We start from the raw sequence: 66,694 nt of genomic DNA, 5'->3' as shown, positions 1-66,694 counted from the left end.
ATGTGTTGGAGATCTACTTTTCATGAAAGTGAGACTGGAAAAGAAATTGGCAGCCAGCAACAGGGAATAAGCTCCTTCTTCAGCTACCAGTTGTCAGCAGACAAGTAGCACCATTTGATTCTGTTCAAGATGTTATATTTTAAAATGGAAAAGGGATGCAATGGCTTAATCTTTTCTTGTATTCCATTGCTTTTTCACTTGAAAGTCAAGTTTTGCTCTTGCACAGGAACAGTGATTTTTTGTAAGACAAATGCAATAGCAGTGTATGTGAAACTGTTCTGGATACATGGACAAATGATGCATTCATTACTCTTCACTTTCCATTTCTTTATCAGGCTCCATCTTCCTTGTGTTCAATGGAACAATAATTATTACTTCCACTTCACTTCAGTCATATTTGCTATGGATTTCATCCTTATTTTAAGGAGTGTTGTGTTTCCTCAAAGGATAGCCCTTGAACGAAAATAGAGATTTTATAATTATCTAGTAATTTGGTTCATTGACCTTGCAAATTCAGCTGGTCTAGTTTAAGGTTGGGTAGGACACTTAACCCAAGTGGGTGCCAGGGTGACAGGCAACAGGGAACTCTTAGGGATATTAGCTAGTGAATACTTTTTTCATGTTTAAGCATCATCTGAGTGTTGTAAGTATCAAGGAAATGTAACTATTTTGAGTAATAACCTGCTTTTCAGTTTAGCTTTAAACAGCTCTTTGAGTGTTCCTTCACAAGCAAACAAACTGTCCCTTCAGCTGTTAGAAATTCAAAGTGGGCTGACAAGGGGAGAGTCAATGAAGAATATTGTGTACAGAAGAGATGAGATCAAGTTAAAACTCCCCCCCACCAAACAAATTTAAGCAAGTCAAAGCAAGTTTATGAAAACATGCATCTTCAGAAGGCAATAGCTTATGGAGGAGATAAGAGCAGTAACAGAGGTCACAGTGAAAGAGGGAGGATTATATGTTAATTTATGTATTGATAAGAGTTGCAGGTGGGAATTATTTAATGTAATTTAGTTCAGGGTATTTAACATCTTAAGAAGGATAAAGACCTCTGTTCTAGCATGGTGGGTTTTTTTCCGTAGTCTTAAAAGATCTGAATCTCTCTTTGTGCTTGTCCAAAGACCATGCTTTTATTAGGTACTGACTTCACCAGCTTAAACATATGGCTGTGTACACTCCTGGGAGTCCATAGGGTACTCCTCTGGTGACTGCCAGGAATGCAGTCAGAAAAACAGGTTCTACAGAGCCATCTCCCCATGTTAAATATCTGAATAGGCCCACTCTTCAAATAGGAAAAACTTAGGGATTCAGACCTGAAGAACGTTGAGAATCATGGCTTTTAAGTTCAGCACCTGTGAGTGTCAGTGTTGGGGAAGGTGGGAGAGTGCGTGCATACAGTGAAAACCAACAGTGCCACCTGGTGTGAGTGGGACAGGAGAGTTGGTCCATGAGGGGGGCAAATGTCCCCAGGTGTGCTCCCAGCTCCTCCACTTCAAGGTTGGGGCACGCCCATGGCAAGAGGGCAAAAGGCTTCTAAGTCCTTAGGATGAATGGATTCTCTTTCGAGATGCAGGAGAGAGGTGTTCACTGCCTTGTTCTGAAGGGGGGTGGTGGTGAGTATGTTAGGGGCACTCAGCCTGTCGTTAGGACCACATGTGTTATGAAAGGAAGGACCAAAATGCAAATGGGTTGCTCTTTTTTTTTTTTGTAACGTCAGCAGCTAGAGTAATGATGTGGAGGAAGAGAGGGTAATGTGATCTATAAAACAAAGGACCTGTAAAAGTGCTCCCAAAATGCTGGTGTTGTGCAGCCTTTTAGGGGTTTTAGGCTTTTAAGCTTTGGTCAAGGGTTGCAGAATACTGAAAAAAAGGAAAAAAAAAAAAAGATGAGATTTAGGGAGATTTAAGCCTTCAGTGGGGGAAAAGGTCCCTACAGGTCAAGTGGAGCAGGTCTCCTCTGTGACAGATCCCATGCTGTGTGGGTATAGGATGCTGCACAGTTTTTCTGGTTCTACACATACACCACACAGAAAAAAAGCCTCAACACAGTTTCATTGCTGTAGCAGGTGTCTGCACAATCTTTTATCTGGGGCGGGCTGAGCCAGTTCGAGCTGTTGAAGACTTACTCGGTATAGGGGTGAGAGAGCAGGACAGACAGAGCAGGAAACTGGAAAGGTGTCAAAACCACTTGGGAGCGATGGAAGAAGCAATTGGAGCCGCAGTGGCAGGTGTGAAGGCTCCGGTGTGAGATGGCTGAGTTCTGCTGCAGTGAGACTGGGAGATGCCTGGTGCCAGGAAGGCTGCTGCACTTGGTAGCCTGCCCTTTTGAAGTGTAAAATGGTTTGTTTTCCAAAGTCAAAAAAACAAAAAATTTCTCAGACTGGAAATAAAATGTTTAATTGCGAAGAGAGTGTTTGGGGAAGATAGTGTTTGCTTTACTACAGGTCCAGTATAGCTGTGTAAAAGAGGGAGCCAGTTGCAGAGTAGGGTTAATTTTCTTGTAGCACAAAGTAAAGCAGTGTAGGTTGGGAGCAGCCTTAGGCAGTGCAGACTGGTTTGGAAATACCTGTGGCTGTGCAAAAAGCAATCTTTAAATGAGCTGCAAAAGTCAAATGATTTACAAAGCAAATCTGTTAAAGCAACCCTTCTCCAGCTGCACTTTCCAGAGAAGGGACAGGGTCTAGGAAATGCTAAGCACATTTAGGTACCATTGCAAACTAAACAAGAAGAAATACATGCAACACATTCACTATGCAGGCACTGCATAGGTGAGAACAATGTCTGACTGAAAACGGTCATTTACCAAAAAAAGTCAATGGATTTAAAACATGAGGCTCAGAAATGCCATCCTCTCAAGTTCCGTGCAAACTGACTTTCAAGAAGATAGAACTTCTTCACAAGTCCCACCTGATGTAAGTGTTGATGAACTACTTTTGATCATGAGTTCACTGGAAACAAAATTAAACCCAGTATTACGATGAACCAAAAACCGATAAAAGGATGATGATGCATATTTAGGCATTAGCAAGCTGACGGCAATGACTTGTCAGTGAAGACTGAGACTTCTAATTTTCTGTATGGAAAAGAATGTTGATACTTAGAACACATGTAATTATTTTAGCTCAGTAACTACTACTTGTACAAGAGACTTCAAGAGTAGTTCCTTTACAGTTGCTTATATTTACATATATATGCCAGAACACTAATAATATTCCATTATTCTCAACTCCGTGTGTAAATTAGTGCTGCCAACTCTCTGCTTGCCAAGAATATACAGCCATAATGTCATATACTCTACCCATAATTGAGAAACACTATTTACATTAAAGGACAATGAAAGGAATTTATTAGGACAGTAGATCAAGAATGCTTTTAACAGTTCTGTACTAAATGAAGGATCCCCTTTTAAGAGGGACGTTCCTCAGACACCACATCTGTCTCCTGTAAGGACATGAGCAGAGGTGGAAGAGATGTTGGAAGCCAACATTATTATGTATTATTATTATATTTATATATTTATTATATATATTTTATATATAATATATATTTTTATTATTATTAGTTTATTATATTATATTATATTATAATTTATTTATATTATAATTATAATATTTATTATATTATTAGTATTATTATTATAATTAACAAAATTATCAAGAGATAATTTTCAAATATTCTCACGAGGGATTGGTGATGTGTAACACGGAGACTTCCTCAGCACAAACACAAGCATAGACAGATATGTTTTTTCCTTTTTCCACTTACTATGCCATGGAGATTTTTATTATTATTATTTCAGTCGTTTTGTACACAGGAATCCTCCTCGGGAAAAGCTTAAACTTCTTTCAACACAGTTCTGAAGACCAAAGAAATCCCACTTTTTAATCCCAATTCACTCAAAACAGCTCTTTGTGGTATTGTTCTCCCATTTTTTTATTGTTCTTTGAAGACAGATACACTGAGTGATTATGTGTGCGACTTCTGGGAAAGGATCAAGACTCCCATAAAAATCCTGACACAGGCAACTGAGGGGGAAAAAAAATGCTGTAAATAGGAGTTGTGGTGCAAGGGGGGCAGGACAGAGCTAATAGCACTCCTGCAGGCTTTATCCTAAACTATGTCCCTATGCAACTCTAATACAAAGCACCTCTACATTTATAGATTTGTCACTGTATGGCTTGTACAGTTACCAGTATTTATTACAAAGCATATTGAGTGACAACTAATTTTACTGATACAAACCTGCGTGTATGCTGTGCTGTGGTGGGTTGACCTTGGCTGGACCGGTTGCCCACCAAGCCACTTTATTGCTCCCCTCCTCAGCAGGATGGGAGGGGTAGAAAATAAGATGGAAAAAACTTGTGGGTCAAGATAAATACAGTTTAATAAAGCAAAAGCAAATTTTGCAAGTGGAAGCGAAGAAAAACAAGAGATTCGTTCTCAACTTCCCATCAGCAGGTGATGTCTGACCACTTCCTGGGAAGCAGGGCTTTAGTTTGTGTAGTGGTTGCTCTGAAAGACAAACTGTAGTAACAAACATATTTCCTCCCTTAGCTTTTATTGCTGAGCAGACATCATATGGTATGGAATATTGCTTTGGTCAGTTGGGGTCAGCTGTCCTGGCTATGTCCCCTCCCAAGATCTTGTCCACCCCCAACCTACTGGTGAGTGGGATATTGGAGAGACAACCTTGATGCTGTGGAGCACTGCTCAGAAGTAGCCAAATGCTGCTGTCTTATCAACATCTTTCTAGATACCACTACAAACACAGCACTATGAAGGCTGCTAGGGGGAAAATTAACTCTGTCTCAGTATCCCAATACGTGCATCAAAAAGACATACGAACTTGAGAAGGCAGCGGCTGAAATAGCCAGTAGATTATTTGAAACAAGTAGGCAAAACTGTGTGTAAGAAAGTCAATAATTCTTCCTGTTACTAGCATCCATGGGCCCATGGGCATAGGAATTCAGCATCAGCTGCTTGGTGACATTATACTGGGTTAGGGAGTATAGGATTCAACACTTGAGATGCCCTGTGCGAAGCAGAATCAAACAGAGGTCTGGTAATGGGGTTTACTAACCTGAACATGCAAATTACTTCCTTTCATCCTGGAGAAGTGAGAGCTGTAAAATGTAATGGCCGCAACCTCAAGTAAACATTAACCATTTCAGTGATTATGATTATCACAAATACAAAGTTGTTTGTCTAATTATGGTTAATGTGTGAACAGAATTACACCTCTTATCAGACCTCTAGAGATGCCTTTCTACCTTCATCTGGGATGTAAGTTACTAGGTTTTTAGGGCGTTGCACAGTGTCTTTGAGCTTTCTCCAAAATCTCAGGTGTTACCAATAGCTGGTGTGGCAGTCATGAGGACAAAGAGTCCCAGCAGTTCATAAGGAGTTAACTTCCAAACCCCATATTTGTCCAGTTCAGTGACTCTTAACTGTCTCTTGCAGAAAGACAGAGGTGTGGAGCCTCTGTTTCTCTGTTAATAAAAACTGTTCAGCTTTTACTAACAGTCAATTATGGTTTTCTTAAAATTAGTGTGTGGATTCTTGCAGATCAGCAACGAGAATCCACTGATCTAAAGTCACTGCAGGGGACTGAATGGTTTTCCTTATATCACAGATGTTAATACACCATTTGGTGACCCCTTTAGAAATACTTTGGTACCTGTGGTTAGTGAAGTGATTAAACTTTGTCCAAAAGACATATTTTTTTTTTTTCTTTTAAAAATGCTAGTTAAAACTTTTCCCCCCGACTAGTGACAGAGAGAAATTAGGATCGAAGAAGCCAAGGGAGGCTGAGAGGACTAAGTCACAGGTTCTACATCACAAATAAATGAACATCTTCCAGGATGAGTGAGAGAGAAGGCAAAATGTTGAGTGTCTGTGGCATGGACCTATGTGATTTTGAAATTTTACAGCAGAATTGCTATTCATATTTAAAGCTATTCATGTTTCATTGTTAATTATATTTAAAAATAAAACAAATGTCCACCTAGAAGCTCCCAGTGCTCTAACTATAATTGAACTTGCAGCTTAACCTGCCCTGTGGTTTTGTATGTTTCTAAATAATCAGACATCTGCAGTGGAAGTATTTTAGCCAATACCAGGAAAGTGTACCAGCATCCCAAGCAGGCTAGGTATAAGGTTGTTCTTGTATTGGTCTGTGAGCTGTCTCAACACAGGTTAAAGGGTGATTTGGGTCCACCAGGAGCTTCAGGATTCGGGAGCCTTCGTGTCCTCATGAACATGGGGATCTTCTTGATTATACTGAAATGCTTGGAAAAAGACCATACAACATCTTATAGGCAGAAAGAGTACTTCACTTGTTATTACACTGTTTTTGAAGGAAGAGGGCTATAAATGCAGGAAAAATACAAGGCAAATTTTAAGATATCGTTACTTCAATTCATTGAGTATTCTTAGCATAAAGTTTGAATAGTAAATTACAGTCCATTTTCTGAAGTAGAGTGGAAGCAGTGACCATTCCAAAGTGCTTCCTTTGGAATGCAGGTCGTCCCCAGGCAACAGATGCCATGCTCCTCAACTAAATTAAGGGCTAAGCAGCCATTTGCTGGGGCTGATGGTGGTGGTAGAATCTAAAGGTGCGGCAGGTTATTTAGTGTTATCACCTTACGACTTTGCAATATTTGTAAGCTTTATGAAACTGGTTTCTCTGAGGTATCTGTGCTCCCCAACCAGCCGCTTGCTTTGGGCCCCATTGGCGTGCAGTTGCTGCGGCCGGGTGTCTCTGGGCACCGCGAGAAGAGGCCGGTTTCAAGTTAGGGGGTTTTCACGTGGCAGGTAACGCCATCTAGGGGGATTGCCTGTCTGGGGTGGGAATTATTGAAACACTGGGAGCAGAGCTGCCCAGCGCCGGGCAGCACCACCTCAGCCCGACTCGGGTGGGGACCCCGCTGTGGGGCGGCCATTACGGCTGCAGGCCTGGCAGCCCACCAGCGTCTCCGTGGCAACCCGTAAAGCCGCCTGGCGCGTCCCCTCCCTCCTCCGCAAGTCCCGTTCTCGCGAGACTTAGCCCGGCGCGGCGAGGCCGAGGCGCTCCGGGCCTTTTTCAAACACAGCGGTAGCGGGTTTTCGGCCCGGTCTCGAAATGGCGGAGAACGACAAGCTCGAAGCTGCGTCCGGTGCGCCGCAGCGCGGAGCCGAGGAGGCCGCTAGCGCCGTTCGTCCGCTGCAGCAACAGCCACCGCAGCAGCAGCAACAGCCGCCACCGCAACAACAGCCGCCGCGGGATGAGGAGGCGGCTGCGGCAGCCGCAGCAGCAGCCACAGCGGCAGTTACCGAGACCGGCGGAGGCAGCGCTAATGGTGTCAAAATGTGTGTTCTGGGCCGGGCCGGGCGGCGGGGGCAGCGCGGAGGTGCGGCGGGCCCGCCTAGGCCGCGGCGGGGGCAGGGCGGCCGGTCCCCTCCTCCCCATGTACCTCTGGGCTCCTCCTCCGCCGGAGATGGAGGCGCTTTCTGCTGCGCGGCCCGAGCGTGGAGGGCTGGTCCGCGGCGGGCGGCTGAAGGCGGGGGGGTGGCGGGGCGGCGGGCCAGGCGCCTCCCGCGCCTCCCGCCCCGGTGAGCTGGGCACGGGGGAGGTGAAGTTTCGCCTCGGGCAGGGGCTGAGCGGCAGCCGCTGCGCTGGGGTGAACCCTCGGGCTATGGTAGCGCGCTCTGGTCAGGCCAGTTTTCACGGGGTGCGTTCCTAGAAATGCTCTGGCTCGTTTCTGGTTTTGTTTAGGTTTCTATTTCTTACCGTAGCGGCGCGTTTTGTAAAGCCTTCGAACTAGTCATTCGTTTATGTGAGAATGGTGAGACAGGCCTATGGCGGTTTACTTTTCAAAAACAAGCAAACAAAAAGCCCCACATATATGTACAGACTTTTCTTGTACATTGTAATGTTGTGATATATGGAATGTGTAAACTGCCTTACACAGCAGGTCTAAAAGGACTTTTACTGGAGTGTAGGTGAGCTGGAAGTACCAGCTGTCTAGAACAGTGCTGTGGATAACTTTATGTATTTATTTGTTCTTGATGTCTGACTTTGAGGGTTGTCACTCTTCATGTGAACCAGCTTTTGGCCTTATATAATTGTAATTTCAGGCCCTTCTAATCTCATTCAGATCTTAGAGCGAAGACTAGATACCTCCAGAGGTCCCTTCCAACCCGAACAATTCTGTGATGTATGTATGGTAGACTTGGTGTTGCAGTGCATCGAAGCAGTTGAGAGCTGTGAAGTTTTGACGTGTTTTAAGCAGCCCAGTCTGATACTGTTGGTTTTGAAAAATGCACATGGGATCAAGTTCAATATAAAGCTGGAGGAATAAAGGCATACTTCATGCCTTTACTTGACTCTCTGTGAAATGCAAATAGTTTACAAGTTATAAATTTTACATTACCATAAAATTGTGGTTATGGTGTTTTGGTTTTTTTTCCCTAAGCCAGGTCCTCAGCTTCCATGCTACACAAATTACAATAATTTTTCGCAGGAACTTTGTGAGCCTTTTGCACCTTTGAAGCTTTTAACATTTTATTGACTTGTGGAGTTGTTACTGTTAAAATAATGGTTCAGTTTCTCTGTATCCCTCCTCCTGTCAGCAGTTTTCTTCTTTTCCCTCCAAACCAAATTGCAAGCAAATGAAAAATCCCAGTCATTCTCTGTGATAGAAATCACAATTGTAGTTTGAAAGTAATATAGAGTTACAGATCTTGTTCTTTCACTGCGATTTCCAGTCTTCCTCAAAACCTGTGTACAAATGATTAAGCTCTTGGTGCGCAGGTGAAATATACTACTTTAAAAAGTATTTCAGTAGCTAGGTTTGCTTAGCACTCAGATTACATTGAAGAGGAATCCTGGTCTTGAGTGCTTCCTGACTTTCATTGTATTGAGGAGTGGAATTGCTCAGCATAAGAAAGCTGAACTGATCCGTGTGCTTTGGAATCACATGTGGACTTCTTGCGTTTCTGTCTCTGCTGATCTCATTATTTGTATGGTCAGTAGTGAGCAGAGAGGAGAAGTTTGCTTAATAAAAATACCAGCTTTTAGGGCTTTCGTGTTAAATTATCTCGTGCTTATTATTTTTTAGGCTTTTAGTTTTGTTTATGGAAACCTTGTCTTTTGTTTCTGAAACTTCATGGAAGTTCAGAGACGTTTTTCAAAAGGTAAAGATTGCTTTTTCTAATCTGTGAGGATAGGCTTTGTTATGTCTTTAAAAAAAAAGAAAATAATGTAGACATCTCTTTTCATCCCTAGAAATTTTCTAGTGATTTCACAGGCACATGTTAATGAAATGTATCAAATTATTGGCTCATACTAAAGGTAAAGAGTAGAATTTACTCTTGTTATTCCCCCAAGAGTATGTCAGTTCATAGTTTTTTGAGACTCTTTTCTGTGCTCTGCAGGTCACTAATATGACATTGCTTTGAATGTACTTGATTGAAATTATGTTTAATACTCAAGGAGGAGGAGAAGAGCTGCATCCACAAAAGGACCTCTGGCTCCAGCTTGTTCACTGGCCTGCGTTGGTTTTGGCAGATGATTTCTGCAGGAAGGATTGTTTTTTTTTAAATAATCCTCTGTTTTCAGGAAACTGACTGTGGTCCCAAGGCTAAGTGAAGCGTTTTCTTCCTTCTCAGAGTTTATGCCAGAGTTGTATCCTCTGTGCTTTACTGGTTTGTACAGCCAGGTCTTACAGAGCCTGTGGATTCTGTATATGGAGACCTGGCTCTTACTGTGCGCTATATTGAGCGCCCAGAGGCTGTTCATAATCCTTTAAGCAGGAAGGAGCTTAAAAGGCTAAAGAGAATCCGTTGCTCTAATCCTAAAACTTAAGGAAGAACTCAGATTTTGCTAGGAGTCTAATTGGGCAGGAGTTTTGCTTTTGCAAATATGGCTGGATTGGAAGGGACTGATCTGACTGGAAAACCTGATACTCTGCTCTTTCCTTCTCTCCCTCTGGTTCCCTCCAGTTCCATGTATTGCTCCCTTCATTACACAGCCACGCAATTATATTGCCACAACAGACAGCTTGCTGGTGTGAAGGAGGAATGACGCTGGGGGAAGCTGAAGGGTGCTTGAACCAGATAATGTGTTGTTGACTTTGAATGTTTTAAATTCTACAAATACTTGGCCCATTAGAGTGCCTGTGTGTTTCTCAATTGCGAATCCTCTCTTGATCCACTTGTAAACACAAGGACTGTGAAGTTTGTATCATTTGAATACTTCAGAATTTGGGGAAAAGTCATGTGAGAAATATGTATGTATTTGAATTATTATTCCTCCCTGACAAACGTGCAGGCTGGAGTAGATAATATATTTAGCTTCATGAAAGGCTACTTGCATGTGCTTTTTGGTTTAAGACTGCCACTTACTCACTGTTTTGTTAATAAATGTGCAGAGAGCTGAAAATACTCATTGCAGTTAATCAGAATCAGTGATCTTGCCATATGTTGTGGTTGTAAAACTGAAATGCCTGTTTCAGCTAATTTTACACCAAAAACCTTCCAAAGCGTCAAAGTAAGATTAAAACCTAAGTCTTCTGAAATGTGGGGGAAAACTGTAAAGGTAGTGATGCAATCTAAGAGGGAGAGTTCACAGTCAATCACTTCTGACAGTCCTTTAGGACATTTCCTTCCATAAGGTAGACAGTTTCAACTCTCACTCCTGTGGTCATGAATATCGTGCAACTGAGCCTGATGTGAAAATTACTGAAGCACCAAATCGTGGGTGCTGTAGCTCATTTTGCAGCTGAGTCATTCCGTTTTGCCTGTTTATAGTAGTTTCAGGGTACTGTCTTGCTCTGACTTGACAGACATGATGGAAATGGAATGTAACTGAAGCAGCAAGTTGTACTTTCTTCACTCACAATATTGAATAAAGCTATGATAACATTATTTTTTTGTCCTAGCTAAAGCATCGTATTTTGGAATTAGATTGGTAATGTGAATTTATTTTTCCTAATTTGAAAAACAGCATTTGCCATCCTGGGAGTTCCAGTAGTATAGGAGGTATACAGATGTATATATAGGAGGTATAACAGTCTGATGATCCAATGCAAAACTAATACTTTTTTGTTTGGATTTGTCTTTTCAATGTAGGGGTAATGATGAGACAGCAAAAGAAGAAAAAGCACCTGCTAAAGAAAAGTATGTTGCAAAACCGAAGGCAATCCCTTCTCTTGGAAACAAGAATAGATTCCACCCCTATTCAAAGGACAAGAATGCAGGCACTGGAGAGAAGAAGGCTATTAATCGTAATAGAGTTTTTATTAGCAACATCCCGTATGACATGAAATGGCAAGCTATTAAAGATCTTATGAGAGAGAAAGGTAACTTATTCGTTATAATACACTTTACACAGGAAGGGGTAGAACTTAAATGCGACGTGTATGTCCTTTGAGCCACACAGATTTGACTTGGCTTTTTTTGGTTTTGGCCTTTACTTGGTACATCTATCTCCCTTCCCCCTCTTTCATCTGAGACAATTGCATTGCAGGGTAGGATGGGTAAATGAAGTGCTTGCAGTTTTCTGCCATTCTAGTGTGACAGTAGAGAGTACATGCATGACCTCATGACTTCTTAAAGAGATTGTGTTTTGTCTAGTTGTAGTCTTTGTAGATTTTTTTTTTTTAAGGGTTATTGTATTTAAGCAACACATTTAGTGTGTTAACATGAATAATAAAGGGCGTCTTTCAAAAGTTGTTTTGTATTTCTTTGGTGGAATCTGGCTGTGGAATTAACTTTGTCTGCATTGTCACTACTGCCATGACTGTCTGGAGACTTGTATTAAAAGCTTGTTACTATTGTTGCAGTTCTGATAGAGTAATCTCACTACCCCAAATGTTTTACTTTATTTAAGTTTGGGGTAAAATAATGCTAATTTATGATTTTTGTAAAAAGTTAGTTCTGTGTTTTCCTTGAAAAATTGATTCTTCAAAGGTAATGCAAAGCACACTTGGCTTTTAGGCTGTGAAAAATGCCAGACCCCCCCATAACTGCTGGTTTATCTGTTGTAAGGTGACGCGACTATTTGATTGGTTTATTTACTGAAACTTCCTCCTTTAGAAAGTGAGTGGCTTGCTGTGAAATATTTGATGTGTAAATTTGGTTATTATTGAAGGCAAACTTATGATTGAAGACATTCAGGTAGAAAGTCACCTTAAAACAGGTGTTGTGAGTAGGATGATAAATGTAACACTTCCCAGTGAACGTTGGCGTTTCATTTGTTAGGGTAAGGGTGTATATCTGAATTTGTTCACCAACTATATCATACTGGCCAAAATATGATCTGTAGTATGAATTAGGTTAAATATAGTTGTTTGCTTTTAGCTTTTGAGAATGTGGCTGCTGCATATTTTTGAAAATTAGCTAAATTATATAGCCATTGACAGGAGGTACGTTGGTCTGGTTTTGATTGTTGGTGAATAATAGGTGTTTTTCTGTAGAGTTGTGCACAGGGGCACAGTAAAGAAAGATACTGGTGTTTAAATGCATTGTCTCTTGGTATTTTCCCTTTGTATGTCTTATGTAGTTGGTGAGGTTACATACGTGGAGCTGTTTAAGGATGCTGAAGGAAAATCAAGGGTAAGTGCCGTGGGCAACAATCTGCTAGAGGTTTAAAAGTTCCTCAGCAGTTTTATTTTTGTATCATACCTGTACCAGTTATTGGAAAGTAAGTTTCATTTTTACACCAATTTTCATTAAGATGGTCTTGAGGATTCTGTATTAGAAGTAGTCTGACACTTCCAAGCAACTCAGACTAGCTGGCTGTAAAGGACAAAATACTTTTGTTAATGTTAACAAATGGCATTTAGTTAATTCTTTTTAGCCAATGTCTTTGTTTTGGTACAAATCTGTTTCATACAAAGGTTGTTCAATAACCCAGTGATTTTATTTAAATTTTGTTAGTGTAGTATTCTCAGGGCCAATGAGTATAAAATTTTAGCTAAGAATATACAGTTTGAAGTGCCTGATTTGACAGCTTTGCTTGGTTGGTACTCTAAACACTGGATTAATGTATTTGCCTTCTTAAAACTAACTGGATGGAAATGGTTAGTAGCCAACAGAGTGCCAGCAATGAGACACTAAGAGTGAAGATTGTTAAAGCTCCTTTGTCTTCTTAAAAATAGTAAAAAGTTGGGCCAGTAGTAGCTCTGAACCTGCAGTGGGGCCATGAGAAATGCAGGTTTGTGTCTTAACTTAGGTTGTATCAATTTTGTTGTAAATTACTTCCTTTAACCCTTGTTAAAACTAAAACATGCTGTCAGCTTTGCTTTACTTAAAGCTATCCTCAACTCTTTACTTTATTAGAAGGATACTGGTGCAGTCAATAAGGTTTTCTTACAAAGTAATTTCTCAATTATGCTAATAATACGGAATAGGTATTCTGACTCCTTGTTCATCGTACTGGTATACTTGATGATATAGGGAGATTTGAACTTCGCAGTCAGTGGGCAGCTTTTAATGACACAGTGAGTGTCTTGATTGGCATTTGGTTATGGTTTTCTTTCTGCCCTCCTTCCACCCCCCCTCCCCCCCCAGTTGTCCTTACATGGATCTGTGTGGCATTTTTCCAATTCTGGTTTGGCTCAAAGAGAATAAAAGATAATGTATTTTCTTGCACTTGAAAGGTATGTATGTTGAGAAAGTAAGATAAATTCAGATTGGCTACCAGTAAAGAGCATGTATTATGGATTTTGAAACTAAAAATAACTTGAATAGTTATTTAACAGTGAGCTGGGATCTTTAACTGGAATCTTAAATGATCTGATACGTGCTGACTTGTCTTTTTCTTTTTTTTTTCTCCTCTCTTTATGATGACAAATCATCATGGATGTAGGGTTGTGGGTAAGTTTCTTTTTATATGTTTATATGTTTATATGCTATCCAACCATGCTGTTAATTTTATCAATTTAAACTTTAATACTTTGTACTTTGTTCTCTTGAAGTGTGGTTGAATTCAAAGATGAAGAATTTGTTAAGAAAGCGTTAGACACTATGAACAAATACGATCTTAGTGGAAGACCCCTGAATATTAAAGAGGTATGGTTATTGCTTCTGGCTTTAAATTGAAATAGTGAAGATACTGTAACTACTGAGATGAGGATACAGCATTTTGAGCATATTAGCTTTGTAATTTCCAGTTTAATTTTTCAATGACCTTTTCTTGATGGGCTAAAGCGCCTGTTCACTTGCAGAAGTTCTTGATACTGTACCACATGAACTGCCAACAAGTCTGTCCTAAAATCAAAATAATCTAACATTGTTTTTCTTTGAAACAACTTTTTCTTTAACTTCACATTCTTACCTTAGTGTCATCAGGTCTTTTTCAACCTAAATGATTCTATGTTTACACTGTTTACCTGCTTCAGAATACAACACAGAGCCAATTATCAAACTCTACATATGTGCAAAAATGGGGCTGAAAGTAGAGAAATTGTGCTGACTAGAGAGTGAAATTAATGTCAACATTTTTATTGTAGCATTGCCATATATGATTGTGTCTGATGCAGTTCTTTTTGTCCTGTTACAACTTTAATAATAATATTAATAAATTCTTAAAAAAGCTTAATTGAATTAATTCGGCTCTTGGAAGAAGGTGCCAGACTGACAGGCCTTTAGATTGAAATCTTTTCTACTTGTCTGTAGGCTAGGTACAGCATGTGAAGTGGCAGTGCACGCTTCCTCAACAAGTGCTTTGCCAATATGCCTCAACCCTCATCTGAAAGAACCCACCTCTAGAGGTGAGGGAGTTAGGTCTCCAAGCTAATTCAGTTCTTGATCCCTCTGACACAGACAAGGATGTTAGTTGATAATTTTGATGGGTTTATGTGGAATTTCTAATAGTAGCTACTTGCTGTTGTCAGTCCTCTTGATGATTAACTTGGCTTTATTTTTTGCCCATGTTTCAGGATCCTGAAGGTGAACATGCTCGTAGGGCATTACAGCGTGGAGGAGGACAGTTTCCAGGAGGACACGGACCTGATGTGGCACCTGGAATAATGAATTTACCACCTTCTATTCTCAATAATCCAAACATTCCTCCTGAGGTTATCAGTAACTTGCAGGCAGGCAGGCTTGGGTCCACTATTTTTGTTGCTAATGTAAGTTTAAAGCTGTATTTTATGACTGTAATATTTAATCTTTGTAAAGCATCTGACATTCCTGCGTAGTTCAGTTTTAATATAAAGAGAAAATTGGAAATTAGTTCACAATTAGTATATTCAACTAAAAATGCTGGATATGTATTCAGATTATGTTACATGTAATTGCATTCAGAAATTACAATTGCATTTCTTATTTTAATTAAATGTACACTTCAGTTTATCTTGCTAGTTACTTTAGACTAACTTGAGCTATTATATTTTTTGGAACTTAAGTTCATTATTTGCACAAAAGAGTACTATGTCTGCAGGACTTGTGGGAGTACAGCTGCTCTTGATAAGAACACATCCATTTCCCAATGTTAGTATGTTAAAGTAAAATACATATATGTAGTACAAATTGTTGCTTTTAGTTGATGTTTTTGGACTTTGTTTTAGTGTGTGTATATTAGAACATCCTTACTATTTACATGTATCAAGCATTTTGTAAAGCTGAAGAGTTACAACAAGGCAGAAAATCTATCCAAATGTAATGGCAGAACAGAAATGTGCATCAAAATCACTAATGTTTTTCCTGTGTGTAAGCTTGACTTTAAAGTTGGCTGGAAGAAACTGAAGGAGGTATTCAGCATTGCAGGAACTGTAAAGCGTGCAGACATCAAAGAAGATAAGGATGGCAAGAGTCGAGGGATGGGAACAGTTACCTTTGAACAAGCAATAGAAGCTGTTCAAGCAATATGTATCCTTGGGTTTGAAAAATAATTGATCAAATATGAGTTAGACTTAGAATGGCTTCTGATAGTGTAGTTTTGCAGGAGGTGTTTATTTTGCCTTGTAGCTAGTATGTAGGGGTTAGAGTGTAATACTGTGCAGATTACATTTTTAATAGTGACTGAATTTACTGCTGTAGTCTAAAAAGGTTTTCCTGCTAATGTTGAACAAGGTTAAAATATGTGGGGATATGACATGCATGAAACTTTCATGTACCTAAGGGCTTGTATAGTCTCTTCTGACCTTTGCATTGGCCTTCTAATGAGTGGATAAGGAAAGACAAGGCGGCCCAAATGATACAGAGGTAAAGTAAGTTATTACAGTGATTCTTCTGAAATAGATTGTCTTCTGTAGCTAGATTCCTTGACTTGTATTTCTGCAGCTATGTTCAATGGACAATTCCTGTTCGATAGACCCATGCATGTAAAAATGGTGAGTTGCTTACATTTTTTTTCTACCTTGCCCATCTCTGCTAAAGCACTGAAGGGATCATAACATGACATCACTGTGTTTTATCAGGATGATAAATCAGTTCCTCATGAAGACTTCCGTGCTGCAGACAGCAAAACTTCACAATTACCTCGTGAGTGCACACTCTGCTTTCTACTTCTTGCACTTAATATATGTTGATAGAGAGTCTTAGAACAACTTAGTAGTGCTTTTGCTTACTGTGGTCTCTTTATGATACAGAAGAAAATCTTTTGGTAATACTTATTGTTGTTTTCAAGGTGGTCTTGGTGGTATTGGTATGGGACTTGGACCAGGTGGACAGCCTATCAGTGCAACACAATTGAGCATGGGCAGTGGAATGGGGAGCATGGGTCCAGGAGGTAAGTCTGTGTTCTTCGTTTATGAGTTTTACAGATTTTTAAGCTTAAAACTGTTGTTTCTGTGTTTGGAAGAACAACATACTCTTGACAAAACAAGTCTTGTGTAGTGTGCTATTGATGTTAACTGTCTCTGCATTTTTTTTAAGTCCATTAGGATCTTACCTGTCTTCTAAATGGTGTTTGTATTTTTGGTTTAAAGGTATGGGAATAGATGGTCCAGGATTTGGCGGAATGAACAGAATGGGAGGCGGTAAGTGCAGTGAGTTTCTTTGCATTCAGTGTTTTTAAAGTACTGTATAGAAAACGCTTCCTTTTTTTACAGGACTTGCTGGACTTCGTGGAATGGAAGGAATGCCTAATATGGGAGGATTTGGAGTTAACCGAATGGGAGGTCGGTGAACACTGTTCCCATACACTTATTAGTTTGCTTATATTTATTTATTAAAAACCTTTCCTTTAGGGATGGGTAATGTAGATAAGTTCAGAGGAAATCCTGTCAGTGGTATGAGTGGAGGCATAGGAACTGGCAAAAGTATCTCTGACTTGTGCATTAAACCCACTTCTATTTGAGCAAGCAGCTGTGAAGCAAGTATTGTATGAACGTCAGCTTAGATTTTTTTTGCTTTATTGTCTATAGAAATGTTCCGTGGTGGAATGGGAGGAAACATGGACAGAGAATTTGCTCGTGGTGAAATGGCATTGAACCGTGGTTTTGGAGATTCTTTTGGAAGGATGGGTATGGTAACTTAAATTTCCTGTGGCAAATTGCGGCATAATATTGGAAGAGTTTTACTAGAAGAACTCAGTTTCATTTGGTCATCTCTCTGTTCCCTTTCTTCTAGTTATTAAGGATGTAATCTGAGTGCTTATTAGAGCCACTGCTTAGGATAGAGAATAAAGTGGGTTTTTGGGTTGGTTGTTTTTTTTTTTCCTCACCCCATCTGTAAAATAAAAACACAACTATTTGAGGAGAGTATTTAGCTTCATGCTGTTAACTTTGCGAGGTGCTAAGTCCTTTGGATATTAAAGTAAATGCTTCTGGTAATCCTGAAGAAGCTGCCCGTGTACCACCTTTGTAAATTCCAGGAGCTTGCTTTTGGAAGTGCATGCTGGAAAACTGTTCTTACTGCAAATTAGGTAGCATTGGTTAAGAACCGTGAATTTTGGTGAGCTCGGGTTTTCTTCCTCACTTTGAAGCTCAAGCAGATCAGAATGGGATTTATGTGCCTCTACTTTAACTGAGCCAACTTTCTTTAGTTAATAGATGATGTCTTGTTGACAGATTCCGTTTTTCTTACTTTTGGGTTCCCCAAGATGATATACTTTTCTATCTTGATGTGCCTGGAAGCACTTAACAGTAGAGCCTTCTTGCACTCTCTAATTATACTGTTACCTGGATGAATGCATTATAGGAGACAGGTTTTCTTTCACCCCTTCCCCATTTTTGTCCCTTTCCCCATCATCTGGTCTAAAACTTGTTGATATGGGTTTTGGTGGGGGTTTTTTGTGTGTTTTGGTTTTGTTTGTGGGATTTTGTTTTAATTTTTGTTATGTGGGCTAGTCATAATAGGGCAATGCTTGTGTGCTTCTCTTTGAGCACTGGTAAGTGTGTAGAAGTGATAATGTAATAAAGTTAGTGTTACTGCCTTGGAATTAGTGTCTTAGAACTCAAGTGTATGCTTTCACTCTATTTGCAGCATAGGATAAACATTTTTTGGCTGAATGAAAATCCAAAGCCTCTTCAGTTATAAATATTTACGCAAGTAATAGAGTTTTGAGTTTTCTGGTAACACATGCTGGTTTTGAAATGCGTGAACATGGCCACTGTGAGAAGCTGATGTGGGAGTTCATTCATTCAGTAGATCCAGCAAGCTTCAACTTCATTACCTGTCAGCAGTGTTAAACATGGTTCTGAGAAACAAGATAATAATTTTTCAACTTATGCTTAAATAATGGAAGGAAACTGTAGGGATTTACAGATAGAATAGGTACAGACAAAGGATGTCTCTAGGTCAGAACCAGCTGAAATCCTGCTTGTTAGGGTTATTTGAGCTTTCAGATTGTGGGATTTGTTTCGGGTTGTTTTTTGAAGTGGACTGTTGGGGAGACTTGGGGTTTTCTTTCCTTCTAAGAGACAATAATTCAAACAGCTGAGGTTTTCTGCTAATGGAAGGCTCAGCAGTGACCTTTTTTAGATATTAAAGCAATGGTGTCTGTACTAAATATGGCAGTTATTGGTCTATTTTGCCATAAGTAAAGACTGACCTGTCTCTTTTAGGTATGAAAATCAAGCAAGAAAAATGAATCTGACAGTTACACTGTGTTCTGCAGTGACAGGAATGTAGTTCTTACATAGGTCTTTTGAGCTTTTACAGTTCTGCAAGCTCCTTTGAGATTACTTTCCTGAATATTAGCACTTCAATAAAAAGAATTACTTTGACCTCACTATAAACTCAGCTTGACACCGTTCTGGAGATTCCATGGGTTCTGATGAACAGGTTTTATTAAGCATTGATTCTTTCTTTCTCCCTTTTTCCCCACCAGATTCCATCAGTTCACCTTCATACGCAGTATAGGCAGACCTTGGGAGAGCATCTCCTAGCTTTTGCATTAGTTTCTTAAAAATGGGAGAAACTGAGGCATTTTTGTACTATGAAGTTCAAATAAGATGAACCATTCAGTTTTGAGGCTCTTCTTCCCATTGTGGGAAAGAGCTTATTTAGTTTTAAGATGTTTGTGCTGCTGGTGGACTGTCAGAGGGGAGAAAAGGTAGAAAGAAATCAGAGTAACTTAAATCACATAATAAAGAAGGAGGGACTAATGTTACTTACTAGATGTTTCCTATTTAATTTGTATAATAAAGGTGCACGTTAAAGTGTTGTGTAGAAAAGAATTGCCAGGTATCACAGAGAACAGTGTACTTCACCAGTGTGTGCTTTGTTGTTGTCAGTAACAGGTGGTTTTGTTGTATATCACTATATTATTTTTTTCTGTTTAGGTGGTGCAATGATTGGTGTTTTTGCAGGAGGAATGGGAGCACCTAGCATGGGCCCAGTAAGATCTGGAATGAGTAGGTTAACTCGTTTCAATAGAATGTAAATGCATAGGCAATGTAATGGTACGGTGTACGTGTAATCATATCAGGGGATTTCCTTGTAGCATAGTGTCTTGCCAGTGTTGGAAGAAGTAAATTCTGTTGCATGCGACTGCAAGTCTAATAATTTTTAAAGCTGTTTTATTGAGGTAAAAATTCAGATGAAAACTTGCTAATAACAGTCCTTCCCTTAGTCTTAGTTTTGAAATGGTTTTAACTTCTGGTTTGGAGGGAGAAGTGATTTAAGTAAACTTGTGTTCCAGAAGAAAGACAAAATAGGCACAGCTATTTGCATGAACATCATGAAGCTGGACGGTAGTAATCTCTCATCATTGAAATAAAAAATAAGCCTTGAATTTCAGATTATTACTCAGTTTAATTTTGTGCAAAGCTCCAAAGCCAAGTTTGTCTTACAGCAAGTGTCTGAGTTCCTCAGGCTAGAGCAGATGAGAAACTAAAATCTTGCTAGTAGCAATCTTGAGAGGCATAAGACTTAAAAAGAAGGCCCCTCATGAATGATGTTGATAGTTTTGCTTTACATTATTTTTTAATGGTGAGTACAGAAATATTCTTATAGGATATTTGAATGCCATTGATCTTAGTTATTTATATAATATACACTAATATATTTCCTTGTGTGTATCATAGTAAGCTCCGTGTTCTTCACAGCAGTTGCAATAACATCTGTTCTCTGCAAAATATGTTTTCTCTAGAAGATTGTGTCATTAAATGTGGGTATGGCTGCATTAAATAAAGCTGAATGTGAATGCGCGAAGCAAAATAAATGAGTGTATATGGCCAAATTATCTGTATTGTGATGTTGCCACGGTTATTTACTTGATCTGTTTTTTGGTACGGAGTATCAGATTTTTATTAATAAAACTGGACAGCCTTTAAGTCTTAATTCCTGTGTTCAACATTTTACTTCATTAGATGGTGTGACTAATAGCTTGATGCAGTTTGGTTTTTACTTTTCTTTTAGAACTGACACTTTGTATCTTCTAATACTTCACCTTAAAATATAGCCATGCTACTACATAAATCACAGTGCATGTATGAAGTTGTTTTGTGTTACAACAATTTTATTAAAGTTACTTTTCTCCTGACACAAAACATTTTTTGATATTTATTTTTAATAACAAAGTACTTGTGCTTTATTACTAGAAACATTTTGATGTTATCCTCCTTTCCTTTCTCTATGTAGGTGGTGGAATGGGTGGTATGAACAGTATGCCTGGAGGAATGGGAATGGATCGGATGAGTTCCGGTTTTGATCGCATGGGACCAGCTATGGGTGGAGGCTTGGACAGGAACATTGATATTGATCGAGGATTTGTGCCTGGGCCAATGGGAAGTGGCATGAGAGAGAGATTAAGCAATAAAGGCAACCAGATATTTGTGAGAAATGTAAGCATCTGCATACATAAAAATCATGAGCTTATATTGCATGCATGTTTGGTTACATGCTCTTTTGCATTTTGTAATACTTTGTTATTTATAATCCTTTTCTATTCCAGCTTCCTTTTGACTTGACCTGGCAGAAGCTAAAGGAGAAATTCAGTCAGTGTGGTATGTATATGAGTCCTGTTGCTGCTCAGCTCCATCAACTGCTTTTATATAGTGTTCATTAGATAAGGACAGGAACACAAGGTTGATGCCTTACCCTGAAGAAGAGTCTGGCTAGCCTAATCTTTCTTACTTCCCCCAGCTTTTCTGAGCTGTATAAATCATTCTTAGGCATGACATAACACATGAGACCAGGTTACAGTGCAGGTTATGTAGGCTCTGAGTGCTCATCTGCTATAAACTTTAACCTGTTCCATTAATAAAATTACTCTTGGAGCTTTTTCCTTTTTGAGGCAGATATTATGTATCTTCTGCCCAATGCAGGGTACATAGTGTAGCATTTACGTTGAGACAAATGGATTCAGGGCCCCGGGCCTGTCCTGGTTATGCGTTACTTCCAGAAATGGTGCTGCATCAAATCAGAGTTAGCAGTTTTGCCAAACTGGCAGATTTTTTTTTTTAATGCAAATAGATAATCCTGATTAGCGTATTTGCAGGCTCTAATGCTTTTCCTTTATGTTAAGAAATAAAGGCCCTTTTTATGTAAGATAAAGGATTTCTACAAATATCCAATAATTCTTTTTATTCAATTCAGAAAAGTTGTCATTTCACAGAAGTAAATGAAGAATGAAGCTTGTGTGTAGACATATGTGATTGTTTTGTTTTGAAAGTGCACTTTCAGAATGAAAAGCTTTAACTGAGTTTCAGCATGTCTTTTCTTATTTTGGAGAGACAGAAAAGACAAGTCATTTAAAATGTACTACAGATCATAGAATCACAGAATCATAGAATAGTTAAGGTTGGAAAGGACCTTAAGATCATCTAGTTCCAACCCCCCTGCCATGGGCAGGGACACCCCACACTAAACCATGTCACCCAAGGCTCTGTCCAACCTGGCCTTGAACACTGCCAAGGATGGAGCATTCACAACTTCCCTGGGCAACCCATTCCAGTGCCTCACCACCCTCCCAGTAAAGAATTTCTTCCTTAGATCCAATCTAAACTTCCCCTGTTTAAGTTTAAACCTGTTACCCCTTGTCCTGTCACTACAGTCCCTAGTGAAGAGTCCATCCCCAGCATCCTTGGAGGCCCCCTTCAGATACTGGAAGGCTGCTATGAGGTCTCCACGCAGCCTTCTCTGATACCTAAGACAGTCTTCATATAGTGCTTTGCAGATAATTAATAATGAATTAGAGCTTGCAATTCAACCATGAAAATTTTTTGGGTGTTCACAGATGTGTTTTTGAAGCTGGAGGATACAGTGAGACAGGTTCTCTCTGTTTTTAAGTCTTAACTGCCTGGTGGGCAACTTTCGCATAGTTCGGAATTATTTTTTTCCATTATCTCCTTGGCAACTTAAGAGATGTAGTCATTATGTTGCATTGTTTTTAAGAATCATGAGCACAAATACAAACAACAGATTGTTTTCATGCCATGTCATGAGGAAATACAAAGACCATTTCTCCATATGTTCAATTGCTTTCTGTGAAAGTCCAGCTCTGTTACATATCTAAAAATAAAAAGCTATGTATTTTAGGGAAAAGTTTGTTGTTTAGAGTGGCATTTTAGGGGTTCAGTAGTGGTGTGCTGTAACATACCATAAGTGAACACTCAAACTCCATTCTCTGAGGTACCAAGATACCTACATAAAATTGTTGCTTCATGAGTTCGTGTCCAACCTCAACAAAACACTGCAGGAATTGAATAGTGCATGCTACTTTTCCATCACTCCTAACCTGGGAACTTTACTGGTTTAAAGGCTCTAATTTTGCTCTGCATCTTCTTTACAAAATTGCATGCTGGTTGTGATTGCTTGATAGGTTGTTGTGATGAACATGGTGAACTGGACTGAACTTATAATGCAGTTAATGCCTGTCAGGAGTCACACCTCTGGCCGTGCCTGTAAATGAAACGCAAAACTTTCCCTTAGCTTTGTATAGGGCACTGTGTTTCAAACTTGAGGTTAAATACAGGTATGCTTTGTCTTACAGTAGTGTGATGGAAAGATTTGAAACGGTGGATCTTTATTTGGATTCTTTGCTGCTGTTTCGACCTGTGTCACCTTCCCTGAATGAGTGAATATACCATCAGTCTGAAAGTGCTAATTTCATGTGTCCCCCTAGATTATATTTTAAACTGCTTTGTATCACTTCTGATGAGTTCTTTAAGTTGTTAGTGCACTGAACACTTGGAATAACTGCTGTTTAACTTATTTATTCAGGTCATGTAATGTTTGCAGAAATAAAAATGGAGAATGGAAAATCAAAGGGCTGTGGAACAGTCAGATTTGACTCACCAGAATCTGCTGAAAAGGCCTGTAGGATAATGAACGGCATAAAAATCAGTGGCAGAGAAATTGATGTACGCTTGGATCGCAATGCATAACTTAAAACTGTGTGTTCAGGAACATTCCTATGTCTGTTTAGCTTCTCTATCCTAGTAAGTCATTTTTAGTAACATTGTATGCTTACAAAAGCTGTAAAAAGGAACTTTTAAATCCCACCAGCCTTTAACAGTATAGTGTTTAATATACTGTGATACTTGTTAACTGAATCTTACGATGTTTGGTTTTTAAAGACAATTTGCCTGATTTTTGTTGTTTTTTTAGAGGCACTGAGCACCTGCAGGTCTCTGTAGGCCATGGAAGCTTTGGGTGCTCAGTGCCTTTGGAAAATTAGGCCAAGTGTCTCTAGTCATTCAGTTTAAATGAATGGTTATACTGTTTTTAATAAAATAAGCCATTTTCTCTGTTAATCTGAAGATTGCATAGTGGGATTTGTTTAGCGTCCTCTTATTTTTATCCCCCCAGTGTGTATCAACATTGTAATGTAAAAACTAGATGTCTTTTTCTTTTATTTTTCCAGAATTTTGGTTTTACATGTGAATTGTCGTCATACTGTAATTCTTGACTCTAAAAGAAAGGGCTCAAATTAGGCTGTGATGTTTTTGTTCTACTTAATATGATTTTAATGACATGACTTAGTTCTGTAAATAAGAGTTAGAGCCCAATGGGAGTTTGGATTTTTTTTTTTTATTATTATTTTGACTAAATGAAGAAACTGGTCTTTTTTTTCTTTTTTTTTTTTTTTTTTTTAATCAGTATATAATCTCTGATTAAAACTAGTTCCCACAGACCCTTGTAGGATTGTTCCCTATGATGCCAAGTTCATATAAAATTGATAATACAGTAAATACTAAGTACAGTGCAAGACAAATTGCTCCCAATTTTTTATCTATTTTCCACCCATTCAGGTGAACTGCCAGAAAAATAAAAACAACAGAACAGATAAGAGAAATGGCTGTGTATGTCAAACCACTGCTGTTTACTTCTACAGGTCCTGCTGTGTTTATGAAGGCAGTTCTTATAAACCAGGGTATTCCCAAACAGAGCATATCAAATACGTTGGATCCTACAATGTTAGACATAGCCATATCTCCATTTCCTGTAAAAGAAGAAATACAAATAAGTCAGTGTAATTGTATTGTACTGTATAAAATTGCCAAACTGTTTTGGAGGAACAGACTGTCAGCCCTCAGTCTCTCACAGAGCCCCTTTTCAGACTTTTCATTGAAAGAACTATAGTCATGATTCTGCAGAACATGGTTTCGGGTACCACAAGCATTAAAAATGTCTCCCTAAATCACCAGCGTCTGCACAGTTGCACTTAAAATAAGCTAGACAGTCTGTTGTAAAGTCCAGTCATGTTAAAAATCCCAAGACCTACAGTTGTGTTTTGCAGTAAAAGTGTAACACTTGATCAACAACAAATCAAACCAATCTAGAATACTTCTCTGAGATACTCTGAGAGGTTTTTGAATTTCTGAGCCACAGCCTCTTCAGGTAAGCTGTGTATTTATTATTAGTAAACTTCAGCTCTAGAATCTGGAGCAGAAACTTTCAAGTTAATTCTTGGATTTCTTGGAAGTGTTGACTCAAAATTCTTTTTCTTAATAGTAACTTTTAAACATATCCATCAGAATGAGTCTGAATACTAAAATATTTACCTTTTCTAGCCACCAGCACACTTGCAACTGTATCTGGTACACTTGTTCCTGCTGCTAGTAATGTGAGACCCATTACTGACTCTGGAATTCCCAGTGTTTCACCTGCAGTTGATAAATAACATTTGAAAATGCAAGTATGTTTTTAGTTCCAGTTTCATCCAAAGAAATTGCTTTGGACTTTGTTTGCTGTGGAGAAAGAATTAGTAATCATACAGTAATTTTAAAACGAATGTGTCAGCTAACTTGACTAAATAGGAAGTGACTGAACCATGAATAGTTAAGGATAATAACAAAGAAATAGCATCCTGTCCATGTTCTTCAATGAAATAACAAAGAAATTGTAGTGTAGTAACCATCTTGCTTAATAAGTATCTCGAAAGTCTGAGTGGAATGTCTCCAGTGGTCAAGACAATACCAACTATGGTATATTTTATTTTGGGTACAGTAGAAGTTTAAATATTCAACAGTTTACTCTTCCACCCAATTTTTAGGAAATAGAATAGTTTTCTGGTTTTGGGCATATTATGATTGGTGCTCAAAAGTCTTATGAAGCAATAACTCTTACAGTCACCCTCTCTATAGTGGTAGGAAAAAAACACATGAATTTTCTTGGGAGGAGGGTCATTAAGATCATTACTACAATCCTGTGTCAACTACATGGCTTTGCTATTTCACTCCAGTTAGATTTTGTTTTGGGTTTAGTTGGATTTGGAAGAATCATAATGTGGAGTTTTTATATGACTTTTAAGTGCAAGTTATCCTTGTGTGAGTTTCTTTAGATAAATACTGGCTTAAACTAAAAAGTTTTAAATTGTTACTAAAACAGCAGCTTATTTTCCCCACTTTTTTTTTTTTTTTTTTACATGTCCTGTAAGCATATTAATTTCTCACTTAAAATACAGGGATTTAGCTCTTCAAAACTATTTTAGTGGTTGTACTGTTCACAAGCATCAATATGCTGAAGTGTTTGATACCTCTATTGAAACTATTAAGTAATTAGTTTTTCTTTAACTTTTTTGTTCACTAAAAGCATCTTGATACATTTTTGGGGGGGGGGGGAAGGTTGAAATCTGAATTCTTATTTGCAATATGTGGACACTAATAAGAGCAATTTTCTTAAAGTAACAGGCAGTGCTTGGGAGCTAGGTCAGCAGTGCTTGCCTGTACCTCCCAGCGTAGTCTGAATCACTTAAAGAAATTTATGTTTGAAACTGTTGGTTCAGAGGACTAATACGATCCTGTTGCAGAATGTGTACTGGTATTTATTCTCCCATCACTCCTAATGTAAGAGATTTATAAGATGAGGGACCAACAAGATCAGCTTTTATTAACCACCCCAGTGGAAAATAGTGCTTTATGCCAAGCAGACCAATGTGAAATACGAATGAACCCTCTGTGTTGTACCCAGTAGTGGTTTCTAGCCCTCTGAAGGTTATCAGATAGAATCTAAACTCAGGTGAATCTAAATTTTTCTTTTTATTTTAGATAGATTTATCTTCTATTTAATGTGAAGGGTTGTTTGTTTTTTTTTCTGGCAACTGACATAAATAGAGAATGGTTTTATTTTTCTAGCCTTTAGTTAATTTTGTGTATTACTAGCAATATCTTGCTATAAGTAGTAGTCTTCTGTTCAGTTTTTTTTGCTAGCAACAAAAAAGTTACTAAGGTTTGTTCTCGATGATCAAAATTCAGTCCCCAGTTACAGTATCTTTGTGATGTTCTGATAGGCTGTTACGCCACAACAGAATCTTTGAGTCACCCTTCATAAAAGAACCTGGACTTGAATAGAATGTGTGTAATTTAGTGTTTTAACTTGTAAATAGAATATATTGGACCTAGAAGTAGTGGGCTAAAGACCCCAGTACTGCTTGTGATGAGTGTTCAAAGTGGACTAACACTAATACACTATCTGAATCTCCAGTGTACCTGCTTTCACATGGATTAGTGCTTTGTCTTCTAGCACAGCAATAACTTTCATTTGAGTCCTGTTTTTGAAGGCTTCTAGCATTCAGACAGTAAACCTTTGCTCTCTAGATACAAGTGGAAAATTGTTTGACCAGGGAGTGAACCTGGTGGGTGTTACATCCAGTGGTCTACTAGTCATTTCTCAAAGGTTTACCAAATGTGTCTATTTCTGCACTGAACAAGGAGTTACTCATCAAACTTAAGTTGAAAACAACTTTAGGATGCTGAACTAGCAGAATACTTGAGTAGAGTTAGTGAGCTCTAATGTGGAAATAGCAAGCTTTGTAACATTTCTTTCTTGCTTAGAGATTTATTTGCTGCTTGCTCTTAAAATTAAAAACTGGATTTTTTTTTTTTCAAGCTGACTGGAGAAACAATGAAATGAGGAGATCTTAAATACCTGAAGATACTTCTAAGAGAATGTTTAATTCCAGTCTTGGTGGATTACTTGTTTGTCAGATTTCAGCTTGACAAGTCTATTTCTGTGTGTTTAATTGTTTCACTTAATGAAGAAGTTTCATGAAAGTTTCTCTTTTTAAATACAGGCTGGTTTTTTTATAGCTATATAAACAAATTCTCCTCATTCATGTGCTGGTAAACAGTCTGAAGCAGCTAAACTCTAAAGTGGTTTTCATTAGATGAAAGAAGGTGGCAAGTAAAGCAGTCAAACATAGGTTTTTGTTGGGTTTGTTGTTTTAAGCAAAGTATGTGTTGCTAAACTGACTGTTGATTGTGGAAAGGAGAACTCTTCACAGGGGGAAAAACTGTTTTCTTCAGTGATTCTCAATTGGTTGAGTCTCTGTCTAGCAGCAGCACTTCAGGTACCTACCTGCTATTGTTATCATCCATACTAGGACGTAAGTTATGGCAGAAATCCATGCTGCTGACATTAAAAATGTCACCATGAACCAGTTCCTCCAGAACTGTCTTCTGCAATCTGGTATAGTCAAATAGAGTAGTGTAATAATAGGAAGGGATAACACCCACACAATTCTCTTCATATCTGCTTCAGGCATGGTGAAGACACTTGGATGATCTGTTGAGGAAAAACACTATTTTAAATTTTAGCATGGTTTGAATTCATAGCATAGTCATGTTACTGGCATCTACTTGTGAGAATACTGAAAACAGGCTAAAAATACTTCAAGCCGTAGTCTTATCCAGTACCTACATCACACTGAACGAAACTCTGAAATCAGATGTTCTTTGTTACCATGTCAAGTAGGAGAGAACTAAGGTGGGTGAACTTTTCTATAAAGGTCTACACAAAAGGTTTACCAAGAGTAAGTACCAACTGCTGGTTTTTGCCTAAGTGAAGAGGAAACTGATGATCTGTGGCCACATCATAGCTATTTCTGTACTTCTGATGTAATGCATGTTTTGGGCCATGAACCTGCTATTGTCATAAGAAAACGGTGTTAGTACAGTACTAGTGTGTCTTTCAGCTGATTGCATCTTACAAGCAGCATTGCAGGGAAGTTTCTAATATGCACAGCAAAGACTGATTCAAGTTTGCTCTTCTGATATGACACAAAAGAATTACTATCTTAGCATTCCTCTAGTAACTAATTTCATTTAAATACCACCATTCTGATTTTACTTGGTGTTATGTTCCAGGGAAGAATGTTTTACTTAAATACAATGCTGGAGTTCTTTTGTGAACAAAATCTTAATACTATCTCAGAATCTACGCTTTATTAGAAATGATGCAGACAGGCATACGGAGTATAAAGACAACTGTAATAATACTTCTACCTTCAGAGATTTCATCAAGCCCATGCAAGCTCGTTGAAAGCTGAGAGTAGTCCAGCTCGTCTTGAAAAATGCCACTATCTGTTCTTGACTGTTGTCGTATTAGAGGTCCACTCTCTTCCCTCCACCCAACCAGTGGCTGCTGCTCAGCATTCTCTTCCATAGCTTTTGTAAAACACGCACAGCATGGACTGAACTTTTTCATGAGGTATTGGTTGATTTTAATGTCAAAACATAGTATGAGAATATAACACCCGTATATCAATAATAAGGATGCACTTTCATACCTAGAATGAAAAACAGGTTTTACATAACATGTAGTATAAAAAAATCACAACTGTTTGACTCATTAAAATGGCTGGTGTAAGGAGAGAGAAAATTTGTGAGTAGCAAAAGGAAAACACCCAAAACGTTTTCAGTTGTATGGTTGATCTCATAGAAGTTCATGAGTGTCCCCATGTCTTTCAGCAGTTGGATTGATTCCACTCCCCTGCAGAATCTTGTCTCCGTATTGTATAGCTGCCTGTCTTCCAGGGGATCTTACTGAACCAGCATCTTACAGATGTTTGTGAAACTGAGTCTTCATGCAGTGGTTAAAGAGGGGATAGTATGTGCTATTTTGAGTTGAAACCAGCAGACTTTTTGTGAGACATGACTGAATTGTTGAGGCAACAGGAGTTTCAGTGTTCCTGGAAGAGAGTTAAAACCTCAGAAGCTCATGATCAGCTTCTAGTAGATAAAGGCTCAAAAGGAGTAGAGTATGAAGACTAATTGCTATGCCAAAACAGTGGTGATAGAAATTGTGAAGTCTCTACAGACAAACCTATGCAGATTAAACTTTATAAATATGCAGGGTTTGAATGTTTAGGTAATAATCTTTATAAGCATTGTGACTTTCTTGGTTGTGTTTTGGTTTTGTTTTTGATTAGCCAACAGGATGTTTATTTCTGCTAGTGAAGGGTAGTTCAGGCCACCTGAAGTTTGAGGCTTGGGGTTTTTGGGTTGTTTTTCAAACCACTGTCTTGCTTATCTCCAGTCAACGTGAATTCAATACTACTTGTGCTCTTACCAGTAAATTCTGTTGTCAGATATCATCGCAAGGACTGCTGCCACACTAATTGTATATGCCAGGCAGTCTCTAAACAGCGGCCAACAGGATAGCTTTGACACCTGCAGAACACAGATTCATTTCCTTTTCTTAAACTTGTCTGTAATACTTTCACTAAGTGCTGTAAATGCTGCATCAATGTTGTTTCTATATAATGTAAAAATTTAAGATTCTTAGGAATGACTTGAGTATGATATTTAACAAGTTAATGTTTTTAAAAACTTTCATAGCAAGTTACCTTAAAACTGATTACATGCTGGTTTTGCTACTAAATAATAAACTTGGCAGTTGTCATAGTAAGTCTCTCTTGGCTTTTGTTGGCAAATCAGAAAGGATAACCGTTTGGCTCTTAGGAGCAGAACTATCAAAATTGATACCTACCACGCTGGAAAAGAGCCCACAAGCTGCAGAAATACCAAGAAGATTATAGTTTGCTGATCCAAGGATGGTGCTGATGCCGATATCTCCCTTGGTCACGAAGACTCCTATAAGGGAAATGGCTCTCTGGTATGTTTCAGTTTGGCATACAAGGAAAAGAGTTCTAGATTCTGAGGAGTCAAACCCTATGTTGCTTACCTAGAAAAGCAGTGACAAGCTCTGGAGCAGAGCTTCCACCAGCCATAAAAGTTGCTCCAGCAACATCTTGAGAAAGGCCAAGGCCTGAGGATAGAGCAAAAGAATTGCTTGGAAAAATAAATACTTCAGCAGTCTGTTCCCTTTATTTGCATTAGTATATAATGTTAGAAGCTGCTACAGTTTAATAGAATGAACTTTGCTTACTTTCATACTGTTAATGCATTTATTTGAAATTGGTAAAATAATACATTGAAAATGTAGCCTCATTTTCTGGGCTAATTTATTTCTAACTTTATTACAGGAATTTGTTTAAATACCAGAAATGAAGTACTGATAATACAAGAGATTGGGCATTATCTGAAAATGTAAAATAGGCATATGTATGCGGGTTTTTACTGCTGGGTAATTGTGGGGAAGTTCCTTGGACTCGAGTGTGATATTGCTACATGCTCCATGTCAAGTCTGTCTATCTTCCAGGAAAATCCATGCTACTGTGTCTTCACATACGAGAAATACTAGTTAAATTCAAACCAGTGCTGCGATCTTAAAATCAGATTTTCACTTCGTATGGACAATGTAAGAGCCTGTGTCATGCTTGAATGAATGAGATTTTTGTTCTGGTAAGTGGACTGTTTCTGAAATGTAACTCACTTTGGATCAAGTTCTGCACACTGAGAACAGGAACGTGTGGCTAACTATGGAAAAAGTCTGACAAATGCTTATTTACCTTCAATAAAAAAAATATCAGCTCTGCAGCAATGTTTAAGCTTACATTTTCTGAAAGTGTTCTGGTCTGGAGAGTGTTTTCCTTAGGGAACTGGTTTTTAATTCTTGGCAATGAAAACCTGAACTCTCAGCCAAGACCATCTCTTTAATTCAGTGGTCTGCTGAAGCCAGGGGAATTATTACAGGTTGATTAGATTTCATAGAAGCATTTTAACTGTGGTATTCCTTCCCCTCCTGTGTCATGCTTTTAATGGGTAAATGGTAGCTCAGCCTGAAACTTGTCCAGTACTTTGAGAGAATTACAGAAACTCGAGGAAGGCACTTAATTCCCATGCTTTAATAGAGATTTTCTTGGTTTGTTTCCCACCACCCTTCTACTAATAAGCTGGATGTACAGCTGCTCGACCCAGAATTTTATTGCCAGGTTAGCTGGTACTCAGCAACGTTTCAGATTTTCTTCCATGCACAAGGAAAGCAAATTCTAAATGAATACTTGTGCAAAGTGTAATCAGAGTATGGTTTTGATAATCTAATAATGATACATTGTATCAGATTAAATGCTGTATTGATAGGTCTATGCACAGAGACTGGAATGTCTTTAGTTTTGTTTCCAAACTCTTAACTATGAAGCTTTTTTAAAGAGGATGTTCTGCACTAAGCGGGTTAGTTTTACAGGACAAATAGGAGGATGTCACTTACATTCACTGAGGATCTCTAGAGAAGGTAGGAAGTACTCATCACACACGATGGACACAGCCAAAAACATGTAAAGTATAATTAGGAAGTAGATAACGATTCCTCCATCCTTTCGCTCCTGCGGTGTAAAAAATCCTTCAGGAAACTCTGATGAAGAAAGGACACAACCCGTCCCGTTGCCTGGAAATGGAGTACAAAGGTGTCACACGTGCTCGCACCTTCCCCTTCCCTGCGGGAGTTGTGCGGGTTAGAGCTGTAACTGGAGCTCTCTGTGCAGGGAAAGAGCCGCTGCAGGACACCTCGGGCTGACTGCAGGTCTGCCTGAGCCGGACCCCCGACCCCTCCGGCCCCTACCTGCGTCCGCGGCGAGGCGCTGGGCCCGCGCTGCCGGGGGGCGCTGCCGACCCCACACCAGCAGCAGCAGCAGCAGCAGCGCCGTCCGCGCGCCCGCCCGCATCTCGCTGCGCCAGGACCGCTATGAGCGCGGGGCCGCGGCCGCCGCTGGGGCCGGGCCGGTCACGTGGGGGCCGCGCCTCTCGTGCTCCCCCTCACCTCACACAGCCTCATCCGCCCCGTGGGCTCCGGCTGCTCCCCTCAGCAGGATCAGCCCCGCTCCGTGCCCCTCAGCGGGGCCTGAGGGGTCAGCCATGCTCCCCGCTCCGCTCCCCGGCCCGGCCCAGGGGGTCTTCGCCTCCGGCTGCGGTTCTGCGGCTGTGGGATGTGCCGGGTGCTGCCATCCCTCGCCTGTGTTCATGAGGGAACGCACCAGAGTGCTTTGGTGCCCGCTGCGGGCCGCGGTACCCGGCGAGCGTCTGAAGCGGTGAAAGGTGAATTTCAGGTTTTATTGCCCTGTGCCTTTTTTGTGCTGTGACAGTTTGTGTCCATTCCCACCGGAGCACCTCAGCCCCTGTGCTGCGCCGTGTGGATACTGAGAGGGAGATGTTCGTGCCCTTGAGGTGGAGGATTCGGCATGGGCAAAGCTGGGACCTTCCACACAATCCCTCCCTTCAGCCCCTGCTCACTGCACTTCTTTGTCTGGTGACCTTTCCACAGTGAAGTCATGTGTGTAACTGGGGATTAAACAGAAAAATACAGTCTTTTAGCGTGACTGGCCCCTCCCCAGCCCCTGGTTTGTTTCTCAGACAGAGTTGTGTTCCCATCGGATCACTCACTGACATGTCTCCATAAACATTTTCAACCCCATTATGCCAAATGACATTTGGCAGTGCCCATGTTAGTACTAACCGTTTGTGAGGTGCAAGGCTGATGAGAAGGAAGTGCAAATTGGAAAACACTGTTTTGCTTCAGTTCATCTAATCCCTCTGAACTCTTTGTGTTCCTTGCATCTGTGGTGCTTGGCTTAGTATGTGATCAGCCTCGCTCTAGGATACAGGAGATGAGATAAGGTGACAAAGCGGATTCTTTTCTTCTGTATTAATTCAGACAGAGTCATATGGCCATCATTAGAGTACACACATTAGCTCTCAGAAAAGAATAACTTCTGGAACAGCAAATCCTCTCACAATTGCTGTTGCCTATTTCTGACCCCTCTGTGGCCCTAAATGACTTCTAGCAGAGCAAAAATTATTGTCATGATGAAGATTTTTAGGGGTGAGAACTGACATTCAGACATGAGTTCTCCATCCTCTCTGAAAAACAGACTGCTGCAGAGTTATGGCAGCTGCTGCTTTGTCTCCTGCTTTGCAGGAGGAAATAAATCAGTTTGGTCTTGAAAGATTTAAGGATTTTCTTCAGAATCCCACTCTTCAGCACAGTAAAACACTACGAATCTTCCTGTGTAAATTAATGGTGGCTCTCCCCTTACATAGGTCAACAGAAAGGGTTTTGTTATCAAGGTAAGCAGCTTCCTTGCCACTGCCCCTCTTCCTTAAAGCTTGTCATTTGTCTGCCCTTAAAACCTCAGCACAGTGTTCTAATATCAGCTGCCTCATTTAAATTTAGATATTTTTGATGATGTACTCTTTTTTTATTGCTTCGAATTACTTATAATCCTGCCATTCTGATGGGAATGGGTTCTCTGGGACAGCAACATTCTTGCTGTGTAGTTAGGAAAGCTCAGTCATGTGCTTTCAGGATTTGAAGGTTTCACTATGCTCTGCTCTTGCTCTGTGTTCAAGCTCTAATTCCTTTCTATAGGCACCCCCTCTCCACGCATAGCTGAAGCAAAGCCAGAGATTTGATCTTGCTAAAGAGCGAAGCCCACTTAGTTTGCTGACAAGTTGTGAGGTTGCTGTGCTCATGCCCTCCTTGCCAAGCACACCCCCAGAGAGAGCCACAAGCAGAAAAACCCGTAGTCTTCCAGCACGAGGAACCACGCGCTACCTATCTGCATGCTTGACCCAGCGCAGAAGTACTGAAAGCCTCTGTGTGGCTGGCTGCCTGGCCTGGGCTATTTCAGCCTGGGAGAGCATTCTGCAAAGCTGAGGTGGGTCAACTAATAGCACAGATCCAATGCGTGCTGCTGCTTTTTTTTGGCTGCTGTCAAGATAAAGCCCTACTCTCTTTAGCTGTAAAAATAATAGACTGATAAATTTTTTGGAGCTTCTGAAGGAGAATGGCAGCTGTTCGCTACTCAGGTTACTAATATGAACGCTCTGTCACCCACAGGGATGTGCTAGAAGGTTCCTAGGGGTGCCCAAGCACAAACTGCTTAAAAAGGGTGAGGTAGCAGCTGCAGCTCCTTTCCTAGTGACCATATTCCGGTGTGAACTGGCTATATCTGAATGCCCCATTCGACCGAGGACAGGAAGTTGTTTTGCTGCCCCTTAAAGCAAAAGGAGTTGAGCTGTGCAGAGGTCTGGGTCCAGCTGTGTGCTGTTTAAGGGGCAGGTGGGAGAAAATGTTCATTGTGAGCAGCTGTGTGTCTGCACACAGCAGGTACTCATTTCTTTGTGAGTGGTTTGGCACTTCAGCACTTCTGTACAAGCCGAAGATGGAGTTATTCTACATGCAGTGAATTTACTTATCGTTTGAGGTATTTCTTTCCCACTTTCTTAATAATTTTAGCAGATGGCACATGGATAGCGAGGAAAAAAGCAGGTGAGTTTATCAGCACTTAAGGGGAGTGCGAGTCTTTGTTGGTAGGATCTGGTCCTCAGGTAGAAAAGACGTGGGGTTGGCATGATGAGATCATGACTAGCTTTAAACAACAACACCATTTTTTATTGTGTGGGTTGGGCTTCTATTGAAGTAGAGATTCTAGTAAGGGATCTGTAGCTAGCTTAGGTGTAGGTGATCATAGGTACTTGGAGAGGAATGCTGAGTTTATCTGGCTTCCTTAGTTATAAATGCACTTGCATTTTTTCTTCTAACTCAAGCTGCTACCTACTGTTTCAGTCACAGTTCAGTGTCTATGCCATCCTTTCCTTGTGGTTTTGGCTTTTTGTATTTGTTTGTTCTGGTAGTGGCTTGGAGAAAATTAACCCATACTGGGTTTGATGAGTATGCTCAGCCCCAGGGCTGATAGGAGTGCACCTTGGTGGTCTGTGCACGTATAGACCATTTATGCTCCCAGTCGCAAGGCCTAATGTGCTGGGAAACCATATAAGTGTAGATATATTAAAAAACCTCAAGCTCCAACCTTCCTGTGATAATCTGGTGTTATCCCTATTTAGCAGAAATGTAGCTGAGGATAAAAAGGGAAGCGAACGTACTGCTGCGAAGGAAGTTGTGTTAGTGCTGTTCAAGTCAGTGTTTCCACACTCCCTTTGTTCTGTTTGTGCTGCTCATGTGGCTTCTTTGGAGGCTGCAGTAACTATCTGTGTAAAATGGTGGTCTCTAAAAGAACTGGTAGAATAAATTCTCTCACCATGAGGTGCTCAGATATCATCCTAAGGTGGTGAGATAGATACTTTACTGTTGCAAAGTTAAAATGAGTCTCTCCAGTGTAACTCCATTATTCTTCATTTAAAAGATAAATATACTGTCATTGTCAAACCAGATATTCCCCTTTGTCAGCATTTCATGGCTCACTTCCTGGATCTAGATAGATTGATGATAGCTGTTTAATATTCTTTCCTCCATAACCAGCGATTTGAGAGTTGCCAACTCTCATGATGGCAGCTCTTTTTCTTCAAGCATCAGCTTGATGTACATTAGCCACACAAGATTCCTAGCTTGCTTTCTCTTTCTTTCAAATAAATAGTTTTAGAGAAAGCTTGAAAATGGGAATCTGAACATCTAATGCTGGAGTCAAATAAACACATGACAATATTATTTTCAAGCTAATCTAATGACTCGAAAGGGTGATAAGCTTTAGAACAATGTTAAATGGAAGGATTTGGTTTCTGACCCTTAACTCCCTGAAGTACACAAGAGCCAAATGCTCTTGGTGTGAATACCTCTGAAGATCATTAGAAGATGCAACTCAACTGCAATCGCTGGTGACAACCAGGAAAGCTACTGAGCTGTGAAGGAATGGTGTGTGGTAGCTTGTGTGAGTCAAATTTATTCTAGGACTCTTGGCCTTCAAGTCCCAACCTTGCACATGCAGTGATATGGTTTTATTGACTCTAAGCTGTGAAGTTGTGAATAGCGTTTGTTTTAGATGGTCCATAAATAGACTTCAGTGTTAATGCATCTTTGAGCTAAATGCAGGAAGCTTCTAGCTTTCCTGTTGTGCTGTCTGGCTGCCTCCAGCGGTATTTCAGTCACTAAGAGTGAGTGACAAGGTTATTTTTGGCAACCATGGATGCCTTCAGGTTGCATAGTTAATGGAGGCAGGTGAGGGTGGGGAGTTGTGAGGCTGCTCTCTTCTGTGGGGATTGCAGTTGTGGAATAATTTTAATGTAAACTGTGGAGTAAAGTCACTCCCTGTGATAGTGTGGGTTGTAGCCTGACAAAGGCATTAGCTTGACTTAGGGCTACTCACAGAGACAAAAAAAGTAGAAACTATTGGCAGGATTTTTTGCCTGCTTGTTCTCAAGTGAATGCCCTCTGAAAGGACAGCGTACTATTGTTAGTTGGAGAAGATCCAATCTGTTAATTCTGGTGCCTGGGAATTTCTATTTTCCCAGTAATTCAAGTGTACAGAATTGTGCTTCCGTTGTCGGGCCGAAGACCTCTCTCACTCTATCTGCTGTCTCTTTGGTGAAGCTCTACAGTAGTTCTCATGGTCTTAGCTTGCTCACTGGGTGGTTTGGTCATCATTTGTTCAGGACAGAGAAGGAATCTCTCAAATTGGAAATGAAACATGTCCCAGATTAAATGCTTTTAGGATTTAAGCAAGTAAGAACTTGTCCACTAGTATGTGAATGTTCCTCCATGTTAACTGCTTTCCTGTGGTTAAAAGTCCTCATTAAGACAATTGGAATGTATCGTAACTGTCAGGGTTTGTGGTATCATGAAACTGGAAGGCTAGATACGGGTATATATCTTGCAAATATATGAATGCACCTATAGATACCAGGAGAGCAGGGCTGTTGCTAGCCAGTAATAATACTGTAGAGAAACTCCTTTGTATGTTTCTTGTTTGGTATCTCAATATACCCACTGCCTTTAGAACATCTTGAGGCTGTGAAGCTCAGAAGGCTGCACATATTATAAAATGGAGAGAAAATTGTGGATGCTCTGGCAAACAGAGCCAACGTGCTTTAAGCATGTACGTCAGGTGTTTGCATGGAGGATGGCCAAAGAATGGAGCAAAATGTTCTGTTTGTGAGGGGAGTCCTATGGATAATACTAACATTTCACCATGACCACTTGAGGTTGCTCGGTTCCATCCCTTCAGCTATTTATGTTATAAACCAAATACACGTACACCTCTTCTATTTCTAATACACTGTTATGTCGGTGGTTCAGGTAAATAAATCACAAAACATATGTGAGAGTAGAAGCTGGCAATGAGTCATATATTTCTTTGATAAAAGCTTGTGTGTTGTCCTCATCCCCTCATGTGTCCTCCCCCCCTGTTATGCAGGGTTTGTTTCTCTGGACAAAGTTGGACCAAAGACCAGAAAACTGCTTCCTTTCCTGCAGCTTCTAAACCTGTCTTTCCCTGCACCAAGGAGTTCTGGGCCCTCTCAGTGACTTTTGCTTCCACTTGTTTTCTTTCCTCTTCCTGTTGACACAAACAGTTCACAAACAGTTGCACTTGTACTTACGCTGGTGTGCACACTTGTTATTCCCACTCTTTCAAGTCTGGGTTCCTGTTGCTTTCTTTACTTTAGCGCTCACTCTGGCTGTCTTGAGGCCTGGCTTCATCTGTTGCCTGCCATCCTTTCAGCGTACCTCTCCTGAACCGATTGGGAGATCAAGATGTGTGTTGCAGCTCTGTGTCACAGCTGCTGCGGTTTCAAAGAGGCTGCTGGGTTTGTTAAAGTTTTGCTGTTGTTTTTCATCACATTGCTAATGAAACAGTCTGGCTGTGCTGGTAACTTTCAGCTGACCTTGAATTTCCAAGTACTTAGGAATTTACATTCTACATAAAGAAAATGCACATTATTATTCTTATGATTATGATATTATTCTTATGGCTACTGCCTGCAAGTTTTGTAACCTCAGTGATATCTCAGGAGGTAAAACAAACTGTATGTAACAATATATAAGTATCTATATAAACAACATCAAATCATGCTTTCTCCAATGCAATTGCTTCTTTTCATGTATTCCTATAACTGAACAAGCATTAGAAAAATAATTATTATTGACATACTAGAGAAGAGAAACATTTAATTCTGTGTTATAGGCTACAAGGTCGTTTCACCAGATAACATCAGCATGTACTAATATTATTTACAATGTAATAGGTGTTGTTGATTTGAGGATGTTCCTCTGTTTCAAAAATTGATTGCTGAAAGACAGTGTGTTGCAAAATACTACTTGCGTATGTTAGGTTATGTTACCGTGCATCAGTCTGGAGGCAACTCCTTGCATTTTAAAGTATCTCCAGGTTTTGGTGCAGCATCCATGATGCTAACCTTTTGTCACTTTGTGCATGTTGTGATATGCTCCTGGAAAGTCTCTCCTCCTCCCCTCAACCCTGTGCAGCCTTAGGGGTAAGGCCAGCCAGGAGGAAAACAGCTCAGTTGCTTTTTTGGCTGTGCTTTTGCTGAGGAGAAAAAAAGGGAGAGAGTGGAGAACAGTTTTCTCAGGAGCTGGAGCAGGGGTCTTTGTGGCAGCCTGGCTAGACAGTGAAGCATAAGCCTGTTGTGTCTTGTGCAGTGAAGAATTGAGATAACAAATAGAAGAGCAGAAGCTGCTGGTAAACATAGCTGGGCATCTGCATGCCAGAAAGATGGTCTGAGTAGATAGCTCTGGGAACATGGAATTTATGAAAACTGGCTGAAATTCAGCTGGAACTTCTTGATAAATTGATTCTCCCAGTTTATACTTGGTGTAGAGTTCATGTAAACTGTATCCAGGCTAATATACCAGTTACACATATGTGCAAACACCTGCCTTTCCTCTGAAGCACTGTACACCTTACATGAGGACGAAGGAACAAAATCAATTCTGTGCTTCTGCTGAGGAGATGACAGAACTATTACTGCTCAAACTGAGAAGTGCAGGCAACTGCAGCATAAAATTCTTGCAAACTCTGAGAATGTGTCTCATCAGAGAGCTTTGGTGCAGTTCCCCACTGCTTCTTCATGAGGTATCTCATCACCAGAATGCAGTTTGTGTTTGGCCAGAGGACTTAGCTTCTCCCAAGCTTACATAAACTGTTGTCGAGTTACTACTGATTATTCCTTCACAATGCTAGCTTTAAAATGCTCCACTGTGAAATGGAGAATATTTAGAACCTCACACATTTAATAGTAATTCTGTCATTGCTGTATATGCTGAAACATAACATTTTTAATATTCTAAGGCAACATCTAAGTTTTTATCAGACCTTAAAAAAAAATGAACATATTGATGTCTTAATTGCTAGCACAGACTACATGGATAATACTGTATCTTTCACAAAAAGCAGGTTGTGCTGACAGGGGAACTGATGTGATACAGCTGAAACTTTTTCCCCTCAGGGTAGAACAATTATTATATCCTTATGTCACTAAAACTAGTTTCTCGTATACTCGCCTATCCTGAACTCTATGAATTAGGGTCTTCTCATCCATTTTAAAAGCTTCTAGCTTATGCATCTGTTCCCTGGCCACTAGAAGCATAATTTCATTATGGTCGTTTGTCACTAATGAACATAATCATCAGCCATGGAGATGGTGTGCATAGTATGTGCAAGTTTACATGGCTTCTTCCATGGACCATTCTCCTTGTAAGCAGGGGATGGAAATGGCAGCCAGGTCTCCAGCTGCTGTTCTGTTCCCGCTTTCCAAGAAAGCTGTTTCAGTACTGACTGATTTACTGATAAACATTTTTTACAAGCAGTTCTTGGCTTACCTTTTCCTGGATCACTTTTAGATGTTCCCATCCATTGCCAAAGATTTTTCAGCCAGAGCCTGACTGAATGAATAGCTGATTCAGCATAACAGGCTGGAAGCCACCAGCAGGGAATAAAAAATGTTGGGGAAATAAGGAAGCAGGTCAGCTAGAAATGGAATAGGCATTCTGTAGGTAACAACTGGTGAAGCCAGTGGATCTGCTTTCAGATCTTTTTGCTCTAATGTGTTATGTACACTGCTGAACCTCTGCATTCTCAACTTGAATGAGAATAACTGTTTCAGAGGGCATTATAAATGTAAAGCAAGTATTTTCCTTTCTCAAGTCTGTTGCTGCTGAATTTCATCTGCCACACTGAGGAATTTGTAGTTAAATGGATAGGATTTTTTTCACCCTAATTTCCCATCTGTTTGAGCAAAAGCAGTGGCAACAGCTTCAGCTTTGTGAACCACCTCCACACTTCCCCCAACTATATAATTTCCATTAGCTGGAAATACATCTTTATTTGTTAGTTTTTGAAGAGCTTGGGCCTGCGCTAAGTCTGTGTGGAGCTTCTAACTGTGCTTTTCTGGTGTTTATGCCCACTGAAGCCAAGGCAAAATCACTTGGGATCAAGGAATAGCTTTAGGTGAGTTCTTGTGTTTCCTGTGAAAACTTTGAAATGTCAAATACAATCCTCTGGTTAACATGGAGGAGGAAGCAGTGTCTCCTAGAGAAGATCGTACATCTATGCTCCCTTGGAATTTAGGGACACTGACCTGAATTCTGCTAGTGAATGAAGTGTAGAAGAGTATTTGGCAATATCCAGCTGTCTCAGAACTCATCATTTTCATGTAGATTTTCCCTCTTGAGGTGACCATTGGATGTGCTCACTCTGATTCTTGTGCTCAGTTTATTAAATTCCTAGTTTTGAAGAACCCTCTAATTTGAGGTGAAGGTCACTGGCCTTACAGCATGAGCTGTGTATTCCCTGGTTCCTTTCTGGGATCTGTTTAAAGCTGTTTCCTCTTGAAGATCTTCCCTGAACTTTTGTCCTAGTTTAATCTGCTTGCCTGATGAGTTGGTACTCTTGGTAAGATACCTTGCACAGTCTCTGACCTTCAAGACAGAACAAACAATTGGTAACTCAAGACTCAAGGCTTTCACAAGCCCTGCTTGGAAAAGCTTTTTTCATGTGCTTTCTGATTTAAATATTTCTTTCAACTTTACAGAGACAATAAAGAAAATAATGCAAATTTAAACAGGCTTTAAAAATGTTCAATTTAATTGTCCTTGAGGTATTGAATACTGGATCTACTTAATGGGATATCTGCTGACCAAGAATTTGAATGCTATAGAATCCAGTCCATTTCCATAACTGTGGGTGCTTGACATTTGGATGCTCGAGGGTATCCTACCTGTTCTCCATCTGCTGCTCTGGAATTGGTCCTGCTACGTCTGCTAGCCTCATGTGAGTGTCTTGGGTACTCTAAGGTTCCATTGCTAATCAAGATAACTGATGTTTAAGCATCTGAGTTGAGCACTTATTACCATTATTTGAGGTGGTTTTGTGGGTTTGTTTGTTTTTTAAGTTAATATGTTTTTACTCTCCTCTGTGTTCTGATGAGCAAAACAGCACTACTGATAGAACCTTGTTTGCAGCAAAAAAAAGATTCTTATGGACTGCTATCATCTGTTGGGATCATAAGTCCATTTCTGTGCAAATGAGCTTATTGCTGTGAAGTTGTGCCAGTTCTGACCAAACCACAGAGGGCTTATTATTAAATGTTATAGAAAGTTTCAGTGAATTCATGCATCCCTCTTCATCATGCTTCCAGCTTCCCAGGTTCTTCATGTTAAAAACCAACCACAGGTTGGATCCGGTAGCTCTAAACTAGTTTGGCAGTTCTCTTGGTGCAGATGCAGAGCACTGAGGCTTAGGGAGCTGAAAGAGTACCGTGGCAAACTTGCACAACCAAGAATGTTCTTGCTTTTGACTTCCAGCACAGTTTAAAACACTTTCCCCCCCCCTTCCTTTGTTGAAGTTCTTCATTTGGGAATGTTACACATTTTTCTGAGTGAAATAGAAAATAGAAATATGCTTGTGCCTGCACTCAAATCTGGGGCCAAGCAGACTGTGACTCTTGGCTGATTGAAATATAAATCCTGGTGTCTGGAAAATCCAGATCTAAATACAGCCCTAAAGACCTATCAGTGCAGGATTCATAGCAACACAGTTTTGGGGAGGGAGAAAAAATATCATTGTTTTTTCCATAGTTGCTGAAAACTGATGGAAAACACTGTAGGAAGAATTCTAAAAAGCCTCAGACAGTGCTCTTACTAAGGTATTTCCTGAGTCTACAGTGAAACAAAATAGTTTAAAGCTTAGTCTGACTGCCTTCTTGTGAGGGCAGGACGGTGAAGACAGCAAAGTAATTCCATATGCTTCGTATTTGTAATGAAAAAGCAGGGGTACAAAAAAAGATGTGGTGATCACTCACTGGATATCTTGCATACATTTGACTTAGATTTTAATAACAGCATCATTGCCTCTTACTGTTTTTGTTACATATCAAGAGGAGACATTAGTGTGTTTCTATTTACATAGCCTATTGTGGCAAGACAGCACCCTCTATTCACATGCTTACCTCCTGTTAGTGCTAGTGTTATATACTATAAATGCATCTCATGCATTTCAGTTATGTGGTTATGTAGTGCTTTGCTTGGGCAGTATATTTAGCAAATTGTATAGACAAATGATTATGTTAGACTGAATGGTTGACGTCTAGTACACAAATAATTATGACACTAAACTTACTATGTATGAGCTGGAGCCATAGCTGATTTCAGTGACAGATGGAAAACTCCACTGAACCTTTTATTGGCCATATGCCATTTCTGAGTGTTGGCCAACAACAAGATTTGTTGCTAATATATAATGATTTAAACAGTAAAAAGAGCAGCTGCACTTTGATTTTTGGTGCCTTTACTACAGGTTTTCCTGGAGCTTTTGAATATCCTGCCGCTTTCTAATGCAAAGCTGTCACTTCTAGTCTGTGCTAAGAGACTGTATCTTCTCAGCACTATCTGTGGTAGAATTTTATATTTTGATACTTACAACTAAAGCTCTCCTCTGCCTTTTATTGCATTATTAAGTTGACAGCATAAAAATCTCCCTGCAACATAGCGCTGGCAATGGATTCTAAGAAGCTGACTGTTGTGTAGTACAGCAACGGAGCTTTTTTTTAGGCTGTCAGTAAGTCTTATGTTCTATGGCCTGCCTGAGGACTGGGAGACCAGAGTTCATCCAGCTGTTCAGAGAAGGCAGCTTTCAAAGCATAGTTTGTTGTGGGGAACCACGTATGTTGTTCATCATATTACTAGGACAGTGTTTGCAAATATGAATATAAACTGCAATCATTATCTATGAAGAACATGTCATAATGTTTCCACTGCTCCTGGCGGAGCAGAAAGCTTGCTGCCATGCAATGCTTTGACCTTCATTCCTCCTAAAGAGGTTTTCACTGTGTTGTCTTTTGTTAACCTGCTTACTCTGATATTCATCCAAAGGAAAACAAGATTGACATCTGGAAAGCAGAACCATTCTGGCCCTGGGCCCAACTGCAAAGAGAATGGTAGGGGAGGTACGTGACAAGAAAGCACATTTCAATAGAACCTCACATATATATATATAATTTTAATTTTATTATTTTTTTTTGTATTTCATTTTATTAAATTTGTATTATGCAAGCATGAAACTGGCTAAACTTTTGTCTGTCCTGGGCAGCATCAGTCTGCACTGCATTGAGAAGCACTCGAGAGGTTTCTAGGCTAGTCTAATCCTGTTGGTCAGATAATAGTCATCATGTTGCTTCTGAGCCAAGGGAGGCATGAAGTGATCATTGCATAGTATTTTCCATTGCAGAAGGCAAGCAGGTTAGGAAGAGAGCAGTTGACACCTGTATGCTTCTTGCACCTTCTTGGAAATGGGTAAGAAATGAGATCAATGTTGCTCTCCCCTTTCTCTGACAGCTTGTATGAAGAGGGTTGCAAGGACCCAGCTGTGTGCCTACGACCACAGTTTAGTTTCTGACCAGCTCCTGGGATATGCTGTGGGTTGGTCAGTCATGCACAGTCCAGTCTTGGTGCATATGAGGGAAGTATTTTACATTAGCTTGCTGTGGCTGAGCTCTGCTCTGCATGGCTGGACTGCCTCAGAGTCTCAAGCCTGATTGCTAATGTGCTGTTATGATGCTGTCTGTAGTGCTAATATGCTCTTGCATTATAGCAAAGACTACCTTTCTCATCTGCCTAGGTGCCCTGCCAACTGTTGCTAGAGCAGTTTTTCCCAGTAGTGTAAACGAAGTGATTTATCCATGCAAAGCCTAAAACATTGATTTATTTCTTCACCCAATAGTAAAAAGTAACCAAATGAAAAAAATGCCTCTGCATTTACTGCATTTTTTTACCTTTCTTTGTGGTGTTTGCATGCCAGTTGACTCCAGCTCTTGCAGGTCACATTTGTTGCTGACTGCTGCATGCTCTGAAAGTGTCAGTGTGTCGGCTCTGCTCATCCCTTCCTTTAACAGATCAATGTTATGTTTGTTTGTTTATTTACCTTGTGTCTCTTCCTTCAGCTTTGGAAAAGCAGCCATGTAACTGCTGGCTTCAGGCAGGTTGTTTCTTCACAGCTAATAGCCTGTCTCTTGTAGTTTGAATGTTTGTTGGGTTGCTTCTTATCTAGGTCATAGTTTTTCTTTCCTGTCAGTTTCCTTCTACACTCCTCTTTGATCTTACCTACAGCAAGCTATCTGTCTCAAACAGTCAAGCAGAGCTATGCAAAGTATTTATAAAGTGATACATATATTTCCCACTTTGTCAGGTCTTGTAGAGTGTTGGACCCACGTGAAACCCACGTCAGTCACAGGTATAGAAAACTGTAACTTTTATTTGTATTGGAATTGAGACATAAAAGATAGATGTAATTCTGAGAGAAGGTTATGGCTGGCCATGTTATCAATCTGAAATGGTACCTACTGGGGAATAATTTTCCCAGTGATGTGGATGCCCTTAGTGTATCATCTGTGAGCTGCATGCTCTTTCATAGTGCCCTGTGCTTGTTTTTATCTTGCATAGCTAGTACATGACACCTTGTGCATCTGTGCAACACAGGCCAGCCACCCTCTTCCTTTTTTCACTATGTTTTTACATGTTTTTGATGCCACCTGGTGTCTTGTGATAAATCAAGCTGAGTCTAGTTCAGATGTAGAACAGCTGCCCTGTTCTTTGATGGTTTTGAGTTTTTTTGGGGAGCTTTCTTTTTTTGGTGACTTGTTTCCCAGGGTTGAGAAAATCTCTTAGCCAGGTGTTTGTGGTTAGGTGCAAACTGTTAATCCTAGAGCACTTGTGCTTTCCTTATGTTTTACAATTCCCCAGTGCCTATTAATGTCACTGACTGCATCATCTGCCCTCTTTGTAATATTTGCTGGCATCAATGTTAGCTGGTCTAAAAACTAGTTAAGTGAGGTAGTACCCTTTGCTATAAGGAAATGCACACCAGCTTACAATGTGAAAGTTTAAAGGTTACAGTTGTTTTACAGATAATTAATGCCCACATAGATTATCCAAAAGTAAGGGAAAAAAAATATTACTTCAAAAGCTGTTGGGAAGACTAGTGAAGGTTGTTCCTCCTTCTCCCCAAGTCATTGTCATGCACTTCCAGTTGATGTTTATAGGCAGTTGTGTGTGTAATCAAACAGGAAAGAATCAGATAGCAGAAAATGAATATGAAGCAATAAAGCTCTACAGTTTCCATTTTTCTCAATAAATTTGTTCTTGCTTCATATAAAACATTGAAACGATGTTTCTGTCTGACAGCCGTACTGCGAGAAGTTTTTAGCCCTGGTTAGCAACATCTCCTTGTGATATTGCCTAGCAAGACCACTGATTTACAAGTTCAAGATAAGGGTCCTTGGCACCATCATTGCAGTGAATGAAGCAATTAAAAATGTGATGATTCTTGAGATGACATGTACAGAAACGGAAGCACTTTGCTAGAAATCAGGACTTGCTGGTGTCAGCTGGTGATTAGTATTTGTTGTGTTAAAGGCCCAAGGTTATTGCAATTTTGTCTTTTTGAACAGAGCAAGCTCAAAGTGTGATGGGCACAACTCATGTTTGGCTGAGTTCTGTGGCTGAAATTTCTGTTCAGCTGGTACCTGTGGGCAATGAGTGTGTCAAGGTCTTCAGCCAGATCTTGTTGAGTGGTCATGCTAACCATGTCTTTAAAATACAGTGTTGGGAGTAGAGACTTATGACAGGTAAAGCAACAGTGTATGGTGAATGTGTCTGTTATCATAATTAGTGTGCTTTGACTTTCGTAAGATGGGAAGAGTTTTTTGTATTGAAGATTTGTGGTGACTTGAAGCAGGTGAAAAATAATTCATATGCTTCTACATCCACTGTGATTTCTAGGGTTTGTGCTATTAGCAGTCTTCACTCAGCAGATGGATCGTGGGAAGTGGCTCTCTGAAGTGGAGCTGTGCGGTAGCCATTTGGTGCTTGCTCCAAGTGTATGTATTGTATTGTTTATTCCTGAGCAGATCTGGTTTCTCCTTCGGTGAGACCTTTGGCAGCTCACCCCACAGTTTTGTTATACAGCTGCTACACAGATACGTGCTGTGTGAGTCTGTACATGTGTGTAGATGGATACTTCGCAGCTATCTGGAGACAGTGACCATGTGAAGGACAGACAGCAGTGTGATAAAAAATGCATCATTGCTGGATGGGACCCATAAGCATGGTTGTTTTGGTTTGGTTTGCTAATGCCTGGCTGGGTGAGTTTAGCAAATCCCTCTTAAATCTGCAGTGTTTAAAATGAGGAGAGCCAGTGTTCTGTGTAGGGATAAAAATTGTAATATCTAAAGATATGTGTTACTTGAGAAGTAATTTTCTTGATTTTGCTGTACATGGCAAACAAAATAGGAGCAAATGATCAAGTATTTTCTAATAACTTTTAACAAGGGATGGCATCTGTTGAAGTCCAGGTGGATTTATTAGTGGAATAACCCCATCTCCCTGGAGCTTGCTGCTGTCCCATGCCGCTTCATTCTGCGTTCGCTACTGGAGCGCATACAAGTGCAGCCTGGAAATGAGATTCAATCACTGTTAACAGTTCTAAGGGGAAACTAAAGTTTTTAGTTCCATCCCAGTGTTGGTGATAGATACATATATAGACACAGTCACTTACACATGTATACTTTCATAGAGCTAGAATATACACAGTGAATAAAACAGATGATCAGATGATCGGATTCATGCATTTGAGTATCTTACTTTGATTTTCTTCTCCAGCACTGAATGTGACATGGAATATAACTAAAATATTTCTGAGAGAAAATTTTACAAACCAAATCCTGGCAACTTTAGCTCCTAATCTCAAAGCTGCCAATAGAGATGCAGATGCTTGGAAGCCATATCCAACTGCAGACAAATCTCAGGTGCAAGCAGAGTGGTTATTAAACAGCAGCTGTGCTTATGAACGTTTGTAAAGTCATAAAAGAATTTGTAACCACGTTGGATTAATAGAGACAGCAAAGCTTTTTAGTTTGGACAGTAATATGATTTGTAAGCTGACCACTGTGGGAGTACTGCTCTCCTCTGTTGCCTGGAATCTTACAGTACATGTGTGTATCAGACTGACATTACAAGTACATCCACCTTTAACTGAAGTGATAGGTCCTATGCATTTGCAGCAGAAGGAGCCACACTCTGATGTTGCATCAAGTTCTGAAGGGACATAATCTACTCTGCTGATAAAATATTTAGGTTTCTAGGTCGTTGTGGATCTATCAATTTATCTATGTTTGTAAATGATACTATTGTAATATTCTGACATAGCAACATTCACGGCCAGATACTCTTAAATATTTTGTTCTTTCTAGCTTGTTTGAATAGACAGTAAGGTTGTGTGTGGAAAACAGATAAGGTTTTTCTGAGGTTTCTGTTTGCTTCAGGTATATCTCTACCATTGCATGCTCAAATAGGCAGTGAGGACATTTGGGGAATTTAAGAGCTCTCAGAAAGCAAATATTCTGTCACAACTGATGTTCTCCTCCTGCTAGTGACACTACTTCCGGATATCAAAATGAGTGGTAGAAATGAAAGCAAAACAGCACTTATTTGACCAACAGTGGTGAATATCAATGTGAAATAAATTAGAACTTGCGCCTGCTTAAGACTTTTCTTTATGTTTTTGATTTGCAAAATTTTTTGATCCCTTTCTTCTGTTGACCTTGAAACACTTGTTATTTATTAGCATAATATGATTATGTACCTATCAGCAAGGCTTAAGATGAAAATTGAAACCTTGCGACAATTTAGCTAAAACCTACTACAGCATTCAGCCAGCTGTCGAAATTTTAAGAGAGGCCATATTAAGCAAAGCCAAGCTGTAGCTGTTTAACTGATATCTGAACACAGTCAGCACAGCTACCTGCGTAGGTGGCACTTTGGCTGGCTTAATTTGCTGGCTGCAGATATGAATGATTAGCAAAATGCGATTTGGTGACAGCTTACACACTGTGGGCCATGGACTCTTCTCAGTCCACACGTGCAGCCAAATTAGATGCATTTATAATTCATTCCTTCCTCCTCACCGCACTCCCCCTCCACTCTCACTCTCTATTCTGTACAGTATGTATTTGTAACTGAGATGGATCAGGGCTTTGTTAATTACATATGCAAGAAAGCATCACTTGCTATTACCTTACAGATTCCTTACAGATACAAGTGGCTAAAAACTGATTAAAAACACATGGCAGAAATAGCAGCATCACTGCTGTTACATAAAATGTGACTGTGGTTTGTTTAAATAATGGGCCTTACCTTTGGAAAAAAAAACCTCACCCTGCTTTTGATGTAGATGATTAAGTGTTGCTAATTCTCAGTTGGCCAGCACAGTGGATGCATGCCAGAACTTGCCTAACACCCTTTCTGGGACCTAAAGGTAATTAATTTTTAAGACAGAAGCAGCCAGTAGTATTGGTAAGTAACTCTTTTGCTCTATTTGCATTTCCTTTTCCCATGTAAGCTGTACTAGTTGGATGGTTGTTGATATCTTTGAATCTGTCAAAAACTGTATTCTCAGAATCTTGCTTTGAAAGTGTCTGCAGCCTTGGTGAGCTGCATATCACAGAATTATTGTTTGGTTTCTGTTGCCTACAGAATGTGCACCTTCTGTAATTATTTACAGTAGACATGTGGACAGGTTTCCTTCTTTTGTCAAGTTGAACAAAGGGCCAGTGCACTTAGTTACTTACATACTAGTTGCGTATGTTCGAGGAAGCAGTCTCATTCTGTTAAAAGGTTTTACCTGGGTTTGAAAACCGCTGAACTGCTCTCTGATCAGGGGGACTTGAGTATCCAAGCAGGTGAATGTAGCTCTAAAGCTTTTGTTAAGTATGGTGGTTGTGGGGTTTTTTTGTTGTTATTATAATTATAGTTATTATCAATTATTTTTTAAAGTGGAAAATTCATGCATGCTTGGTATGGATCTTAGTAACTAGCAATATGAATGCTGGTCTGTTTTCTCTTGCATGTTTCAATTGTCCCTCTGAAATACTGCATACTGAGTGCTACAAACTTATAGTAATGTACTTAGAAGCACTTACTCTATTTTGTTTCAAAACACCACTGAATCTGCGAAGTTTCGTACAATTTTTCTTTTTCTCAATCTCTAATGCTGTATCAAATATTTAAATATTTGGAAAATAATTCAGAACTGGACAGAAAGTTTTGTAGCAATAGAGCCTAAACATCCGTTTTTTGTTGTACAACATTTTTTCCCGAGCTCTTGACATGCCGCTATTTTAATCTGATGTGGAGAAAGCAGCACTGAAGCCTGTGAAATGATTCATTTGCACCCTTTGAAGCTGATCCTTGAGAGAATTAAGGGGGGAAAAAGGCAGGAGACAAGAGATTAGCTATCTGTGACTAAGCAGCCTAGGGATCTAGTTCTCACTGCTGGTGTCCATTTCTGAAACCAGCTCAGATGGCTATAACCCCTCCAGACAGAGTGGAACTAGAGGTAGTTTCAAACAAATGTGTGGATTCAGGTGTTCACTGTGAGATTGCAATCCTAAAGCTCAGAGATGGTATACGCCATGCTTTCCCTTCATTTCACCATTAAAGTGTAGTGGTATATTGCATGTCTGAATGAGTAACGGAGGCTTGCCTTTTTTTCTGCCTAAAAAGTACTTTATTATTCAAACCTAAATTTGGGTTCCTCTTGATTCTGGTTGAGATTACACTACAAGCTGCTTTGTTTAGAGATTTTAAAAATAGGCCTTAATCCTGCAATGTGATGCAGAGGATCTGGTGGTTGAGCTTGTTCAAAGCTTTGTGAGGAACTCTGAAGCTGTGTGTTGCACATCCAGGTCTGTGTTTTCATAGAATGATGGAATGGTTTGGGTTAGAAGGGACCTTAAAGCTTATCCAGTTCCAACCCCATGCCATGGACAGAGACACCTTCTTCTAGACCAGGTTGCTCCAAGCCCCATCCAACCTGGCCTTGAACGCTTCCTCTTGAATATTTCATAGTCACATGAAGGCGCATTTTCCATTAGAATTTCTTGCATCTGCATTTCTTTCTAAATATAATTTCTAAATTATCCCACATAAAAGAGAGATATTTTCCTATAGATGAGGTATATACACATATTTAAGAAAATGACTTTTAGGATGAGAAAGTTAGGGCTGTTCAGCCTGGAGAAGAGAAGGCTGCGTGGAGACCTCATAGCAGCCTTCCAGTATCTGAAGGGGGCCTCCAAGGATGCTGGGGATGGGCTATTCATCAGAGACGGTAGTGATAGGACAAGGGGTAACGGGTTCAAACTTAAACAGGGGAAGTTTAGATTGGATATAAGGAGGAAGTTCTTTATTGTAAGGGTGGTGAGGCACTGGAATGGATTGCCCATGGAGGTTGTGAATGTTCCATCCCTGGCAGTGTTCAAGGCCAAGCTGGACAAAGCCTTGGGTGACATGGTTTAGTGTGAGGTGTCCCTGCCTGTGGCAGGGGGGTTGGAACTCGATGATCTTAAGGTCTTTTCCAAACCTAACTATTCTATGATTTTATGATTTGATAGTGACTTTTGAATATAAATATTTATTACATTCTTAAAAGGATGTTTAACATCAAAAAATTATGTAATCCCTTATATTTAGTTTATGTAAGAACAGTTGTACTCAGTTATGCTTTTACTGGGTTTTTTCTTCTTGTCTGTGGCTGGAAGTTCAAGAATTCCTTATTTTCATTGCTTTATTCCACTCAAGGCCAGTGGAAGTGGGCTCTTTGAGTGGTGGGTTGATGCCAAATGCTCGAGTTATTGTTCAAGGGGTGTAGTACTGATAGTGGTCATGCTTGGCTGTAGTCAGGGTTGAAGCTGAGCCACATCTTGCTTAGCTTGGCCTCTCTACTGTGGTTTTGGCTGTGTGATTTTTGGCTTGATCTGCTTTGTTTTGTTTTCTTCCCATTATTCCAGAGAGCATATGTATTTGTTGAGCCTTTTATTCAGCTTTTGGCAACCTTGACTCAAGTTTTGAGATGGAAGGGGGTTATTTTAACTTAAGTTCTGACAGTTCATAATCACTGCAGTGACGGTTTTCTGGTGACTCCCCTTGAAAACTTAAGACATTCAATGCCCTGTCAGGAAGACAGGTAGCCAAAAGACCAGTACTGCTTTTCTGATATGACAATCTCTTCTACGCACCTTCAAGCCTTCTTTCTGGCAGAGGATTTTGCTTGGTTTTAGCAAGGTAATCTTAATTAAGTTGTATGTAATTTCACCAACAGTAAGAAAAATCTAATGTTTTTCCTCAATGGTTTGTTGAAAACAATTTCTTACTGAGATAACTTCTTTCTGGATTTATTTGACTAGTGTACAGTCAATTGCTGAGGTGCTATGTGATTAGCAATAACTAAACTAAGTATACTAAGCTTACGCCAGACTGTCATGTACTTTGTGAAAATTAATTTAGATAGACAAGGGGAAGACATTCCTGAAAGGAGCAGAAAATGAAGATTGGAAATGGTCCGTGTGTCCCCAGCAGCAATCTTTTTCCATGTCTAAGACAGCAACATTGGAAAATGTCCTTTTACTGATGGCAGAGTTGCAGGTTACTGCTTTGGACTGAATCTCCTCTTCTCATCCAAACCACTTTTTGGATCCCAAATTTCCTTGATTTTGTTTAATACTTCTCTTTCTTGGGATGGTTTGATTCACTCTTCCTCTGTGGCCTGAAGCACTCACTACTATGTCATCAAACCGTTGCAGCTCATTCCGCTGCAGCTCACTGACTGCTGTGGCCTGTGTGTGCCTGAGCAAAATGCTGCAGCAATTTGCTACTCACCCTGTGCTAGAGGTTGCCTTCCTACAGCAGAGCTGGAATGCAGGGACTCAATTTCACAGTCCAGCACCTTAGAACAACTCACTTTTAGGTCAAACTAGTTCACATCCATGTTTCATACACAGGTGTATGTGTGTTCTGTGGACTACAGTATAGAGACAAAGGGTTGAAACATGCAGATCCACCTTAAAGCAGCTCCAGCATATACCAGATCAGCTAGTGCCCATAAGCTGTGTGATTGTAGAGAAACAGGAGCACTGCCATAGTAAGACACTTGGGAGGCACTGGTAGTACAGCTGTGCTGCTTCGAATACTTGCAAAGTCATTTAGCGCTTTGGATAACCAAAGAAAGCACAACTTTGCATTGCTGTCAATTTACACTCCTTTCTGTGTAATATTCAAAGGATGCTTCCAGAAATGAATACTGAAGTGTGTCTGACAAAATTCTGCTTCCCCAGGAGCTGTTAACAGGAATCTCAGCCCCCATCCAGTGTGCAGTGTGTGGCCCCTCAGCTTCTCTTAGCTGGAGGATTTGAGATTCACAAGAATTCCCCCATTTCTGGACCTTGTGAAACAGGATTCCTGTTGGTTTCAATTCCTTACTCATTCATAAAAAGTGGACCTGGCAGGGAGATTCGGAGTGTGGTGGGAAATGCATTCATGTGCCTGTGATTAAAACAGAGTCTGTATGCTGGATGTCATCCAGCCTGCAGGCAAGGATCTCGAGACTTTTGTAATTCTGTCCTACAGTTCTGCACTTGCCCTCCATCAGCAATCTGCTAACATGGTGCAATAGGCTGCATCCTAAACTAGTACAACTCAAAACATAGCAGCTGAATGAAGGTAGGATTGTGCAGCATTATTTTTCAAGCTTGGCACCTTTGACAGTGCTTTCAAGAGGGAGTTTTGTAATTCAAGTCGGGTTTTCAAGGCAAAGGCTGCTTACCCATGGGCTGTGTGTGGTCTACCAGGGTAATTAATCTGGCCAGCTTCCAAGTGTTGTGGTTTAAGCCTCGGCTGTAAATTAGAACCATGCAGTCTACTTCCCCCCCACCCCCCCGAAGGATGGGGAGGAGAATCGAAAGAATGTAACTCCCACGGGTTGAGATAAAAACAGTCCAGTAACTAAGGTATAGCACAAATCACTACTGCTACCACCAATAATAATAATGATAAGGGAAATAACAAGGGAAGATAATATGATACCGCCCGCCGGAAAAGAGCCCGACAGAAAAGAGGACGTGCCCTTCCGGGTAGCTCCCAGTTACATCCCCCGGCATGACGTGCTGTGGTATGGAATACCTCTTTGGCCAGTTTGGGTCAGGTGTCCTGTCCCTGCTTCCTCCCGGCTTCTCCTCCTCCCTGGCAGAGCATGAGACTCACAAAGTCCTTGGTCAGTCTAAACATCGGTGTTATCAGCTCTGTTCCCAGGCCGAAAGTCAAAAACACAGCACTGCACCAGCTACTAAGAAGAAGAAAAACTGACTGCTACTGCTGAACCCAGGACACCCAGCATAATATGGAAGAGGTCTGTAGGCAAAAGAAGTGGTTCTTTAGCTGGGATAGCGTGCTCCTAGCTATCTGCTTTCTTCTCTCTTTCCCCCTTATCATGTTATTGTTTGTGGCAGTATATTTGTTTGTGATGGGGAAGGGAAGGCTGAAGCATATGACCCTGCATTTAATTAGTGTCTTGTAATGGCTGGGCAAAACTGGACTGGGTTAGATGACTTCTGATGTTCCTCTGACTACTTACAAGCAATGGGGCTTAACCAGGATGGGCATCAAATTTTACTGCTCTTCTGAAATTTCAAGAAAACAGTGAAAATATAACTGGTGTAAATGTCTTTTTGTCTGCCAGTGAGAGGCAGGAAATTTATTCAGATGAGTGCTATTTACCTGCATGGGATGTTTTCTCTAAAAGCAACACATCTGCTCCTTAGACATGCAGGAACACCTTCCAGGTGTGGGTAGGATCTGACCCAGCAGGGTCTTTCCATCCTATCTTTGCTGGTATTTCACTAGATGTGGCAGTTTTCAAACAAAAGAAGTTTTAGTTTATCCCCTTTGTTGTCTAGAGAGTCTAGAAAATAAGGACTGTTATCTTCCTGCTTATAAAGGTGTTTAGCTACTTGGCCCTCCAAAGCCAGAAAAGTGGGTTGGGGTAGGAGCAGTGTGGATGTGTATTCCTGTTGCAGCAGTGGAAGTCCAAGAAAAGTCTTTTCCCTCTTTTTCTCTCTAGTTCTTGATATACTCAAATATTCAGTGGTAGCTTCTTCCTGTGTGCAGATGAGAGCACAGGTTCTTTGATACTGATGAGACTTCATGCTTCCCTATGTATGGGTATTCTGTCTTCTGCAAATTCTGGAAAGTAATAAAACCTTGAGCTGGACAAAAGAAACTTCAGCAAAGGAATTGTGCTTTATCAAGAGGGGGAATTATGCATTCAAGGAAGAGATCACAATTAATCAGAGATCTGGTCTTAAACTACTTGTTCTGAACTGTCATGAAGTTCTGTAAAGTCCCTCTGTCTTTCTAAATCACCTGAAGAGGAGTCTACAGCCAGTTTGTGTGCCTTGAAGACTGGGTCACAAATCTGTAATGCTGGCTGGCTTAACCCATCTGATCGCTTTCCCAGAAGAAATGATGCCTACTCCCTGGTTTAGCCCAAGGCACTGGCTACTGGATTCTAAGGGACTGTTTGCATCTGCTCTGTTATCTATTATGCTCTAGAGGCATATGGCTGTGATCCTAAAGGTGCCAGATTCCTCTGAACAGGTTATGAGTAGTGCAGAACCCCCTTCATGGGTATCCATACCGTGTTCTAAACAAAGTCCTTCTGTGTGGAAAAAGCCTATCCCATTTCCGCTCACCAGCTTGCCTACTGTTAGTTATGGGCTGTTCAGCTCATGCAGATCTAGTTAATTACTCATTCAGAATTAAAGTGGTTTTAATTTGATAGAGTTCCATTTGCAAGTATGTTAAGACTTTATTTTTGATTGAGAGTGTTTGCAGAGGGCTCTGTTTAATGATTCAATTTTGAAAACTAGTTCAGGTTAATATTCTTCAGCATGTGTTTTTCCCTTCCTGTCCTGTACACTCAGGATTTTAATTCTCGCAATATCGGAAAAGCCTGAAATCAGGAACCTTAGCCTGGGATAGCAAAGGCAAAAAAGACTTAAGAGACTAGTGAGAAAATGGTTTTGCTAACCCCATATTCACCTCCTGATATTGGATAAATTGGATGTCTGTGGACCCATCTGGCACTGCAGGGGAGTAATATCCTTTATGACAAAGACATTTTGCTTAAGGTTTTCTTCCAGTTCTAGTCCAGAAGGGGGAAATTGATTTAGCTTGTGATGTTAGAAACCAAAATCAAGGAGTGTTGAGACAGAGGGCAAACTGCACTGTGACACCTTCTGTGCATTCAGACTAGAAACAGGATCCTTTCCTTATTGCAGTGATCTCTTCTTCACATCTGTTGCTCCCTTCTTACTCAGACACTTGCGAAATCACATGCGCTGTGCTGACAGCACTGCAACTGTTCTCCTGGAATCAAAGGACTCCTCATATAAGCTCCTCTGCTCTTGCTGTAAATGCTAGCCCAGAGGGAGCAAAGCTCTGGACTTACTTCATCCCAAGAGGAAGCCTTTAGAAGAAAAAGGACTTTGCTGGGAGTGTTTGGGAAAAATATCCTAGGGGTAATATTTCTTTTCTTCCGTTGATGCCAATCTGACTTGTTTTTGTAGATGGCAGTAGTTTCTGAAAGCTGGTATTTCTGAATGAAAGGACCAGGACCTTTGTGGAGTTTGTTTTAGTCTCTTTTTGTCATATGAGGAAGTGGGGCGCAGTAACCACATTGTGCCTGTTGTATATCTGATCTGTAAAATATTAACAGCTTGTTCATAAAGTGCCAGAGGCTGTAGCCCATTCATAAGTAGAAGATGAATGCTTAAAAACACTAGTTTTGAGGTTGCACTCAGTGGTTATTCCTTTAAGAGACACCCTCATGTTACAGCACTTGTGAATACTGCATAGCTCCCTGGCCATCAACTTCTCTTTTCCTCTGATTCAGTGACTGGAAGCTCCCGGTGGAGCAGAAGCACTGCACAGCCAATAATCTTGTCTGGACTAAACTTCTAGATGGAGGGTCTTGTTTTAATTTCTTTTTACTTATTTGGGTTTATGTAGCTCATGTGATTTCTTTTCCCCAGTAACCAACAGCCACAGTGTTCATGGCAGTAATGTATCAGTCCTTCTTTCTGGGAGTAGTGGGCCTGCCAGACCTCATACAAAACTCTGACAGAAGTGTGTTTTCCTGGGGTAAGTCCTTCATAGAACCAAATGCCTTGCCAAATCAGGTTGAGTAGGGATGTTGTTTTGGAAGAAAATAAGAAAAAATTCTGGTGATGTCATTCCCATTTCATCTTCTGGGAATTGAAAGTAATTGTCTTTCAGTTTTTTTCTCTTCTCTGTCTCTCTCCTTTTTACTTCTAAATTGGAAACAGCTTTTCATTTTAAAGCCTTTTTTTTGGTGCATGTGCAGCACATAACTGAAGTGAAAACCAGACATTTAGATTGAGGTGTAATCATTTTATGGGAACCTATTTCATAGATTTCCATTTGGATTTGTCAGAAAGCCAAAGGTTTGAAGGATCAAGATCTTTCATGAAACCAAACCTCAGTTCTTCACACAGCTTTCATGCTTGTCCGCGCAGTGGCTCCCACCCAGATTATTGCAGTATACTGCAGCGAAGAATACATGTGAAGATCAGCAAATGCTTCAGCCTAGTGTGACATGTCTGGTCCTCTCCACAAGAACACATGTAGTTTCACTTGGTGGTTCTGAGGTTTGGCAGTGGTGATTAACTGATACTATGATCCTGTTGCTTGATGGTGACTGTTGAAATTATTGACTGCCATACTTGGAGGATGAATGAAGTATTTAGTGATTATCTTGAGCAGTGATATGAAATGAAGTTGGAGAAATCCCTAATCTCAACCCTATAGGCTCATTCAAGTCTTCTGTTGGTGCAGTCTTACAAGTGCATCACAGGAGAACTCATCTGAAAGAAAAACTGAAGTTGACTTTCTGTACTATTGAAGTCTGTGGATCCTTCTCTCTTGAAGCTTGGACTTAGCTCGTGAGTGTTGTTTCACACAGTATGCAAGTGGAGCTCATTCCATGACTGTTATGGGAGCTACATTGATGGGTAACTATTAATACTCATATTTCTCTTTTTGTGTGAAGAAGAAAACTCACTGTTTTTTCTTCATATGTTGTAGCTTGTCCCTAAACTTCAGGGAACCAAAGATGCACAAAGCAGATATGATTCTTCATGCCTGCTGTCACAAATACTCCCCTGAAAATCATAATGGCAAGGATGAAGATTGGTGCATTTGTTAGGAAATGCAGCTTGCTAGTAGCAAAACATGATGTGGAACCTCCTCTTTCCCAAGGCTGATGATTCACATGCAATTGCTCATTTATAATCTCTGAGGGATTAAAAAAAAGACTCTCGAAAGGCCGAGATACCCATTATGAAGCTATCAGGCTGGAAAGCTGCCATTTATTAGATTAATATGAGCCTAGTCAGTTTTTCAAAACATACATTAGGAAAAGAACAATGCTTAAGTGTTGCATGTGTTCAAGGTGCTTTCAACCATTTATGGAATCATTCTCAGACATACAAAAGATGTGCTTAAGCAGAATTTGGAAAAGATTTAATTCAGGATTTATTTAGTCACTGTAGAAACCAGTTAAGATGCTGGGTCTCAAACATAGAATCATAGAATAGTTAGGGTTGGAAAGGACCTTGAGATCACCTAGTTCCAACCCCCCTGCCATGGGCAGGGACACCCCACACATTTGTAACTTCCTTCCTCCTTGCCCCCACTCTTTGTCCTTCTTGGCCTGAAGGCTCTTCGTCCAGCTTGGCCTGGTTGCCTGTTTCCATGTAGTTTGGAGTGGCTCCCCAGGCTTTCCTGAGCCAGTAGTACTCTGCTTCCCTCTTGCCTTAGACTCACTCATTTCTTCATTTTCCAGTTTGTCTTTCACCTAGGACTAAGGCACAGAGGCAGGTTGTAGTGCAGGCAGACACTCCATCACATGAGGTCAGAAGGGACTTGGGGTGCCACCACACCATGAGGTACATGGGTGGCAAAAGCAATGAAGGGGCTTGAGGTGGTGCCTTCCCCTCTAGATATTCCCTATATTTCCTGCTTCCTTTTGTCTTGGCTGCTTCATTTCCTTGCTTGACTCTGCTGCCTCCTTCCAGGTACAGCCCATATCTTTGCTTCTGTTGTTTCAACAAAGTAATCTGTAGTGAGTACAAAAGTTGCATGTGAACTGTGCTTTGTCCATAGCTGTGCGAGTGCAGGAGTGTCCAGCAGGGAGCAGCGCTGTAGAGCTGGGCTGGCCTTCCCTCGCACCTTCCATTGTAGCACACTGGGGAATGAAAAATAACTGAGCTGTGTCAAATGACGGCTGGTACAAAACACACTTTGCTTTAACAATTGCCCTTATTTTGGCATTAATGAATTAGGAGAAAAGCTGTCAGGGTATTGGAACAGGAAGTTAAAGACCTGAAAAGTGGAAAATGATGCTCCAGGTGACAATGAGAAAGGGCTTTCAGAGTCTTAACACAAACTTTTAGATTGGTTGGTGAGTTGCTTCATTCTTTGTATTCTTTTCAGCTTGTAAAATGATACAGAGATTAAAGATTATCACACTCGTTTCTCACAGCTTTAGCCATTTACTATGAACACTGTACAGATGAATCAGGAGTGTTGCTTTGGCTAAGAAAGTTGGCAGCATGAGAAGTTTTGATGAAATTTTCCTCACCTGTTTAGAATAACAATAAGCATGCAGTATTTCATCCTGTTTTAATGGTCTGGCTGTGACTGCCTAGAAGTCTAACCCCTTGGGAAAATCTCACACTGCTAAATGTGTTTTCATTCTATATCAGACCCTTCTTCTCTCCAGACTTCTCCCCTCAAATCTAAGGTTTTTCATTGAATGGAAAGTAATTTTTGAGACATTCAGTAATTTCATTCTACTAATGTAAAATCATAACTATAGCCTTACAGTTCTGGTATGAAAATCAAATCACAGGAGCAAAATAACATAAAAATATCTTGCTTTGGTACCTGTCAAGGGAGTTCACTCATTGAACTATTCTCGCAAAATGTTTAGACTTTTGATAAAACTACATTTCCCACAGAGAACATGGTTCTGGCTCTCTTTGGCTTTCTCAGGCTAGTGCTGGCCAGCAGCAATCCTGTTGACTTTGCCTTAGGATCTGAGCTACAGTTTAAAGCAAAAGCTTTACTGTGTTTATATGTTTGTGCATTTCTGAGAATGATGCTTTCTACAACTTCAGGGACATTATCAGCAAGAAAGAATAGAGAAACTGAAGCAAATTTGGGCTGTTGATTGGAGGATATATAAAACAATGACAACAACATTACATATTGGTAGCATCGACAAGTGTGACTTTTTTTTGTTTGTTGTAGTAGCCAAAATTGATGATTTTATGCCTCATGATAGTAAACCCAGTTATTAATTTGGCAGTCTGAGTGACAGGAAGAGAGAAAAAATTGATCTATAATAGCAAAAATGAGCAGTCTTGGATCTTAGCTAGTAGTAGTATTTTTTTTAACCCTGGTGTAGGTTACAGATTCCAGTCTATTCATTCTGTAAGGTTATTTTTATTGCTAGCATATCTTTATGCCTTCGTTTTCTCTTAATTCGAAGACTTAGAGCAATGCTTTTACTGTCTATAAATGAGTGTTTCTTTCAAATATGCCCTGATGTAAAATGCTGAGAGGGTTAGCTTTGGCTTTTTTCTTTACCTACTGTATACTTTTTCTGACATGTTAGATTAACTTTCAGCTGCAGGCCAATCTGTCAAAGAAACAGGGAATGTCTCCTGCTATGACAGATTTGCCAGAGGCTGAGGTTTGAAACAAGCTGGGTATTGCTTCTTACACAAAAGTAATTTCTCCCTACTGAAGAGAGCTATCACTGAATCAGCTGAACAGAAGCCTCTGACTTGCATTACTAGGTTCTGATCAGAAAATCTGCAACAGGCATTTTTTTTTAATAAACTTATATGCCACAAAGGGGCCCTGGCAGTGTAACTGTGGGAGAACCTTCAGCAATATAAGGTCAAAATAATTTCCTCAAGGATATCAGGAATCCAATATATATTTAAAAAACTTTCCCTGGTTGACTTCAGTATTGTTATCATATTGGATGAATATACTGCTGCAAAGATAGACCCACAGGTCAGAATGTAACATACAGGCAAGACATGCACTATCATCCTAGCATCTACTCCAAAAATAACCACCCTGCTGCTTGAACCTGACTCAATTTACTGTATGAGCTGAGTGAAATTGTGCCCTCTGCACCCCAGTTGTCCTGCCTTGGCTGTAAGTATTGAGACACTAGAAGATGCTGTGCATTCTGAGCTTCCCTTTGCAGCTTAGCTTCTTCCAAGGGGATATCAACAGCCAGCTCCTGAAGCAAGTCCAACAAAGCCTGGGATCTTCGCAGAAATCGCTGAAGAAGAGTATCTATTACAGGTGTCCCTGAAGAAGCAATCTAGACAATTGCACAGCAGCTACAGTGCTGCTGGGCAGCTCGTGGGCTGAAATGAAGTCACGCTTCGATCATCTGGGACTCCTTTAGTGGCAGATTGCTGTTTCCTCTCTTCAGGACTGGCTGGCAGAAGGAATGTGAATAGTACAGCATAGGGAAGCATTATGAGAGAAAAGGGAGGATTAGGCTGGGAGCCATTGCTGCCTCTTTTGCCTTCTGATATGAGTGTTCATGCACTGTATAAACTGGGAAAGTGACATCAGTCTTTCATTTTAGTGGACTTCAGTACCCCTTACATGTAAGCAAGACCCTAGGACAGTGTAAGAAGAACATTTTATTTGGCTTAATGAAGAAACTAATATCTATTCTCCTCAGGCATGTCATAAAAAGAACTTAGACATGTGTAATGGACCCCTTCTGGCAGTGGAATAACTAAAGCTGTGCCCATTTCTGTAGACTAATTTAAGTCAGTGCACCTGTATTAGGTGAAGGATCCAGCTCAATTAAATTGGAATGACAAACCAGGCTAATTTTAAGACTTTCTCCAGAAAGGCATATATGTCTGCTGTATTACCTACTGATCACCTAAGTTCAGAAGCTGCTGGTGACAATTTAAATGCCCCTTTGTAAAGTGTAATCCCTGTTTGAATTTTACTTTTTATATATATATATTTGTAAATGTTGTGAAGGTTAAATAGATGATAACATTAATTAATATTGTCTTAGTTCACATAGGTTCTGGTTTTCCTTAACAGTTGCATGGAAATGCAGTGTAGTTGAGAGGCCTGTGAGGAGGTAGGAAGTGTAACTCAATACTATTTCATTCTAAAGTCCTTGCTGCCAGGTCGAGTCCCTGGGTGCATTTTAAAAAGAAAACACTGTTCATCTGTTGACATGTGGTGGGCTTCTAAGGAATAAGAAAGCCTAAAACCTGCAGGTTTAAAAGTTCAAGGAACACCAAGCAGGTTTCACATCTACTTAAAGTTGCAGATAATGAAGTGTTGCATGGGCCAGGGATCTCCTGTTGCTGGCTCCCCACATGGTCCCTTGGAGGGTGACTGGATGTTGTAGGAGAGGTACAGAGAAAGAGACTGTCCCTTGGCTTTTCTTTTTGAGGTGACCAAAATATAAGCAACAGAAAGAAGTACTTTGGGGTATTGCCGGTGATGTAAAAATGCAGTGAGTTGAAGGACAAAAAAGTGGGAGAGGAGAGACAGCATTTCCAACTTACATGAAACAGCTGCTGCAATATCATAGCAAGAGACTTTATTTGACAGAATCATGTAGGGCTGTTTCATTTTGAAAGTGTGCAGGGCTTTAGTGACAACTGTATAGGTATGTGTTTGTAAAAGAGATGACATACGAAATGTGTCAGCTTGTTTGAAGTATATGCCACCAGACACTGGGGGAGGGGGACTTCACACTGGAATGGTTTTGAAGGCGGATGACTTTGGGCACAGAGGACCCATAAAAAGGCTTTGAAGGTACAGGATTTGCCTTTGGCGTTTTATTTTATTTATTTATTTTACCAAGTTTTTTCCAGCTATTTTGCAAGTCCTGAGAAAGAAGCCGGAATTTTAAAGCACATTCTGGACAATCTTGTTTTCATCTTTAACAATAACTAAAAAATGTCTGTAAGCATAAAAGCAGTGAGGATCTGCTGCAGGATTTCTCAGGAAGGTTGCTGAAGTTCTGGGTTTGACACAACTGGAAGAGTTTTTCATTCAAAGTAACACTAATATTTTATACTTCTTGATATGTGTCCAATTCTGCTTTGGTGGAAGTTTCTTCAGAGTAGGGGAAAAGTGATCAAACTTTGTGGATAATATGATTAGAGAATAGCTTTTGTAGTTACAAATAGCTCACTCTGATCCAGCAGAAAATTTCTTAAGAGTAGGTTGCAATTTTGCTAGATAGTCAACCTTATCAGTAATTTTCATCCTAGCCATACTATCAGTTTGGAAAAAAGACAGTTTAGAGTAGATGACTGGATTGGGTTGATGGAGGGATTAACCTCTACCTCCCATTTAATTCACTTCAGGCCATGTCTAATACTGTTTTGTTCTAAAAGTTCTGTATTTATTTGCTTTATGGATATGGGGTTGCAGGCACTATTTTTTTGCAGGAGGTGATGAAAATCAGTGTTAAAATGCTTTAATTTGAGTCTTAATGCTACATGCTCCAAAGGCAGTGGAGTATCTAAGCAGAAGGAATAGGGAGACACCACAGAGGAAGCACTTATCATAGAAAACGGTTTCCTAAAAGTAGATGTTATGGCACATTTGGCATCTATGCAGTAGACTAGTGGAGCATTGCAGTATGAATCAAGAAGGACCAAGAGATCAGAGGATCGCTAAGAGATCAGCAGGACCAAGTTGTCCTGGTGGCTCCCTTGAGCTTAAAAAGTGGGGTTAAATAGTGGGAAGTTGACTAAAAGGAGAGAGTTGCCTGTTCTGATAGGGACTATAGAAGGCAGGCAAGGCTGAGTGGTGTTGGTGTTGTGAAAGCCCTATGACAGCAGAATAGCTCTTGTTTTAGACTGGGAAGGTCAAAAGAGAGGAATGGTCAAAAGATGACTAAAAACGAAAACAATGCATGTTGTGAGGAAAAGGGGAAGGAGGTGGGAAGAGGAGAGGGGACAAGGGAGGAAGATAGCAAAGAATGGAGTAAAGTTTGGCTTCAGTTATTTCTGCTTCCTTTCCTGAAGTGAACATTGATGAGGAAGCTCCTCACTTGTCTACAAGGGGCTAAGAAATTTTAAACCATCCAGGGTCTTGGTCTGGGCCCCTGAACAGAAAGGTGTAAAGGAAAGCTGTGCACTGTAGGATTCCTCAAGTGAGGCACTCCATTGTGGAAGTGGAGAAAAGCAGAAAAGTTAACGTGGCCCTTTCAGAAGGAAAATGGGTGCAGAACAGTAGTTTCCTGTGGCAAAAATTAGCAGGGGGAGAGGCTGAGCCCTGGGTTCTAACTCAAGATGAGGGAAGTGCCTCTAAAGAGTCATGTGCCATCTTGCAATTGAGATGTCCTCAACACAAAGCGCCTTTTTGCTGCTTGCTGGGCTGATCTATACCAGCCTGGTTTCCAGGGTCCGGATATAGAATAGTTGTCTAAAAGGGATACTGTAGCCATTAGATTCACCAAAAGAGAGGAAAACTCACACTTTTCATTCATCGTGTCTACAGGAATGCTGGCAAAGGATTTGCCATGTGACCTTTGGGGGTACAGTAGTGCCTTAGTGCAGGTAATTGTTAGCCCACTGCCAGTATGAACTTGTACTTTACAAATAATTAATTGTTTATGGCAAATACTGATTGCTGTTGGGTGAACAGGGCACCTGACAGGAATCAGGTCTGTCTGTGGACCAGAAGGCACCTGACTTATCTGCAGACATTCAGTGTGGCTGCACCCCAGATGTGCAGACACCAGCACACAGTAGTGAGGCCATCATGTGGTTTTTTTTTTGCTCCAGAATGTCTCTAGGATGACAGCCTTAGCTCTTCAAACAAGTTGAGTGGACAAATTGCAAACCCCAGTAAACAGACCTCAATGGTGGGGGCTTTTGTGCTTGTTCTGCCCACTGCTGGTGTGCTGTGGGGCGTTAGGGGACTGAATTACACTTCTGAAAAACAAATGAAGGAAGTAAATGATGTGCTGTGATACCCTTGACTGGGCTTTTTAATAGCATTTGTTTGCTTACTTGCTACTTTGCAAGGTCTGGTAATTTGCGATTGGCCTCCCAGTTGTTAGTGTGAATTAGTGTGACTCTATTATATCAGAGGGACAAACAAGTCAATAAGAAAAAGAGAATCACCCCATGTTCGTGAAGCTACAGGAAAATAGCTTGAATGTCTTTGCACTGTTTAGTGTGGTATTTATCTCAAATCTACTTTATTAGTTTAGTTCTAGTTCATTCCCTCGCATGTAAATAACTGTCCAAAAAGAAAAGTCTCTCCTAGCCTGTAGTGAAGGTGATCTCTTGTTATTGTTTGTTTGAATACCTCCATTGTGGGCCTTATATCATTTTTATGATGGTGTAAAAAATGTGTCATCTATGTAGCATCTACACAAGGTTTGCTGAAAATTAGCCAGGTTTAGAGCATTATATTTCAAATCTATCATAGTGATTTCAGTGGTGATGTTCTTTCATTTTAATCGAATTATTCTGAGGGTTGTATGTGTTCGGGGTTTTTTGGTTTTTGGTTGTAGGCTTTTGTTTTTGTGAGAGAGAAGAGGCAGGGAATGCTCTCTTGACAAAGTCCTTAAAAAATCCAGTTTGAAAGAAAGCAATGTTATTGTCTTACAAAACCCATCTGGCTTTACAATAACACTGGTGGACAACACTTTGTGTCCCATTATCAAGCCATTTGTATCTGACCCTTGGCATGAAAGGATGATCTTACGGTCATAAACATAGTGCTGAGAGCTCTCAGAAGTTTCTTCTCCTGCACTTCCCAGTTTTCCTTGGACATTCTGGAAAGGTCATTTGTTATTATAACCTTAAAAGGAAAATGTTGTTTAAAAACAAGTCATTAAGTAATCATTCTTTATGATGTTTAACTGGTTTATGAAATAAAGATCTCTAAAGTTTCAATCCATGAATGCATACTGACTAAACTGGACATGTCACATATGTAAGAAGTCAACCCTGTATTACCGGAAGTCAGCAGAATGGTTGCTGTTTTTTCTCTCAAGAACAAGAGTAATTTATGGTGATTCTCTGGAGTCTGTTTATCCTGTAGGAAAAAAGAAGAAATAGAATAATACATCTGAGGAACAGAATCAGTATAATTAGTTGTTGTCCTTGTCTTGAAATTATTGCTGCCAATGAAACTGTATTTGTGAGTGCAATCTTTATTTTTTGCTGTTGAGAACACTTTAATTGCAGGTTGTGCTTCTAAGGCTGTGACAGCCAAGGTTACCTAGTGTTTGAGATGATTCCCCTTTCCATCTGTCACTTGATCCTCTGTTCCTATAGGTGCCAGATTAATATTTCTTCCTAATTTTCTAGCTCCATTTATTCTGTAATATGCTCTGTATAGTTGCATATTTAAAATTCCTAATATGATATAAAGCAGCTTGAATACAGAAAACATTTTATTCAGGGGCAATTGTTTTCCTTTATGGTTCAGCTGACTAAGGAAGAAGA

At 40.2% G+C, this 66,694-nt stretch overlaps 2 protein-coding genes across 2 annotated transcripts; one reads left to right on the top strand and one right to left on the bottom strand.

The window, feature by feature from the left end:
- Window positions 1-6,973: 6,973 nt before the first annotated feature.
- Window positions 6,974-23,763, top strand: MYEF2 (myelin expression factor 2). Its single transcript, XM_080626021.1, has 17 exons — window positions 6,974-7,346; window positions 11,109-11,338; window positions 12,541-12,593; window positions 13,849-13,856; window positions 13,958-14,051; window positions 14,921-15,112; window positions 15,698-15,851; window positions 16,266-16,315; window positions 16,403-16,466; window positions 16,612-16,713; window positions 16,913-16,963; window positions 17,036-17,104; window positions 17,351-17,449; window positions 19,712-19,783; window positions 21,012-21,214; window positions 21,325-21,376; window positions 23,595-23,763. The coding sequence occupies exons 1-17, from the start codon at window positions 7,120-7,122 to the stop codon at window positions 23,756-23,758; spliced, it is 1,884 nt and encodes a 627-aa protein (XP_080482147.1). The 5' UTR covers window positions 6,974-7,119; the 3' UTR covers window positions 23,759-23,763.
- A 723-nt stretch (window positions 23,764-24,486) lies between these two features.
- Window positions 24,487-32,658, bottom strand: SLC24A5 (solute carrier family 24 member 5; the record flags this gene model as incomplete). The annotated part of the gene is made up of 9 exons (XM_080626748.1): window positions 24,487-24,816; window positions 25,379-25,480; window positions 28,173-28,379; window positions 29,099-29,382; window positions 30,165-30,265; window positions 30,585-30,688; window positions 30,780-30,863; window positions 32,205-32,381; window positions 32,556-32,658. The coding sequence occupies 9 exons, from the start codon at window positions 32,656-32,658 to the stop codon at window positions 24,494-24,496; spliced, it is 1,485 nt and encodes a 494-aa protein (XP_080482874.1). The 3' UTR covers window positions 24,487-24,493.
- Between the last annotated feature and the right edge of the window lie 34,036 nt (window positions 32,659-66,694).

The sequence above is a fragment of the Psittacula echo genome, assembly GCF_963264785.1.
Source record: "Psittacula echo genome assembly, chromosome: 10".
Lineage (NCBI taxonomy): Eukaryota > Metazoa > Chordata > Aves > Psittaciformes > Psittacidae > Psittacula > Psittacula echo.
This window is presented reverse-complemented; position numbering and strand designations above follow the sequence as displayed.

Bases quoted from the DNA above. Each gene is read 5' to 3' on its own strand.
- MYEF2 (XM_080626021.1), top strand. From the start codon at position 7,120: ATGGCGGAGAACGACAAGCTCGAAGCTGCGTCCGGTGCGCCGCAGCGC. The intron at 15,113-15,697 runs GTAAGTTTAAAG...CCTGTGTGTAAG, and splicing joins CCACTATTTTTGTTGCTAAT to CTTGACTTTAAAGTTGGCTG. The intron at 16,714-16,912 runs GTAAGTCTGTGT...TTTGGTTTAAAG, and splicing joins GGGGAGCATGGGTCCAGGAG to GTATGGGAATAGATGGTCCA.